General features: G+C 36.6%; 3 protein-coding genes across 9 annotated transcripts; 2 read left to right on the top strand and 1 right to left on the bottom strand.

Moving 5' to 3' along the window:
* Positions 1–17,303: 17,303 nt before the first annotated feature.
* Positions 17,304–28,170, bottom strand: LOC18440854 (uncharacterized). 6 transcript variants are annotated; one of them, XM_020671438.2, is made up of 3 exons: positions 22,394–22,476; positions 21,966–22,023; positions 20,844–21,196 (listed from the first exon to the last, which is right to left on the bottom strand). In XM_020671438.2, exon 3 carries the CDS (start codon positions 21,179–21,181, stop codon positions 21,008–21,010), a length of 174 nt encoding a protein of 57 aa, XP_020527097.1. In that variant the 5' UTR covers positions 21,182–21,196; positions 21,966–22,023; positions 22,394–22,476; the 3' UTR covers positions 20,844–21,007. The 6 variants fall into 6 exon arrangements, with proteins under 6 accessions (XP_088701979.1, XP_088701991.1, XP_020527097.1 ...); XM_088845853.1 differs by lacking the exons at positions 21,966–22,023; positions 22,394–22,476 and adding an exon at positions 28,010–28,170 and having other exon boundaries at positions 17,304–21,196; XM_088845865.1 differs by lacking the exon at positions 22,394–22,476 and having other exon boundaries at positions 17,304–21,196.
* A 4,760-nt stretch (positions 28,171–32,930) lies between these two features.
* On the top strand, positions 32,931–45,508 carry LOC18440855 (uncharacterized). Its single transcript, XM_006850992.4, has 6 exons — positions 32,931–33,430; positions 39,655–39,789; positions 39,971–40,055; positions 42,485–42,579; positions 42,868–43,035; positions 45,061–45,508. Exons 1-6 carry the CDS (start codon positions 33,082–33,084, stop codon positions 45,222–45,224), a joined length of 996 nt encoding a protein of 331 aa, XP_006851055.2. The 5' UTR covers positions 32,931–33,081; the 3' UTR covers positions 45,225–45,508.
* Positions 45,509–53,577: 8,069 nt separating this feature from the next.
* LOC18440856 (gamma-glutamyl peptidase 3) lies at positions 53,578–62,892 on the top strand. Of its 2 annotated transcripts, XM_006850993.4 has the most exons (4): positions 53,578–53,945; positions 59,543–59,698; positions 61,305–61,472; positions 62,593–62,892. In XM_006850993.4, exons 1-4 carry the CDS (start codon positions 53,628–53,630, stop codon positions 62,692–62,694), a joined length of 744 nt encoding a protein of 247 aa, XP_006851056.2. In that variant the 5' UTR covers positions 53,578–53,627; the 3' UTR covers positions 62,695–62,892. The 2 variants fall into 2 exon arrangements, with proteins under 2 accessions (XP_006851056.2, XP_088701965.1); XM_088845839.1 differs by lacking the exon at positions 61,305–61,472.
* The last annotated feature ends 371 nt before the right edge of the window (positions 62,893–63,263 follow it).

The raw sequence follows: 63,263 nt of genomic DNA, 5'->3' as shown, positions 1-63,263 counted from the left end.
ATGTTTTTGTTCTACTTTTCCAGCAATTAGGTCTTGCTTGTATGATAAGTTGGGCACTGTTATCACTCTTGTGGATCTTGAAATTATGTAGATGATGCTTGTATGAGTCTAGTTTAAGATAGAAAAATTTTCATGTTTTTATCTTGTATGGATTTGAAGTTATGGAGTGGTATTTGGAATGTACCATGATTGTACTGTGATTTTCCAAGGAATTTGCATGCTTTTGTAATGAGACTTTGACTGAGCAAATGATATCCAATTGGCTTCTATGAGTCTACTTTGAGTTTGGTGTTTATAACTAGCTGAGATTCTTGATGGTTTGGAAGATATGCTTCATTTTGCTCATATATATCACTGATAGCAGATTTCACTATATTTCACACCTGTCATCTATTGTCACAAATTTTGACTAATCAAACAGAGTCCGAATGCTCCCAAATCATTGCCATTATAAAGATTTGTATGTGTGCTTTAAGTTGCATGTTGGAATCATCTTGATATTCCCTCTAGATTGAGAGTTATGCTTTTGTTAAGAGGGCTATGTCACTCTTAGTAAAATGCAGAAAAAGCCCTGAACTGATGTTTATGTTGTACCCAAGTGTGGACTGATCAAACAGCTCTCAATTTACTCCATATCACTTTTGGATGAGAGATAGTTGTGTTTGCTTCAATTGTCATGTTTTGACCAAGTTGTGATTCCTTATAAATCAGGTGCTATGACCATTTTCTGTGAACCTGCCACACTTGGAATACGAGATATCATGAAACTGTGAATACTCTAAATTAGTGAATATCATGACCATGTGAATGCTCTGAATCAAAGAATGCTTATGAGATGAGACATGCCACGATGTGATATGAAACACTACACAATGGGTCATCCATTGGTAGTGTGACGATATGATATGATTATGATAAGTGACTTATTGGCATGTTTTGAGGGTCTTGCATGGTTGGGAGTTAACATGGTGATATCTCTGGTGATCTGAGATTTCTCGACATACTTTGGGCATATTGCATTAACTGGAATATTTGACTTCTGAGTGTGCAAGAGATGATCTATAACCGTTGGCATACTGTGAATGTGTGAGCAGATGTGATTTGACCACTACGAAATGGGTCACCAATTGGTAGTTGGATACTGTGATACTGTGACTATTATGTGATTTCTTGGCATGCCTTGAGCGTATCACATGACCATGACTGATACCAGTGACGTGGGCAGTGATATGTGCTTCCCGATAATGCTTTGTGCAAATTTCATCGTCCACGATAGGTAGTCGCCTGAGTTATGTAATTGACCTAAGATATACGATTACCTGAGTTATATGATCGATTTGCAAGATATGGGATTGGTCTGATAGATACGGCTAGAGAGTGAGTTAGTGTCTGTTGATTTTTATTATGCTCTCTTGTTTGTGTTGATTTGTTGAAATCTGATAGATTGCTAGTGTATATGATATCTGATATCTTATATTGTGCCTGCTCTACTATGAAAAGCATCATTCTATAATTGTGACATAATTGTGATGCATGATTCATGTTTTATGAGCATGGCGTAGAATATTGATCTATGTTGTGATATCCATAGGAAGGGAAGCATGATGTTGTGATCTACTTACTACGCTTTTTAGCTCATTCTTTTGCATCCATTTTTGTAGATTGACTACTGCAGGTTGAGGATGGCGGGAGCTGATCGCATTTGCTGGACTGAAAGCCCGTGCTCGACGAGTGGATCTTTGTTCTAGTGTGGGTGTTTGTTAGTCTTCAGCTATGCAGTTGTTGTTTTATGAAGTTATGTATTTTGTGGTCAGGCCTGTAGTGCCTTAGATGATCTGTAATATTCTAGATATTGTTTATGACCTTGGAGGCTGTATATGGATATGAATGGTTTTAATTTATCTAGCTTTTGTTATGTTTCTAGTGAGTGTTTTGCTTTATTTCTCATGGTTTGCTTTGATTCCGCATTTATAACACTTGTTGGTGCCACTCTCACCTGAGTGACATACGCGACCTCCGGTCACGATCCTGCACTCTGTCGCCCTCCGGTTTGGGACAGCAGGGGCCAGGGTCAAGGTCATATGACATTATGGTATCGAAGTAGCCAGGATAAGATTCTTGGCCTAGGGAGTCTTAGAGGTGTCCTTAGAGTGGTTCTTGGATAGGTTAGTGACTAGGTGCTCATAAAATTTGATTCTCTTTGATGCTTAGGATATTGGACGCCTTTCTAAGCGTGGGTTATTTATGTATTCATGCCTCAGTAGATCGTTTGGAGATGAATGTCATTGTTAAACCCCATTTATGTGATGATCAAGTATAAGATTTTGAGGACAATATGCCTTTTTAGGGGGGGATGATGTAACGACCCAAAAATTTTGTGAGTCAGAGAAAGAAAAAGACTTACATGGCTGTGAAGAGAGAGGGGCAGCGCCGGCTGTGAAGAGAGAGGCAACGCTGACTGTGAAGAGAGAGAGGCAAAGCTGGCTATGAAGAGAGAGAGACATCACCAGTTGTGAAGAGAGAGGGGCAGCACCGATTGTGAAGAGAGAGGGGCAGTGCCGACTGTGAAGAGAGATGGGCATCGCTGTTTGTGTAGAGAGAGAGAGTTATCATCATGCGTGTAATGGGTAACGTCGTGCATGAATGCTAGGGAGGAAACATTTTTATGTTGTGCCTACATGACCATGAGCAGCACATGACACTTGCATGAGCATGAGCACCACATGGCACTTGCATGCCATTTAGCCCTTGCATGAATGACACTTGTCACTTGCATGTTACCTCCCCTTTGTGCTTATAGGTACCCCCACCCCATCCCTCTCAAGAGTTTTGTACCTTCTCTCTCTCCCCCATAGTTTTTCCCCTTTAAACCCTTAGAAATTCCAACCCGTTGTGCCCACTCTTGAGAGGCTTGAAGAGTGAGCTGCGTGAAGGATTTGGGATCACGATTGGAGCACAAGGTAAGTAGATTATGCTATTATGTATCCATAGTATGAAGCATAATTCCTAAGCATGAAAGTATGAAATTTAAGTATGAATTTCCATGAATTAGGCATGAATGAAGCATGGATTAGGGCTTGAAGTTAAGCATGTATGTTTGTGTTCTGCTTTTCCAGCAATTAGGTCTTGTTTATATGATAAGTTGAGCATTGTTATCACTCTTGTGGATCTTGAAATTCTGTGGATGATGCTTGTGTGAGTCTAGTTTAAGATAGAAAATGTTTCATGAGGTTATCTTGTATGGATTTGAAGTTATGGAGTGGTCTTTGGAATGTGTCATGATTGTACTGTGATTTTCCAAGGAATTTACATGCTTTTGTGATGAGACTTTGAGTAAGCAAATAGCATCCAATTGGCTTCAAATGACTACCATGTGAAATGTCTATGAATCTACTTTGAGTTTGGTGTTTATGACTAGATGAGATTCTTGATGGTTTGGAAGATATGCTTCGTTTTGTGCAAATATGTCACTGTTAATAGATTTCACTGGATTTCACAATTATTACCTCTGTTGCCACAAGTTTTTACTAACTAAACGGAGTCCGAATGCTCTCAAGCCACTGCCATTAAAAATATCAATATGTGTGCTTTAAGTTGCATGTTGGAATCATCTTGATATTCCCTCTAGAATGACAGTTATGCTTTTTTTAGAAGGGACATGTCATTGTTAGTAAAATGCAGAAAAACCCCTGAACTGATGTTTATGTTTTACCCAAGTGTGGACTGATCAAATGGCTCTCAATTGACTCCATACTACTTTTGCATGAGATATAATTGTGTTTACTTCAATTATCATGTAGTGACCAAGTTGTGATTCCTTATAAGCCAGGTGCTATGCCCATTTTTTGTGAACTTGCCACACTTGGAATAGGGAATATCATGAAACTATGAATACTCAAAATTCGTGAATATCATGACACTGTGAATGCTCCGAATCAGTGAATACTTATGAGATGAGACATGCCACGATGTGATATGAAGTACTATGCAATGAGTCATCCATTGATAGTGTGACGATGATATGATATGATTGTGATAAGTGATTTATTGGTGTGTTTTGACTGTATTGCACAACAGGCTGTTAACTTGATGATATCTCTGGTGATCTGGGATTTCTCGGCATGCTTTGAGCATATTGCATTGACTATAATATGTGACTTCTAAGTGCTCATGAGGTGATATGCAACCGTTGGCATCTTGTGAATGTGTGAGCAAATGTGATTTGACCACTACTCAATGGGTCACCCATTGGTATTTAGATACTGTGACTGTTATGTGATTTCTTGGCATGCTTTGAGCGTATCGCATGGTCATAACTGACACCAATAAGTTACGCACGAGGTAATCTGTAACTTCCCGACAATGCTTTGTGCAAATTGCATCGCCCAAGATAAGTCGTAGCCTGAGTTATGTAATTGACTTGAGATATATGATTACCTGAGTTGTATGATCGATTTGCGAGATATGGGATTGGTTTGATAGAGACAGCTAGAGAGTGAGTTAGTGTCTGTTGATTTTTGTTATGCTCTCTTGTTTGTGTTGATCTGTTGAAATATGATAGATTGCTAGTGTATATGATATCTGATATCTTATATTGTGCATGCTCTACTATGAAAAGCATCATCCTATAATTGTGATGCAGGACCCCTGTTTTATGAGCTTGGCTTAGAATCTTGATCTGTATTATGAGATAGTATCCATAGGAAGGGAAGCATGATGTTGTGATATACTTACTGGGCTTTTTAGCTTATTTATTTGCTTCTATTCTTGTAGATTGACTACTGCAGATCGAGGACGGCGGGAGGTGATCGTGTTTAGTGGACTGAAAGCCCGCGCTCGACGAGTGGATCTTTGGTCTTGTGTGGGTGTTTGTTAGTTGTCGGTCATGCAATTATTGTTTAATGAAGTTATGTATTTTGTGGTCAGGCCTGTAGTGCCTTGGATGAATTGTAATATTATGTAAATGGTTTATGACCTTGGAGACTGTATATGGTTATGAATAGTTTTAATTTATCCAATTTTTGTTATGGTTTTTGTGGGTGTTTTGCTTTATTTCTCGTGGTTTACTTTGATTCCACATTTATAACACGTGTTATTGCCACTCCCATTTGAGTGACGAATGCAACCTCCGGTCGCGATCCCACACTCTGTCGCCCTCTGATTTAGGGTGGTAGGGGCCAGGGGGCGGGCTCATATGACAGTTATGGTATCAGAGCAGCCATGATAGAATTCTTGGCCTAGGGAGTATTAGATGTGTCATTAGAGTGGTTCATGGATAGGTTAGTGACTAGGTGCACATAGAATTTGATTATCTTGGATGCTTAGGATTTTAGACGCCTTTCTAGGAGTGAGTTGGTTGTGTATTCATGGCTCAGTAGATTGTTTGGAGAGGAATGTATTTGTTAAACCCTCATTTATGAGATGATCAAGTGTAAGATTTTGAGGACAATCTCTTTTCAGGGGGGGATGATGGAAAGACTCAAAATTTTTCTGAGTCAGAGAAAGGAAAAGGCTTACATGGCTGCGAAGAGAGAGTCACATCGCCATTTGTGAAGAGAGAGGGACAGCACCGGCTGTGAAGAGAGAGACAATGCCGACTGTAAAGAAAGAGAGGCAACGCTAGCTGTGAAGAGAGAGAGGCAGCGCCAACTATGAAGAGAGAGAGGCAGTGCCCGCTGTGAAGAGAGAAAGAGAGAGAGAGATAGTACCGCTGTGAAGAGAGGGGCAAGGCCGGCTATGAAGAGAGAGGGGCAACACCGTCTGTGTAGAGAGAGTTATCGTTATGCATGTAATGGGTAATGTCGTGCATGAATGCCAAGGGAAAACCTTTTTATGTTGTGCCTGCCTGGCTATGAGCACCACATGACACTTGCATGAGCATGAGCACCACATGACAATTGCGTGCCATTTAGCCCTTGCATAAATGACACTTGTCACTTGCATATTACCTCCCCTTTGTGCTTATAGGTACCCCCACCCCATCCCTTTCAAGAGTTTTGCACCTTCTCTCTCTCTCTCTTATGTTTTTCCCCCTTTAAATCCTTAGAAATTCCAACCCTTTGTACCCACTGTTGATAGGCTTGAAGAGTGAGTTGTGTGAAGGATTTGTGATCACCATTGGAGCATAAGGTAAATAGATTATGCTATTATGTGTCCATGGTATGAAGCATGATTCTTAAGCATGAAAGGATGATATTTAAGTATGAATTTTTATGAATTAGGCATGAATGAAGCATGGATTAGGGCTTGAAGTTAAGTATGTATATTTGTGTTCTGCTTTTCCAACAATTAGGTCTTGTTTATATGAAAAGTTGGGCATAGATATCACTCTTGTGGATCCTGAAATTCTGTGGATGATGCTTGTGTGAGTCTAGTTTAAGATAGAAAAGGTTTCATATTGTTATCTTGTATTGATTTGAAGTTATCGAGTAGTATTTGGAATGTGTCATGATTGTACTGTGATTTTCCAGAGAATTTACATGCTTTTTAAATGAAACTTTGACTAAGAAAATGATATCTAATTGGCTTCAAATCATCACCATGTGAAAAGTCTATGAGTCTATTTTAAGTTTGGTGTTTATGACTTGCTGAGATTCTTGATGGTTTGGAAGATATGTTTCGTTCTGTGCATAAATGTCACTATTAGCAGATTTCACTAGATTACACAACTGTTACCTTTGTTGTCACAAGTTTTGACTAACTAAATGGAGTCCAAATATTCCCAAGCCACTGCCATTAGAAAGATCTGTATGTGTGCTTTAAGTTGCATGTTGGAATCATCTTGATATTCCCTCTAGATTGAGAGTTATGCTTTTGTTAAGCGGGACATGTCACTATTAGTAAAATGCAGAAAAACCTCTTAAACTGAGGTTTATGTTGTACCCAAGTGTGGACTGATCAAACGGCTCTCAATTGACTTCATACTACTTTTGGATGAGAGATAGTTGTGTTTACTTCAACTATCATGCTGTGATAGTTGTGTTTACTTCAATTATCATGCTGTGACAAAGTTGTGATTCCTTATAAACCTGGTGCTATGCTCATTTTCTGTTAACCTACCACACTTGGAATAGGGAATATCTTGAAATTGTGAATACTCTAAATTAGTGAATATCATGAGACTGTGAATACTCTTAATCAGAGAATGTTTATGAGATGAGACATACCACGATGTGATATTAAGTACTACGCAATGGGTCATTCATTGGTTGTGTGACGATGTGATATGATATGATTGTGATAAGTGATTTATTGGCGTGTTTTTAATGTATTGCATGACTGCTTGTTAACATAGTGATATCTCTGGTGATCTGGGATTTCGCGGGATGCTTTAGGCATATTGCATTGACTGGAATATGTGAGTTTTGAGTGCGCATGAAGTGATATGTAACCTTCGGCATATTGTAAATGTGTGAGCAGATGTAATTTGACCACTAAGCAATGGGTCACCCATTGGTAGTTAGATACTGTGACTGTTATGTGATTTCTTGGCATGCTTTGAGCGTATTGCATGGCCATGACAGACACTAGTGAGGTGCGTATGAGGTGATATGTGATTTCCCGACAATCCTTGGTGCAAATTGCATCTCTCGAGATAAGTAGTCGCCTGAGTTATGTAATTGACCTGAGATATATGATTACCTGAGTTATATGATCAATTTGCAAGATATGGGATTGGTCTGATAGATAGGGCTAGAGAGTGAGTTAGTGTCTGTTGATTTTTGTTATGCTCTCTTGTTTGTGTTGATCTGTTGAAATCTGATAGATTGCTAGTGTATATGATATCTGATATCTTATATTGTGTCTGCTCTACTATGAAAAGCATCATCCTATAATTGTGATATAATTGTGATGCATGACTCCTATTTTATGAGCTTGGCTTAGAATCTTGATCTGTGTTGTGAGATAGTATTCCATTCTTGTAGATTGACTACTGCAGGTCGAGGACGGCAGGGGGTAATCGTGTTTTGTTGACTGAATGGCCGCGCTCAACGAGTGGATCTCTGTTCTTGTGTGGGTGTTTGTTAGTTGTCGGCTATGCAGTAGTTGTTTTATGAAGTTATATATTTTGTGGTCAGGCCTGCAGTTCCTTAGTTGAATTGTAATATTTTAGATATTGTGTATGACCTTGGAGACTGTATATGGATACAAATGGTTTTAATTTATCTAGGCTTTTTTATGTTTCTGGTGGGTGTTTTGCTTTATTTCTCGTAGTTTGCTTTGATTCCACATTTATAACATGTGTTAATGCCACTCCCGCCTGAGTGACGTACGTGACCTATGGTCGCGATCCCGTAGTTTGTCGCCCTCCGTTTTAGAACGACAGGGGTCAGGGGATGGGGTCATGACAGTTATAGTATTAGAGCTACCAAGATAGGATTCTTGGTCAAGGGAGTTTTAGAGGTGTTTTTAAAGTAGTTCTTGGATAGGTTGGTGACTTGGTGCACATAGAATTTGATTATCTTGAATGCTTAGAATTTTTTACGCCTTTCTAGGCGTGGGTTGGTTGTGTATTCATACCCCAATAGATTGTTTGAAGAGGAATGCCATTGTTAAACCCCCATTTATGCAATGATCAAGTGTACGATTTTGATGAAAAAATCCATTTTTAGGGGCGGGTGATGTAACGACCAAAATGTTTCTCAGTCAAAGAAAGGAAAAAACTTACATGATTGTGAACAGAGAGAGAGAGACAGCGCCAGTTGTGAAGAGAGAGGGGCAGAACCGGCTGTGAAGAGAGAGCGGCAGCACCGGCTGTGAAGAGAGAGACAGCGTCGGTTGTGAAGAGAGAGATAGCGTCGACTGTGAAGAGAGAGGGGCAGCGCCGGCTGTAAAGAAAGAGGGGCAGCGCCGGCTGTAAAGAGAGAAGGGCAGCGCCATCTATGTAGATAGAGAGCTATCGACGTGCGTGTATTAGGTAATGTCATGCGTGAATGCGAGAGGGAAACTTTTTTATGTTGTGCTTGCACGAGCATGAGCACCACATGACATTTGCATGAGCATGAGCACCACATGGCACTTGCATACCAATTAGCCCTTGCATGAATGACACTTGTCACTTACATGTTACCTCCCTTTTATGCTTATAAGTACCCTCACCCCATCCCTGTCAAGAGCTTTGCACCTTCTCTCTCTCTCCCCCATGTTTTTCTGCCTTTAAACCCTAGGAAATTCTTACCCTTTGTGCCCACTATTGAGAGGCTTGAAGAGTGAGCTGTGTGAAGGATTTGGGATCACCATTGAAGCACAAGATAAGTAGGTTATGTTATTATGTGTCCATAGTATGAAGCATGATTCATAAGCATGAAAGTATGAGATTTAAGTATGAATTTTCATGAATTAGGCATAAATGAAGCATGGATTAGGCATGAGGTTAAGCATGTATGTTTGTGTTTTGCTTTTTCAACAATTAAGTCTTGTTTATATGATAAGTTGGGCACTGTTATCACTCTTGTGGAACCTGAAATTATGTGGATGATGCTTTTGTGAGTCTAGTTTAATATAGAAAATATTTCATGTTGTTATCTTGTATGGATTTGAAGTTATGGAGTGGTCTTTGGAATGTGTCATGATTGTATAGTGCTTGTCCAAGGAATTTACATGTTTTTGTAATGAGACTTTGACTAAGCAAATGATATCCAATTGGTTTCAAACCACCACCATGTGAAAGGTCTATGAGTCTACTTTGAGTTTGGTGTTAATGACTAGCTGAGATTCTTGATGGTTTGGAAGATATGCTTTGTTTTGTGCATATATGTCACTGTTAGCAGATTTCACTGGATTTCACAACTGTTACCTCTATTGTCACAAGTTTTGACTAATCAAACGAAGTCCAAATGCTCCCAAGACACTGCCATTAGAAAGATCTATATGTATGCTTTAAGTTGCATGTTGGAATCATCTTGATATTCCCTCTAGATTAAGAGTTATGCTTTTATTAAGAGGGACATGTCACTATTTGTAAAATGCAGAAAAACCCCTAAACTGTTGTTTACGTTATACCCAAGTATGGACTGATCAAACGGCTCTCAATTGACTCCATACTACTTTTGGAGGACAGAAGTTGTGTTTACTTCAATTATCATACTGTGACAAAGTTGTGATTCCTTATAAACCAGGTGCTATTCCCATTTTTTGTGAACCTGCCACACTTGGATTAGGGAATATCATGAAACTGTGAATACTCTAAATTAGTGAATATCATGAGACTGTGAATACTCTGAATCAGAGAATGTTTATGAGATGAGACATGCCACGATGTTATATGAAGTACTACGCAATGGGTCATTCATTGGTTGTGTGACGATGGGATATGGTATGATTATGATAAGTGATTTATTGGCGTGTTTTTAGTGTATTGCACGACTGCTTGTTAACATAGTGATATCTCTAGTGATTTGGGATTTCTCGGCATGCTTTGGGCATATTGCATTGACAAGAATATGTGAGTTTTGAGTGCGCATGAGGTGATATGTAACTCTCGGCATATTGTGAATGTGTGAGCAGATGTAATTTGACCACTAAGCAATGGGTCACCCATTGGTAGTTAGATACTGTGACTGTTATGTGATTTCTTGGCATGCTTTGAGCGTATTGCATGGCCATGACAGACACTAATGAGGTGCGTACGAGGTGATATGTGATTTCCCGACAATCCTTGGTGCAAATTGCATCGCCCGAGATAGGTAGTCGCTTGAGTTATGTAATTGACCTGAGATATATGATTACCTGAGTTATATGATCAATTTGCAAGATATGGGATTGGTCTGATAGATAGGGCTAGTGAGTGAGTTAGTGTCTGTTGATTTTTTTTATGCTCTTTTGTTTGTGTTGATTTGTTGAAATCTGATAGATTGCTAGTGTATATGATATCTGATATCTTATATTGTGCCTGCGCTACTATGAAAAGCATCATCCCATAAGTATGACATAATTGTGATGCATGACTCTTATTTCATGTGCATGGCTTAGAATCTTGATCTGTGTTGTGAGATAGTATCCATATGAAGAGAAGCATGATGCTGCAATCTACTTGCTGGGCTTTTTAGCTCATTCCTTTACTTCCATTCTTGTAGATTGACTGTTGCAGGTCGAGGACGGCAGGAGGTGATCGTGTTTGATGGACTAAAAGCCTGCGCTCGATGATTGGATCTCTGGTCTTGTGTGGGTGTTTGTTAGTCGTCGGCCATGCAATTGTTGTTTTATGAAGTTATGTATTTTGTGGTCAGGCCTGTAGTGCCTTGGTTGAATTGTAATATTCTGGATATTGTTTATGACCTTGGAAACTGTATATGGATATGAATGGTTGTAATTTATCCAGCTTTTATTATGTTTCTAGTGGCTGTTTTGCTTTATTTCTCGTGATTTGCTTTGATTCCGCATTATAACACGTGTTGATGTCACTCCCACCTGAGTGACATACGCGACCTCCGATCGTGATCCCGAACTCTGTCGCCCTCCGATTTGGGACAGTAGGGGCTAAGGGGCGGGGTCATGACAGTTATGGTATCAGAGTAGCCATATGATTCTTGGCTTAAGGAGTCTTAGATGTGTCTTTAGAGTGGTTCTTGGATAGGGTAGTAACTTGGTGCTCATAGAATTTGACTATCTTGGATGCTTAGGATTTTGGACACCTTTCTAGGCATGGGTTGGTTGTGTATTCATTTCTCAGTAGATTGTTTGGAGAGGAATGGCATTGTTAAACCCCCATTTATGCAATGATCAAGTGTACGATTTTAAGGATAAAATCCCTTTTTAGGGGGGGATGATGTAACGACCCAAAATTTTTTGGAGTCAAACAAAGGAAAAGACTTACATGCCTGTGAAGAGAGAGAGACAGTGCCGACTGTGAAGACAGAGGAGCAGCGTCGGCTGTGAAGAGAGAGAGGCAACACCGGCTGTGAAGAGAGAGAGGCAACACCAGCTGTGAAGAGGAGAAACATCACCGGTTGTGAAGAGAGAAAGACAGCGTTGACTGTGAAGAGAGAGGGGCATCGCCATCTGTGTAGAGAGAGAACTATCGCCGTGCGTATAATGGGTAACGCTGTGAATGAATGTCAGAGGAAAAACCTTTTTCTGCTGTGCCTGCATGAGCATGAGCACCACATGACACTTACATGAGTATGAGCACCACATGGCACTTGCATGCCGTTTAGCCCTTTCATAAATGACACTTGTCACTTGCATGTTACTTCCCCTTTATGCTTATAAGTACCCCCACCCCATCCCTCTCTAGAGTTTTACACTTTCTCTCTCTCTCCCCCACGTTTTTCCCCCTTTAAACCCTTAGAAATTCTAGCCCTTTGTGCCCACTGTTGAGAGGCTTGAAGAGTGAGCTGTATGAAAGATTTAGGATCACCATCGGAGCATAAAGTAAGTAGATTATGCTATTATGTCTCCATAGTATGAAGCATGATTCTTAAGCATGAAAGTATGAGATTTAAGCATGAATTTTCATAAATTAGATATGAATGAAGTATGGATTAGGGCTTGAAGTTAGGTTGTGTTCTGCTTTTCCAGTAATTAGGTCTTGTTTGTATGATAAGTTGGGCACTATTATCACTCTTGTGGATTTTGAAATTCTGTGAATGATGTTTGTGTGAGTCTAGTTTAAGATATAAAAGGTTTCATGTTGTTATCTTGTATGGATTTGAAGTTATGGAGTAGTCTTTGGAATGTGTCATGATTGTACTGTGATTTTCCAAGGAATTTACATACTTTTGTAATGAGACTTTGACTAAGCAAATGATATCCAATTGGCTTCAAATCAACCATGTGAACGGTCTATGAGTCTACTTTGAGTTTGATGTTTATGACTAGCTGAGATTCTTGATGGTTTGGAAGATATGATTCGTTTTGTGCATATATGTCGCTGTTAGCAAATTTTACTGGATTTCACAGCTGTTACCCCTGTTGTCACAAGTTTTGACTAACTAAAAGAAGTCCGGATGCTCCCAAACCATGGCCATTAGAAAGATCTGTATGTATGCTTTAAGTTGCATGTTGGAATTATCTTGATATTCCCTCTAGATTGAGAGTTATGCTTTTGTTAAGAGGGACATGTCACTATTAGTAAAATACAGAAAAACCCCTGAACTGATGTGTATGATGTACCCAAATGTGGACTAATCAAACGGCTCTCAATTGACTCCATACCACTTTTGGATGAGAGATAGTTGTGTTTACTTCAATTGTCATGTTGTGACCAAGTTGTGATTCCTTATAAACCAGGTGCTATGCCTATTTTTTGTGAACCTGTCACACCTAGAATAGGGAATATCATGAAACTGTGAATACTCTAAATTAGTTAATATCATGACACTATGAATGCTCAAAGAATGCTTGTGAGATGAGATATGCCACGATGTGATATGAAGCACTAAGCAATGGATCACTATTGGTTGTGTGACGATGTGATATGATATGTTTGTGATAAGTGATTTATTGGCATATTTTGAGTGTATTGCACGACTGACTGTTAACATGACGATATCTCTGGTGATCTGGGGTTTCTCGGCATGCTTTGGACATATTGCATTGACTGGAATATGTGACTTCTGAGTGCGAAAATGCCCAAGGGAAAAAAGTAATTTTTTAAGATAGAAATGCCCTTCCCGTACACAAAAAATCATTTTAGCCAGATTTAACATTGACTTTTGGACTTCAGTAGCACATTGCCGGAGCATACCATCACATTGCTAGAGCACACAAGTGTTGGACCACGCTAAGACAACTACCGAATTGAAATTGAGTACTGTCGGGCCACTGTTTATATAATGCCGAAGCCCTAGAATCTAGTAACATCTACTATCGAATCTCCCTTTGTAACTGCCAAACCGCACTTTACACACTGCCGGATCGCACTTTACATAGTGCCGGAGCGCTATTGTAGGACCGCACTTTGCACACTATCGGATCACACTTTACACAGTGCTGGAGCCCTATTATCAAAGCGCACTTTATACAATGTTGAAGCCCTACTACCAGACCACACTTACATAGTGCTGGAGAGCCCCTATTTTTGTGAGATAGAGGAGAGAGAGGCGTGGGTAAGGTAAAAGTAAGGGAGGGTAGTTTAGGCATTTTGTATTTTTATTTTTGGTTGCGGGGTATTTGGAAAAAAAATTGAGAAAAAAAGTTAGGGTAGGGGTAAGTCGCATAGATAGTGTAGTTTTGGGGTTTTTTTGCAATTTTCCTATAAAAATATAGGAAAAGTCTCCGGCCTAAGTGAAAGGGCCTTTGAACGACTCAAATTAAACATAGCCATATCTAACGGCCACAAAAGAATTTTGTATTTTTTATTATTTATTCAAAAATAATATTTATATGAATTTGGGTTATAGATGCATTTTCATATGGAAACCAAATAAAAGTAATAAAGAATATTTTGAATAAAAAATTAATCAAAATATCTATTAAATTTTTCAAGAGTATTTTAATCAATTTTTATGTACCATTTAGTAATACCTCTATACTCTGTTTTTTAAAAATATTATTTTAAATAAAATAAAAATGAAATACGAAACTCTCTTTTGACAGTTGGGTTTGAACCATTGATGGGTGGACAGCGTCCACATCATGTGGAAGCTATACCATCCCTAAAAATATGCATCAAAATTTTACAACAAATAGAAAGTATACATCATAACCAACTTAGGTGTGGCTTTTGCATGAGTAGTAAGACAAGGATAAAATTCAGAATGAATACATATGAGAGAACTTAAATATGACTTCAATATAAAATAAGATGAGAGAAAGTAGACTTAGGTGGGCATGTGCAATTTAGATCTAATACAGCACTGATTAGGAGGTGAGATTCTAAAAAGCCAAAAAGAAAGCCCAAAAGGATATAGATAAACATAATGAGATAAGATATGGTGAATTTTTAGTCTTATTAAAGGGTATGGTCTTTGATAGAGAAAAATGGAGGAACAAATATTCATGTAGTCAACCCCAAATAATTAGGATAAAGTTTGGATGATGATGACGATACATCAAAACCAATTTCAATCTTAATTTAAATAAATATAAAAAAATTATATTTCAAAAATTTGAAACAAAAATGGAAAAAAACGAAAGAAAGAAGAAAACAAAAAAAAAGGTTACACGGATAAGGACTTCAATGTACTCTACAACATTGGAACGGAGTACTTTGTACTACATGTGTCGTTAAAGAATGATCTTAAATTGTCATTTTAATAAACATTTTGGTAATGTGTTTATATGAAAACATAAAATAAAAAGAAGAACATAAATAAAGTAAATTAAAAGTCTCATGCTCTGTACAAAATATACTAGGTAGAAATCTACATAAGTCTTGTTATTTCCAGCATATAAGAAATTAGTTTTTTTTTTGGGATTCTATATAATGAAACCATTTACTTTGATATAAAGAGGTTACAATTACTACAACCATCTGAAGTGAAATCTGATAACTTGATTGTGTCACAAAGTTTGAGAAATTTGTATTTGAAGTTTGATCTTGGTCAATAGAATAAGTGTAGCCATCTAATTTCACATCTAATGGTCAAGATTAATTGCGACCACCTTATACCAAAGATAAATAATCTCATTTTATATTTTTCCTTTTTTAAAGCCTATGTTGCCCCCAATAAAAATTTACGATAAAAGAAGAGTTCACAATAAAAATCAATGGAAATTTTTAAAGAATTGAAAAGCACAGATCTTTGCAAATTTTAGTTTTAATTGCAACAAAATAGTGGATAAAAAATCATAATTTATCAAGCACACGATTATCCACCATAAATTACAAAAGTAACTTTACAAATGTAATGTTAGAAAAATAAAAATATTAGATATAATTCCCAATAAAAATATATGAAATTTTTTTCGCTAAAACAACATAGCGTGCATGCCTATTAACCCACTTCAATTAACATTTAAAAAAAAAGAACAATAACATGCATATTTTCATTGAATAACTATCATAATTATCCATAAAAAATAAAAAACTTAATCAAGGGAATAGTAAAGAATTTGAAAGTAGAGATAACATACCTCTTTCCCCACACCAATCTACATTGCAACCAAGAAGTCAAAAAGCTGCATATTTCATAGAACACCTATCATAATTATACATAAAAAAAATAGGAAAAATTTATATAAGGTTGCAACTTTATAGTATTCAAGTGTACCTCAAAACTCCAATAGAAAAGAGTATTCCAAAACTAGAAAACCTTCCAATACATCATCTCGACTTCGAGATTTATAGATATAAAGACAAAAAAGAATTTCAACTCCAAAAAAGTTATTTGGACCATCTATTTTCAAGATTTTCAAGTGCTTTATATATATGCTTGATCTGCACCATTTGTGAAATTTTAAATTTCATAATTAGGGTTGCATAAGGGTTTTCAAACGATTGTACGATTTCTATCACCAGAACTACTGGTGAAATTTAGAGGTACAGCCTTATTAGTATAGTACATGATTGAGCCTTTGGAGTTATTTCTTTGGGATATTAGGACTAATTACAGCTATTCCTCAAAGTGTCTTGGGCATAATTTCACAGCTGATCCTTTTGGGAGTACCAAAATGGGGAGCATGGATCTGGCAAATAGTGAAAAGAGCTGTATACTAGGAGATTTGGGAAGAACGGAATAGACGTGGTTTTGAGAGAATTGGTCTATCCTATGATAGCGTGCTGCAACGTATTTTACATACAAGTTGGTGCTGGTTGTCAGTCACATAGGAAGGGAGAGGCATTAGTGAGTTTGATGTGCGAATTAACTTAGCCTATTTGACGTCTTTTAAGAGGCTAAAGGCTAGACCAGGTGGTCGTAGGTTACCTCCGCAACAAGGGTGGCTAAAGTTAAATTTTGATGGTAACTCTATTGGTAACCCAAGGGGTGCAGGGATAGGAGGGGTGGTACGTGACTGGACTGATTCTATTGTTTGTGCCTATGCCGGACCTATCGGTATTGCCACAGTCAACCTTGCTGAGTTTAGTGCCTTACTCAAAGGATTACTTCTTATAAAAAGCTTGAACTTGGGTATGCCCATTGTTATCGAGGGTGACTCCCAAAATGTGATTAGCTTGTGCAATAGGTCCAACGTGTTTTTTGGCTGTTGCATTCGATTTGGATCCAAGTGGTGAAACTGGAAGAGGAGGTATCTTTATCATTCCATTATGTTTACAGAGAATTAAATAGTCTTGCGGATGGTTTGGCGAAGAGAGGAGTGATTTTGGAGTCCTTTACTATTCTGAATGATGTTATGAGTGAGTGATGTAATTTCTTTATAGGCGTTAATAATATGTGATAACATTTGCCCAAAAAAAAAGATTGACCCTTTATACAAACTTCACCCAAAAAAATTAATGTCATAGTTAAAATAGTGAAAATAGTAAAAGTGGAAAATAAAATCAAAGAATTTCACCACATACAACAAGAGATCCCCCTGCTAACAATTCCAACAATTAGTTTTGAGGACAAATTCCAACACAAAGCAGAATGCGTCACCAAATCTCCAAATACTAGAATAATGCATAAATAGATATCCTCGAGGAAAAGAGACCTAAACTCATCCATCTCACAAGAGGCAAGGGACAGAGACACTTGAATTCCACTTTCTTCATCTCTTGCTTCTGCAAGACCAATCCCTCCATCGTTATCAATGGAGACCACCTCCACTCTCATCGGCCGTCCCCATCCAAAATCCCTCTCATATAACCCGAACCTTGGTGAGCCTGCCATCGACATGAATCCTGATGCCACCTCGAATCACCCATGTATCAGCACCTTTCAATGGATCCCATGTATCAGCACCTTTCAATGGATCCTCTCTCGCTTCGTGAATAGCGCTTTGTAAAGCCTCTAATCCCCATACCAACCCCTCCTCCCCTTTCAAATCTTTCCATTTACCGAATAAAAAACAGGGTCTAACACAATTTCCTCTGGCATCTTCGGCCTTACATGTGAACGACAATCGACAGGAAAAGTGAATCCCATTTCAGATTCATCTCTCAGTTGCTTGGCTTTTGCTGTGCACACCCAAATATGAGCACACCCCACCACGAATGTTCGACCTTCAGCCTCATTACGCATCGCACGTTTCTTCAACCGTACAATGCTTTCTTTATCTATGATGAATGTTGTGGTTACTAGATCACTTGGTTTCAAAAACTTCGGAGCTGGAAATCCTTCCTTTGAGATCGAAAAGTTATTCATGTAGAGCGTGCCGATGCCTCCGGGATCACAGAGCACAGAGCGGTCATGGCAAGGTTGGCAAGATCGGTCACCTGACTTATGGATCTCAGCCCATGCCTTGACAAAATTAATAAAGCTTTTGCCATCAGCCACTCCATGATGGAAAGATATTCCTATGCATAAGCCACCATTAGGAAATCTTGTGGCTTGCACCGACAATAGAGGTGCTGGGAAGTTATGGACCAACAAAGGTGGGACTAGCGACAGAAAGATGTTTGTGTTGTGCACACTGCTTCTTGTTAGAGCTTCGTAATCAGCTTCAGCTTCAGCTTCAGCTTCAGCTACATGGAATGCCACCCCATCTATGTGATCATACTGTATTTCCAACAGGCCGGAAGTCTCTGACAACACAAGTTTCCCAGTGAGAGGGTAAAAGTATCGGAGGGTCAAGGATAGGGATTCCTTCAGCTTCACTATCACGTCTGAGAAGTCGGTTTTTTGATCGAGTGGATCATCGGTTTTTTGTTCGAGTGGATCATAGAAGAAGATCCTCTGAACTGGGGAAAAGACCAACCAGAGGATGTCCAAGAATGTGAGAACTTCTGGTGAATTGGGCAAAGAATTTGGAGGGAGTAATACATGAAAAATGTTGAAAATTTTTACAAGTGTTGACATGGTTGAGGGTGTAAACTAGGCTAATTATTGGTGGCACCAAGTTTTCAAGCAAATGCTATGGATTTCATAGAAGAGAAATGCATGGCAACCACAAATTATTTTGAAAGATAAGAGACTGACGAGAACAAACCACACCATGAATGGATAGTAGACCATGGTAGAAAATTAATGGATAGAATAAAGAAAAAAATATGAAAATTAATGGATAGAAAGAAAAAAAGTCTAGTAGTAAAGGTAAATTTCAACGGGCTATTATAAGAAGAGCAGGTATAGCATACTCCTGCACGAACACACGAGCTCTTCTTCCTTCAAAACAAGAGCTACTTAAGAGAAGTTTCATTCGACCTAAAATTTGGATCCACTTTAGACCACTGGATGAGTATTGAATTCCTAAATTGATTGGACTGTTGGAAATCTATTTAATTTCTGGTTGTAGTTTTTTTTGGCATGTATAGGGTGCCTATGAAAATTTTCGCCTTTTTTTATGGGTTTCTTGGTTGAGATAACATCCCAAAGTTTGGAGTTCTCAAAAAAGTATCCCAAGATATGGTGTTAATCGAGTGAAAGGGCAACGCATATAATTCTTGTGGTATGGATTCCTAACCACAATCCTCATACAAACAAGGACTTACAGCCATGTGGGTCATCACCGTCTAATTAGATGGTTTGGAAACTACATACAGCCATATGGGTCATCACCGTCCAATTAGATGGTTTGGAAACTGAGAGGCAACTCAACAGAACATGAGATTATTTTCCCCTTCTCCCAATGAAATAGATTCTATGTACCGCCTACCCAGATATAAAATATACATATGAGTTGTGTTCTTAGTAGAGTATAAATAGGTGGGTGTGACAGCTTCAATAAATGGTTTTTTTTTTCATATTTTTCTACATATCATCTCTGCACAAAATTCGAGGTATTGCAAGGACACACAAGCAAAATAAATAAATAAACAACATTGAAAAAATGATCAAAATATCCCCACATTATACAACGGTATTTTTATAACTTGTATTATAAAAAATGTTTTCTTATTTTTATTAGAAGCACCCCAAATCGAGGGGGCGTGCCCCAAATTTCATCTCAAAGTGAGTTGTTAAAAATAAAAATAGAAATCAAATACTTTTCCTCATCAAATCAAGATCAAACAACTAGATGAGTCGTTAAAAATAAAAATAAAAATCAAATACCATCAATCATCCAATCAAGATCAAACAACTAGAAGCTCATAAAAACATCATCCAAAGCTATCACAATGGCTGATCTGATCCGGCAGCTTATAACTACAAGCATGAATATTTTACTTCGGGGGGAGGGGGGGGGGGTGGTGGAGAAGAAATGTTCAAATATTTGAATAAAGCATTCTTCCCCCCCTCAGCTTTGGCTGAGTTAAAAAGGCGATTTTCTCTATCTAGCACCTGCTTGGTTTTTTGTACGGTCAAGGTTTTCTGTGTAAGAAAGTGAGCTTTCAGCAAAAGGACACGGTGGTTTCTATGAGTCCCTGTAGAAATGAGTAGACTCTTGAAAATCTATTTTTGTGATGGATTTCCAGACCGAATTTTTAAAGCCATGTTAGATATTACATGGAGATCATGAATATAAATAAATTTTCAAAAATAAAAATAATGATTTTATGAAAAAAAGACTTAGACCATTGGTTTCAATTATTTTTAGATGGACCACCTATTTGTATCCATTTTTAAGATAGATACTTTATACTATGGGACAAATGCAATCCAGCCCGCATGAAATAATTTTCCTTAAGCAAAAGATGTGTCAGTGATTTATTATGTTGGATACAATACTTGGGAAATTATCTGGTCAGCCTAGGAATTAACCTTTCTTAACCATCCATCTGATACTGATTGGATGGATCAGACCATCTGATACTCATTGGATGGATCGGACGACACGAGATAGAGTGCATCTCCCTCTCTCTAGATATCCTGAAGCTATCATTCAGGTTTCGGCATTGGTGTATTCATCCAAATCTGACATTTTTAACTTAGATACTAGCTTTTTCACCTATTACCATCAATCTGGTTCGAGAACTTAAGAAGTTTTGTATACCTCAAAAAAACTAAAGAAGTTTTGTAATCACAGTATCCAAAAAAGATTTAAAGATCCAGAAAACTCATTGTCCCATTGCAAAGGGAAGCCCTCACTTCATCTTTTGCTCAGTGAACAGGACATGACGGTTAACACGGGGATCATACTTGCGAAACTCGAGCTTCTCTGTGAGTTTGCGGGGGTTCTTGCGCTTCACATAAAAGAACCCAGTACCAGCAGCTGAAACCAACCTGATGAAAATGGAACCACCTTTCGCCTTACCCATGCTTTATTAACAGTCCTGCAGTAAATCATATATCGTATCAAGGCAATGGTGAAGAAGGATGAAAGTACGGAAGATAGAAACACTCCAAAATCACATTTTCAAATTAGAATTTCTTTTTCATGGTTAACACTAAAAATGAAATTCAATGCAACAAAAAATCCACCAAAGGAATTGTCAACAGCAAAATCTGGATAATGCTATTGCCGAAGCTTTAGACTAGTTATTAGGTTCGGATGTTAATAGTAGACATCAGAAGCCAAACTCAGATCGTACTCTTCTCAGATGCTACCAGTTAAACCCACAACTGATGAGGTTTATATTAGGTTCATATACATTTTCCAACTATCTTAGACATAATATTGAAACTGACAAACATCAATGCACAAAAAACTAATGCTCGCCATGTCTTTCTGTTTACTGAGTAAACTCAAGGTCACAGTCATCCTCCCATCCTCCATGCAATCCTATGGCTGTTAATATGATGTCCTCTCAAATGATTTCACGAGCAACTAAGGCAAACCACGTGATCTACTTTGGAAATTCATCCTCTTAATGGAACTTATTCCTATGATCAAGCTAAATGGAAGAAATCCCTTTTAGAACAGAGAATCGCTTCTATGCATTAATTGTTGTGTTCCAGTTAATACCTATCATATAAAATGCCCACATTTACCTACTTTGCAAGCTACAAATATCCTTTTGGTATATTCCAAACTATCAACTTAACTTTTATCCCAATTCTCGAGTAGAAACTGAATGATAATAGACATGATAAATTGCATACATGTCTCCCCAACATTGTTTCTAGTTCTTGTCCATCTCCCAAATAATGCCTCCATCCTCTGTCATGCAAGGAAAGATGATTTAGATGGCAAAAATTCTTGACCCAAATCTGAGAAGCGCCCCAAAAGTTTAAATTGCAATTCATCTAACTCTCAACACAAGGGAAAGTGTAACATACACATAATTTATATGTTTTATGAAACACAAGCAAGGCATCCACTACCCATCCTAAAGATGAATGGTGTATTTGAATCACACATTAGAAATGATAAACATTCAGGCAGAAGTGTGCTTCATCTCCACCATCCCTCTTGGGAATGGAGGGTGGATAACTCCCCTGCACATCTTATAGCGTAGACATCATGTGTACGCTATTCTCAACCCAAAAATAATACCACATGAATAGGGATTGAGCAATATATAAAGCACCTTGCACTTTCTTGTTGATCCATAATTCAACCAACATCCCGGCGCCAATTCCTGCTGCCCCAATTGCCCCATAAAGGGCAATAGTTGTGGGGATGGATCTACGTGGGAGAAAGTAGTAATCGGGAGCCTGCCTAACCTTTCTAGGAAGACGTTTTTTTATAGGTTGCCCATCTGAGACATTCCCCAAAGCTTTCCAATCCAAGGTCTTCAATAAATCTCTGTTTTCTTCCATTGAAAATTTGCTTATGACTCTATAAAATATGAGTTTGCGATCACAAGTCAACCACAATGAATGTGAAAAAGTTGCAAAAGGTGCAAATTTTATAATTATATCAGAAATATTGATATACATAATGTAAGCAATCCAGATAAGGACCAAGGCCAGATTATAAATGCAATTGCCTCAATTATAAAAACAACCTAGTTACTTCACAACATCATGAAACACCACTCAGCCCCTCACCATTGAGTCCACCGATTAGCTACACTAGGTTACATATCTAAGATAATGGGTACAAAGCAGGTGTCATTTAATGCATATTGATCTCAAATCCTACAGACAAAACTTTTAAGGAGAAAGCAATAAGGTTCTTTGCTATATAAGGAGTTTGTTTTGGATCATGCATTCCTTTTGTTTTGTTATCAAGAAATAGACTGATTCTTAAGGTAATAAAAAGAATTGGAATATAGTAGTGAAAAATTAAGAACTTATAATGTGGAATGGGAGGTGAAGTAGACAGCAAAACAGATTACTAAACCCAAATAAAACCCTAAATAAAGCTATTGTGAAAGTGTAAGAGAACTGTTGAATGCAAACACCATCAATTACATTTCTTATGTAAAATGCACAGAGAAATTCTGACCAACATTTCCCCAGTAATGTAACATGGAATAACATCATCATCTTCATTATAGAAAACAAGATTATTGAATAACCAGCAACATGTTACTAAAAGCATCTCCACAAAGTTACAAGAAGTTACAGCTTCTCAATCACAACAATTAAAAAATGAAGATCAGTTAACTTGATATACAAGTCATGTGTAAATCAATTTCTCATGTTTTGTTGGCGAAATATATCTTGATCTTATTAAAGGCCACTCTTATTCTTCAGTGACTAATTAAAAGGCCAGGCAATATTTTACAAGGAAAAAAAAATGGAAAATTAGAAGGCATGAGTAGCCCACAAATGTAAGAATCCTGGGCATTTTCTCAGAACTTAAGCAGCCATTTCCAATGTTATCTTCACTATACCAATGGGGTATCAAAGCAAAGGCTCATAGAAGTAGGCGTCTTCCATGGAATGATGGGTATTTAATAGTCTGCCTTACACATATTGCAGAAGAAAAATATTAAAATGGCCTGAAATGGTTTAAGTTAAAATAGGAAGACTATTTGAGAAGCGTAGCCCTAACAAATGAATATCTCATTTGAAAAGCATCAAACAACAAATGGGCTGGCTGACTACTAAAAATCTGATAAATAAAACAAAGATATCCTCATAGAAATCAAGATTGAAACCAAGTGTTGCAAGAGGTGAATGTCAAACTTGTTAAAAACATGTACAGTCCAATACATCTTATTTTTATGCACCAAAAAGGCTTCATCACTACTTCTGATTGATGGAATTGGAAGAAACCGAACAAACTATCAGGTTGCGAAACTATCAAAATCACAAGCTTAAAAAGCGTAACTCTATGAATTCATCAAATATCCATTCTAAGTTTCAAAAAAAAAAAAAAAAAATACATTCTAAAACCTTAAGTGACATTACAATTTCAATTTGAAAACAAATAGAGAAGCAAGCATAGGAAAAAAAAAGCATAATCATTTCATTGGAACCACAGTTAGCAAATCACCTTTTAATCGCCGATTTTTTCAAAAAATTGGTATTTTTATGGAAACAGTTTTAATCGACAACTTTTTGAAAAGGTCGACAAAAAATGGCGTAGTTTTCATAAAAACGTTTAAAACGCATTTTTTTCATAATATGGTTTAAATCAGGCCAAAAAATCGTATAATTTTTTTTTTAAAGATATTTTTTTTTTCCCTGTTTTGTGTATTGCAGCCTTTGCTACTTTCATGCTTTTGAAAAAAAAATATTATTTCAAAAAAAAAACCTAAAATAGAAATTTTTATCCCCACTGTGTTCTTCAAAGCCACAGTTGCAGATTGAATTTTTTTTCCCTCTTCTTAAAAAAAAACTTAAGCAAATAGATGCAGATTTCAGTTGTTATTATGGAAAATCATTGTGTAAATGAAATGCTGTTTATAGCAAATCATTTTGTAAAGTAAATCATTGTGTAAAGAAAATTATATACATGCAGATTTCTGTGATTATTTGCGATAATTGTTTTTATGAAAACACTGTTTATGGCACAAATTAGAGTTCAAATGAGAAGCAGAGAGTGTGATACAAGACCAAGTAATCAATATTTTGTTTTTGATTGTGTGATAACAAAGATAAACATTATAGTGTAAACTGTAAACTTATAGGAGCAAGCAAAGATTAGTTCCCCAAACCTAATCCTTCAGCTCTGCTTGAAGTTTCCCCAAGAAAATGAAAAACCCACTTCCTTTTCTCTCTCTAAAAATCAGTTAGGGCCTCCTCACAAATCAGTATAGTTAGGGCTTAGAAAAACCCTCTTCAAACTATCCCAAATCAGCATCCCATCTTCCTTTTCTCTCTCTAAAAATCAGTTAGCGCCTATTCGATTATGGTTTGTGAAGCCGATGATCTCTTCCTTCTTCCTTCTTCTCTCTATAAGCCCTAAACCCTTCCTTCTTCTCTCTATAAGCCCTAAACCCTTCCTTCTTCCTTCTTCTCTCTATAAACCCTAAACCCTAATGGCTATGAGCCCAGCCCTTTTTTCTTCTCTTCCTTCTTCCTTCTTTTCTCTCTAAACCGTAAAAACTGAGATGTGCAACCCAAATTTCTACGAGCCTCTTTTCAGTTAAAGAAATTTATAAAACTTGAACCCTATTATGGAGTGACCATGGTCACTATACCATAGTTAAATCAATGTAATGAGAAAACAAAAGAGAAAATATCCTATTATCCCATATTTTTAAGATCTATATCTCATCAGACCTAATAATTAAAAATATTACTTTTCTATATCTCATCAGACCCAAGAATTGAAAATATTACTTGTAAGCAAAAGGACTCCATTTTTTCTATCTTTCAACCCTTTTTTGACCATGTATTATTGACCTCAACAACTTATGAAATGACTCTATCTCTCTCTCTAAAACTCCATCTCTCTCTCACATCATCCACTCTCAAAACTCCATCTCTCTCTAAACCCCAAACTCCATCTCACTCTCTCACATTATCGTCTCTTTCTCTCAAAACTCTTTCTCTCTCCCTAAAACTCAAACTCCATCTCTCTCTCTCTAAAACTCCATCTCACTCTAAAACCGAAACTCCATCTCTATCTCTCTAAAACTCCATCTCTCTCTCACACATAAGGTGTCCTCGTGTTCGAGCTCAAGCTTAACCCCTTGGCTGGTAAACTCATCGAGAAGAGAAGAGAGAGAGATGGAGTTTTAGAGAGAGAGAGAGATGGAGTTTGAATAGGGTATCATTTTAATGTTTGTTTGGGTCAAAAATTTATGATCAAAATGGTCCAGAGGGTTGTCAGATAGAAAAGATGGAGACTTTTTGCTTACAAGTAATATTTTCAATTCTTGAGTCTCATGAGATATGGAAATTAAAAATAAGGGATAAGGAGATATTTTCCCAAAACAAAAATCGTGCATGATTTTGGTACTGCTAAGTAGGTGTGATGTTTAAGTATTTAATGAATAAATTTATATAGTATATTTGTTACTATGCCATAGTTAAAGTATTTACTGAATAAATTTATATAGTATATTTGTTTTTGGTATGTAATGAGTAGGTGTGATGTTTCTTAAAGTATTTAATGGATAGATTATATGATACATTTTTTTTGATATATACTAGTTAACTATGTATTTAATATTGGATGATTGGATGAGATTCACAAGGCATCTAAATTAATTGACTTAATTATGTTGGTCTAGAAAAGTTTTCATGGATGAATTAGTTATTGATGGCTTTGACATAATTTTTATTTTTTAGAATTTCAAAATTTCTAATATTATAAATCTATCCGATTTTTTTACTCCGATTTTTTTAGCCTAATCCGATATATTAGCGATATTTTTATATGAAGTATTTTTTGCCGATCTATATTTTTTACCTGATTTTTCATCCGACTTTTTAAAATAAAAACGATTTGTTTCCGATTTTATGGTGAGCTGATTTATTGATAGTCCCCAACTTGCTAACTATGATTGCAATAAGGGCTTAGAAACATAAACTATTGATGTTACACAAAAAACCCAGTTCTAAATACTCTATACTCCATCTATTATAAAGCCCAAACAATCCAAGGAATGTATTCTTTGCGAAATACCAACCTGAAACCATAGAAAAATCACTATACCAATTCTCCCAAGCAGAGGAACCTCAAAACACTGATGATCTTCAAGAAGTTACACATGCTGGCAGGGTTTTTGATACTTTATGGTGGAACTTATTCAATTTACACAGTGCTTCTATAAAAAACGCGTTAAATGAAATGTTTTCATCCATAGACAACTGACAACCACAAAACTACATAAATGAAGTTGAAACTTGAAACTGGGGGTTTTGGATCTTCTTGTAATGACAAATCCAAGATTTCCATTCATACCTTTTTCAAACTATACGTCTCAAAAATTTTATGCACATTGGACAAAGTGAAAATCAACATTGGTGATTTAGAAACTGGAATTTCCACAAGACTATATGCTGATCCCCTTAAAAAAGAATTGCATTTGCAGTCGAAATGAATAGAGCTTTTGCTCTAAATGATCTATAAAATAAAAAATCACATAAAGAAAGTGAAGAAAAACATGCCTAGTTTTTACATGAATATTATAAGAAATCAGCAATCACAGCAAATGAGAAGCTTCTCATTATCCTCAGATTCAACACAACCACAGCTAAGTTCAATACAAAATCTCCTGCAACATCTAAAATGATCAAAAACTAGGGTTTCTTCACACCATGAGTCATATTCAGTAGATTCGTACAGTTCTCCACAAGAAATCCATAAAAAAAATGCCATTTTAACAGTCAAAATAAAGGATTTCTCCAGTAAAATTCAAAATGAATGGGATTTGCAGACCGAGTACCTATAAAGGAAGAAGAATTCGAGGAATTTTGTTGGTTGAAATTTTATAATTACAGAAAACGACCTTGTAAAATGAGCTCGGAATAATCAATCGAAACTATTTCTTACAAGTTGCACTATAATCAGAGGATTCAAACACTGAAGAAAAAAAGGACCCCCAAATATCCTGATTCTAATCCTCTTATTCGACAATCCTGTCCTGCTTCAAGCACAATGTAGAAAAAAATCCAGAACCCTCACTTTTATGAAACTCCCATCAAATCAAAACAGAGATCCCACAAAAAGCCAAATGCTTTGTCATGGCGAATCTGCCAATAGCCACCATTAAACCACGAAATCAACATAAAAAAGAAAGAAGATAACAAGCAGTTTATGAGAACTGATGAGAAAAAAAAGGATGAGAACAACGCACCTAAGACCTGATATTCAATCTCTGCTAGTGATCTCACCGATGCAGTCGATGCTCTAACTTTGAAGACAACGAATAAAATGGAGGAAAGAATCTTCCTTAATCAACGTGGATTTCAATGTGAATAGACGTCTCAACATCTGTAACGCTGCTAAACGTGCTGCTAGCCACTCATTCATATGGACACGGTTTCTATGCGGCCAGCCCGCATATTCAAGAAATACGGCCTTGGCAATAAATACTATTTTAAAATTCAATTTGATCCTAATTTTTAAACAATATATAATCTTTAACATGAAAAATCATGAATATGAAAATAAAATAAAATTGAAAAATATAAATATTAATTATATTAAAAAAACATTTGGACCGTCAGTTACACTTGGTTTTAAAAAGACCACCTAATTACCTCCATATTTAAGATGGATGCTTTATACCTCTGGACCTCATATTGTAGAAATGCGATCCAACCCGAAACAATTTTCCAATACATATATGCATGTTAAAAACAAGGGAAATTGTTTCATGCGGGCTAGACCGCATGACTACATATGCGGTCCAATAAAGTTTAAAACATCTATTTTAAAGATGGTTGCAAGTAGGTGTTCCATCTAAAAACAATAGAAACTAACAGTCCAAATGTTTTCTTACTATAATTATTATTTATATTTTTAAAATTGACTTATGTTTTATATTCATGATCTCTATATTAGAGATTATATGTCCTTAAAAACTAAGTAAAAAAATCCATCTCAAAAATAGATTTATCAATAGACTCACATTTCTATGTGGGCTTGACCGCATAGAAACCGGGTCTTCAAAAGAAAAGTTGACAACCGGAGATTGTATATAATAATCGACCCGGAATAATTTTATCCCACTAACAATGAATCTAGACCATCTATTTAGTGAATTTCAAGATCTAGACCTGTACAAATTCAAGATTGACTTCTTATTTTTTTAATATTGTTAATCTAATTGCGTTAAAGCTATTTAAAATTTTTTAAAATGAAAAAAAAATCTTCCAAAGCATAGATCTAAACATCTCACTAAAATGAATGGACTATATTAATTGCGCTAAAAAAATTTCTAGGGGTGTTTCTAAATTTTGCCTTTTTGTGATAGTTCATTACAATAAAAAATATATATATTTAAAATTTAAGAGCAAACAAATGCCTCTAATATGATTTTTTAATATTATTTCATTATATTGCCCTAGAATCGTTACATGAAAGCACTTCCCTAATTTAAATTTTACTTTTTTCCTTATTTCAATTAAGCTCAAATTTGAGCCAAGTGTACTTCTTACCATCATACATTTATCAAATAATATAAAATAATAGTTTAATAATAAAAATATCCAAAATACTCAGACATAATGCTAGGCTACTTCTGTATCTTTATTTTTTAAAACTATTTGCTTAAATTATTTTGTATCTATTTTGTATTTTTTGGATCTTTTATTTGTGTAAACGAGAGGAATGGTGCATCCCAAAGTTGAAATTAGTTCAATGTATAGAAAAAAAAATTTAAATGGACTTGCACAAAATGAGACTTGAGCATAAAACATAAAATCTATAGGATAATTTAAAAATTAAATAGAATTTTCTATAAATTGCCATTTTATATTGTAACTTTTTTTATAAATCTGCCCAAATTTTAGAACCAAATTAAGGTTCATAAGCTAGCCCTTAGATCAACTCAAATTCAAATTAGAGCATTGCGTTTATACTATTCCATCAACATCTAAGCTAACACAACATTTATTTTTAGAATAATATATCCATGTCTGCCAAAATAAAATGTCAAAATGAGTCGTGAAAGAGTTTTTGACTCTTTAAACAGTTCCAAACCAATTTGCATCTTAGAGTGATAAGTGAGGAAAAAAATATAATAAATCATTTATTTACAGTATCACGAGGTCACAACTCTAGATGATTGTGACTCTTTGTACCAAAAGTAAATGATGGTAGAGTTGGTCTGCTATGCTCCTTTGGGGGCATACTATACATTACTCCTTTGGGCAAAACACTCTGGATTTTTTTTTTTTATGAAAAAAGTTTATACAAGGTTGACGCCTTAAAATATAAAATTAAGTTACACCTCAAAAATCCCTGATGTTGAAAAACATCCTACTGATCATCTCGACATCGAGATGTATGGATAATGAAAAAAGGAAGATATCAAGTTTCAAAATAGTACATCTTTCGATACATTATCTGGATCGTCCATTTTCAAGATTTCCCTGTATTATTAGATCTGCTTGATTTGAATTATTTTTTGAGTTTAAAATTTTATAATTAGATATGAAAATAGATTCTCGTGCTATCCTAAGAATTTTTTACACCAAAATTGCATCTTATGATAGAATATGAAGGTACACCATACTTTGATTGTTTAATGTTAGTTTAAGGTATTGTATACTATGCGGCCATTTATCTTTGTTACAATGAGGTCATAATTACTCTTAGCTTTCAAATATCAATTTGGGTGACTTGCGGTGTGTCACTAAAGTTGAGAAATTTTTTTGAACTTTGAGTCCAATCAATGACACTTTTATAACATCTGGATTTGAAACCTGACGGACAAGAATGATTGTGATCTTTTGTCAAGATGAATATTGTATGCATTTTTTTTACTATCGCAATTAATTATGGGTGGTCTTTACATAAGATGGATGTTAAAAAATGCCTTCTTACATGGTGACCTTGAAGAAGAAGTCTATATGAATATTCCTCCAAGTCATTATAAAGAAAAAGATAAATGTTATGTACATAAATTAAAGAAGACATTGTATGGACTTAAACAATCACCACACACATAGTATGTTAAACTCAGCTCAGCTTTGATGAGTGTTGAGTTTCTTATAAGTTCTGTTGATTATTCGATGTTCATAAAAACTGAAATTTCAAGTACAAGAGTTGTACTCATTTATGTTGAAGATAATATCATTACAGGTAATGATAAATAAAGAATCATGAAGCTTAAAATTATATTAACAATAAATTTGACATTAAGGACCTTAATTAACTAAATATTTTATCGGCATTAAAGTAGCACATTAAAAAAAGGACTATTCAGTTTTCAAAAGAAATATGTCTTAGACCAGTTGAAATAAACTTGGAAACTGGGAGTCAAACCCGTTGACACCCATGTTGATATCAATTGCAAAATTATTTTAACAAAGGGAAAACCTCTTGAAGATGTGGGTTGCTTTCAAAGACTTGTGGGCAAATTAATTTATTTGACTGCGACACGACGAAATATAATGTATACGGTTAGCCTTATGAGCCAATTTATGTACGCTCCTAGAATATGTCATATCGAGGTCATCAATAAGATTATCAGATATCTTAAGTCGTCACCCGCATTTGGATTAAACATAATGGCTACACTAATATTATTGGTTATTCTAATGTTGATTGAGCAGGTAGTCAAATTGATAAGATCCACTACTGGCCATTGTACATTGGTTAGAGGAAACTCGATCACTTGGAAAAGTAAAAAACAAAATGTACTTGCTCAATCCAATGCAAAGGCTGAATATCGAGCTATGGCTTTAACTACAAGTGAATTGATATGGCTAAAATCACTACTTCGATATATGGGGTTCTGAATGGTCAATCCAATCGAGATGTTATGTGAAAATAAAACAATTATGTATATAGCCTCCAAGCTAGTTTTTCATGAAATAACTAAGCATATAGAAGTTGATTTGACACTTTGTGAGAAAAAAATAATTAGTTAAAATTTATTAATACTCTTTATGTTTAAAGTGAAGACCAACTTGTAGACATGTTTACCAAAGTTATTGCAAAAACAAAGTTCTATCAGAAACTATCAAGTTGGGCTTTGTGGATATCTTCACACTAACTTGAGGGGGAGTATGGACGATTATAGCAACAAGATACTAAGTTTCCTATCTTGTGAATTACAATATATTGAGTTTCCTATTTTGTGGGATTACAGTTGTTATGATATCTATTTTGTAAAAGACAAGATTCGTAATTCTATAAATACCTGGTAAACCAGAGTAATCCTATATAAATTGAGTGTACAATATTCTTAAGATGGCTTGAGAATATATTTTCATTTCTAATTAAAAAATCTTAACTTCAAAGTGGTTCAAATCAAATAGATCCATAAAGGAAAAAATTTATATAAGTGCGAGGCTTAAACAATCAAATTGGAGTGCACCTAAAAAATTTCACTAGAAGAGGTTGTTTTGATGCCCAAATATCCTCAAATTGATTATCTAGACCTTAAGATGCTGGACGTGACAAATAAATAGATTTCAACTTTTGGAAATAGTGCATCTTGTAATGCATTTTTGGACTATCAATTATCATGACTTTCAAGTTTTCATATATCTGCTAGATCTACATTATTTTTGAAGCTTTAAATTTTGTAATCAGAGATAAAAATATATTTTGAGGCGATTACAAAGATTTTCAGTATTGAAACCATATTTCTCGATACTATTTAAATATGCGCTTTACTTTGATTGTTTAAAGCCTCAGCTTTATACAAACCGCACCCATCTATAAAAGCTTGGAAATGTTGAAAATGGGCGGTCCAAAGAATGTGTTGTAAGATACACTAATTTTAGGACTCGAAATTTATAGTTTCATATTCATACATCTTGATATCAACATAATCAATTAGAAGGTTTTCCAACATCAAAACAATAGATTTTGAGGCACATTTTAATTCTACATTTTAAGGTTGCAACCCTACTTAAACCTTTTTCAATTTCAATTACCTTTTAGAAATCCTTAAAAAAAAAAAAGGCCGAATAGTTTCGGCGGGAACTCAACCACGTTCACAAACCAAATGCCACTCAAACTCAAAACCATTGGTTTACATTTTACGACGCGTTAATTAGGTTTGGTTACTTAAGCCGCCACCGCACATGCATGAAGATGCTCGAAAGTGTAGAGAGAGAGAGAGAGTCGAAAGTGTAGAGAGAGAGTCGAAAGTGTAGAGCGAGAGAGAGAGGGTTGTCGAGGAGAGAACAATTCGAACGAGAGAGTTATCTGAGAGAGCAATCGTTAGAGAGAGAGCGAAAGGCTAGAATGCGGAGAGTTGTTAATGGCAGTCTTCTCTCTCAAGCCCTAAAAAGTTGCAGGCGTGCTGTCTTACAAGGGCCAGAACCTTTTCAGGCACATAGATCCATCCATGGCCGAGGCCTGGAGCCCAGTTTGGCCTTGGCCAGGGTCCATGATCTGAGCCTCAGTAATGGCGGACGATCTAGGGGAACGCTGCCTGTTATTGCAGCGGGGGCTCTCTCATTCTCTCTCTCTTTTGCAGCGTCTTCTCTCTCTACCGTGGCTGCTAGAGAGTTGCCACCTTATTCAGAGAATTTCCCTAAGGAGCTTGTCCTTTACCAGTATGCTGCTTGTCCCTTTTGTAACAAGGTCAAAGGTTAGTGGTATGATCAATCTTTAATTTCTCGGTGTGGTCTTTATCTTTTTACATGGATTGAAAAGGTGGTTTTTTTTTTCTCTTTGTCCAATTTTTCTTTGATTTTTTTTGGATTGCCTTACCCTCTCTCTCTCTCTCTATTTATCTATCTATCTATTTATCTACACCTTATCCAAGCAAATAATCTGTCGTCTCTTTATATTCTTGTTTCGAATGTTTGAATTGTGCTTTTTTGTTCTTGTTGTGAAGTTTTAAGACCAGGTACGAATCATACATTATTCAATTCAGATGATTAGAGTGTCTATTTTGAAATTCTGATGAATCGGATTACCTGCTCTAGAGCTTGCGGCTGCTCCCCTCCCGTTGCATATATCATTAACAATTGAGTTCATGTTGGAGCTTACTGTTTGGAAAAATGCTTATTGCCTGAAAAATGATTGTGAAAATATTTGATTAGTGTATAAAGGCGATTTATAAAGTTATTGGAGAATTATGCATAAATATACTTGCTGATATTTGTCCAGATAAATCTAATTGTGATTTGGAAAAATACAAGTAACTGATCAGGGTTAAGGTTCTGCTGGATTCTAGTAGTACTAGAGAGTTCAGTTGAACTCTATGGAGATTGAGCATTACAGTAGCATCTTTTCTTTTTCCTTTCTGTTTGAAACTTTTTTAGGGGGGCGGGGGGAAGGGGAGAAGGGGGGATGATTCCTTTTCCTTTTATAGGTAATAATTCTTATGCAATGAAACAAGAAAAAGTAGAAGCAGACTGCATGTTTCTCTTTTGAGTTTTCTTGGATTTAAATAGACAAGTTCTATTCTTTTAGTGTTTGATTTAGAGAACTCAACATATTCTCATAAATATGCTTTTGGGCTTTTGTGTATCATATCAATTTGATAGCATCAGATCGTTTGAGATAACATTAATATTTTTGCGATGACCCATAATCTTCATCACTAAAAATGCATACCAAGCAATCATTTGTCTATATTGATGTTAATTGCTAGGGATGTTGAACCGATGAAGAGGTACTCCTTCAAATGTCTTCGAAATGAACAAGATATAATCTTTCAAAAGGGCTAGAAATATCAGTTGATATCTTGATGATATAAGAATATTGAATATTAGGTAGTGTCAGGAATGGCCATTAGGCCTAGATGGTATGATTGGTAGGGTGCCACAACATGGTGTCTTGAATTCCAGGCCTACCAAGATCACCTGTTACCAACGGTTTTGTTGACTTGAAATAGTCAATAATAGAAAAATTCAAGCATATAGTGTAGACTGCTGCAAACTTACAACAACTTAAGAACTTTTCTGGAGAGCTATCCTTTCTTATGTCTCACCGCTTTTTGGGGTGATCAACCGATGATATCAAGTCACAAGTTCAGGTTGTTAATATTTCATCCTTAAATATCGGTTGTTGATATAGCTAATAATTCTTATGCAATGAAACAAGAAAAAAGTAGAAGCAGACTGCATGTTTCTCTTTTGCGTTTTCAAGGATTTAAATAGACCAGTTCTATTCTTTTAGTGTTTGATTAAGAGAACTCAACATATTCTCATAAATATGCTTTTGGGCTTTTGTGTCTCATATCAATTTGATAACATCAGATCGATTGAGATAACATTAATGTTTTTGCAATGGCCCATAATCTTCATCACTAAAAATGCATACCATGCAATCATTTGTCTATATTGATGTTAATTGCTAGGGATGTTCAACCAATAAAGAGCTAATCCTTCAAATGTCTTCGAAATGAACAAGATACAATGTTTCAAAAAGGCTAGAAATATTAGTTGATGTCTTGATAACATAAGACAATCGAATATTAGGTAGTGTCAAGAATGGCCTTTAGATGGTATGATTGGTAGGGTGTCACAACATGGCGTCTTGAATTCCATGCCTAACAAGATCACTTATTACCAACGGTTTTGTTAACTTGAAATAATCAATAATAGAAAAATTCAAGCATATAGTTTAGAATGCTGCAAACTTACAACAACTTAAGAGTTTTTCTGGAGAGTTATCCTTTCTTATGTCTCACCACTTTTTGGGGTGAACAACCAATGATATCAAGTCACAAGTTCAGGTTGTTAATATTTCATCCTTAAATATTGGTTGTTGATATTTCGTCCTTAAACTAATAATCAATATCTGTTTTAAATTAGCCCCATCAAGTGTGCCAAGTTTGGCCCGTAAACTGGTGACTCGGGCTCCTACTTGCCTGAGTCACTTGGACCTAGTAGGGTGTTAGATCGAGATAACCAACCCTAAAAATCTGGGCGAGTATGACCTCGGATCCCTGGAATTTATGTATTTTAAAATAGTGACTTGCTTGAGTCAGGTGGTTCAACTTGACCGAGTCAGCCTCTGATTCATGCTTGGAACCCTGGTGAGTTTGAATGTGAGTTTAGGCTTATGATTGAAAAGTCCTCACGCCAACTTAGAATCACCCAAGTTGACTTGGGATCGAGGTCCATGTGTTTTAGGAGGAAAAAACCCATAATCGCCTGACAGTCTCAATTTGTTCATAATCTTTCAGTTTTTATTTTTTAAAATGGCTTGGTTTGATTGGAACTTGCTCAAGTCAAATTGGGGGAACTTGGGCTCGGACCCCTGACTTGTTGGAGCTCGAGTCGGACTTTACACTACTCTAGATAATAGAATTATTCTGTGTTCATGGTGTGTGTTTGCTGAAAGATGTAGACATCTACTCTAAGAGGAGGCAAACACATTTGAATAACACTAAGGCTCATCCTGTCAATGGGGATCTTTATTTAGATTTTGGGGTTTACAATCCTACACCTTGCTTTTTTTCCCTCCGCATTAATGATGGAACACCTATGTTTAATTGATTACATTGTCGGAGAAAGGGGAGAGAAGATGCAATTTACATGAAAGAAAATATGAAGGAGATAGTACATTCCTATATGCTTCCTAAGTCTTTATGTGCCTCTCTTGCCTTTGAGGAGCTGGTTATATATGCTCCTTTAGGTGTATTTCCTGAAGGGAAAAGTTATCTATTGCCGAAAACATTATTAATGAAGTGGGAAAGTGGAGACTTTGAAAGTCGTCGATTAGATGTTGCACTGGGTAGTTTAGCAAGCTATACAAAGCACACACTGTATGTGGCATAAGCGTCACGTGGCAAAAGCTATACAATTGGACGTTATGGGACCAAAAATCATCACTGGTGGACTTTGTAAAGCATGTCGATGGATGCGAGATGCCTCAACTGCTAAAGCCCCTACTAGAGCTGCTTAAGCAAATGATGACAATCTCTTTCTATTTTATTTCGCTATTCATCATGACTAGATGACTTCTTTCGCTTGAAAGAAAGAAGACATAGGCAGCAGTAGCAGTAGTAGTCGGAGGAGCCTTCCCTCCTCACTTACTAAATATAAGAAGTATTATTCATACATGGTGATGGCCACATGAGGCATGAGCTGAGGCGTAACGCCGAAAGTTTGTCTTTATTCAAACTTACCCCTTAATCTTGAGTGTTGCGAATTATTTCACCTGCCACAAAATGCAATAATAATGCCTTGATGAACTATTGTTGACAAAGACATCTTAGATAGTTTTATATGCATGAGCGGTATATTAGTATACTCGTATTCCACATGTATTTGTTTGGGTGTTGAGGAGTCCTTTGTTCGTTTTGCGAGTTAGCATGGCGATCAGTTAAGTTTTTTCATAGAAATAAATCGTCAAATAGTTCAACAGGGACGTCTGTTGTGTCGCATGCCGCACCAATCTGGATCAATTATTGCCCTAGTCATATTTGGCTAATCCAAGCAATGATGCCGTGTTATTATCACTAAAGGATCTGAGGGAGTTACAATTATGAAGCATGTGATTTTGCATTATATTGTACACAATTGACGTATTTTAGTTGTCATGTCCAATGTCAAACATTTGATGCCTATCACGCTATGGGACAAGGTCTCCACTAAGTGACTTGTCGCACGTGACATTTTCAAGACATGAACTAGAGATATATTTATTAATATTGAAAGTGATACAAAAACCACCCAAATAATGTGTAGTCTACAATCACATATTACAAGGCAATACAAATCAAATATAACATGATACATGAATCATAGTACATTAAGAAATAAAAGTTTTAGTGAGGGCAAAGTAAACAGCGGGGTTGCTAATTTGGTTGGGTCAAGCCAACGACCTATTTGTCAAGCCTACTCGTATTCAAGAGGGTAGGGAGGCAGTCATCGGTGGAAGAGAGAACCCCAATAGTACAAAACAAAGAGGGAAGAGAGTTGTAGTTTTCCAGTGGTAGCCAGATCTGGCAGCTTGTAGGGATTCCAACTAATGGATCCGAACCTGACCCGAATAGATCTGGACCTAACCCACTGGATCCATTCTTAGGATCACAATCTAGATCTGTGTTGGGTACCCGATTAGCAGGCCTTCATCAAAGCTTCAATTTTAATGTGTTACTGAACATGTGTGTATCATGTTATATTCGATTTGTGTTGTCCTATAATATGTGGTCATTATGTAGTGCGTAGGTTGCACACTCTGCATGTATAAAGCATTTAGTGTTTGAAAAGCCTTAGATTTAGGCTCAGACCCGCCAATGTTCTGAGAGTTGGAGACTACCTTGGTCAAGTGGGACTACCCAACTCAGCTGAGTCTCTATTGTAAATGCATTAAGTTTCAGGGACTTGAGGTCCAACTCGCCCAAATTTTTAGGGTTAGTCATCCAGACCTGACATCCTGCCAGTTCCTAGTGAGTGGGCAACTTTGAGCCCTAGTCATTGGATTTTAGGCTAGTTTACAGTCCAGCCTGGGTGATTGATGAGCCTAGACTAAAGCAAAAGTTGATTCTTATTTCTAGGGTGAAATCTCATTAACCAGAATTTGCTTCAATTTGATATCATTGTCATTCATCATAAGAAAAGGTAGCTCCTTATCCAGAAAACCTCAAAATCTATACTAGGTATGCGGCAAATCGTACTGTATATTTGAATTTTCTGTTATTGTATATTTGAAGTAAATGAACTGTTTGCGGCACTGCTTAATATTGGAATTTTATACGTCTTGAACTAATATTTATAGCCTTATTTGAAATATTACATCTTGTTTATTTGAACTCATTTGGAAGTTTACATCTTGATCAATTAAATATTCCTAAGAATCAAAAAACAAAATATAAATGCCTATGTTTAAATTCAAATGCATCCTTGCTGACAAGTTATACCATATATAAATCTTTACAATATTTGTATTGAGGTAGAACTATTTCCATGATTGAGTTTAGTCCGTGTAGAGTGTAGACACACACACACACACACACACAGTCTTTGGTGGTTACATAGATCCATATAATTTATTTATGGAAATATTTAAAGACAAGAATTTTTAACCAGTGGTTAGAGTTGAGAGTGCTCTAAGTTTAGATTGCGGAGTGCATAGTCTAGAATGTGAAGGTTCTTCCATGGATGATGAGCTATGTGGACGAAATACCACCGACCCTCCGACAAGGTAGTCCATAGACCATCGTCCCAAGGGAATGTCCTAAGTGCACCCTTCTTTTTTCTTAAAAGAAATATCTCTTAAAAGAAAAAAGGCATCTCCAAAGGAAATATCTCTTTTTTTGATATCTTACCTGCAATAGCCTACTTCCAAGGGAATGTCCCAAATATCACAAGGTGCCCAATTTTCCTAGGAAACTCTCACATGGGAGTGCTCCGTAAAATTGCTCCCCATGCATATTGTATAAGCACTCCCCACAAGTGCTCCCAATGTACATGCTATAAGTTGTACATGTATAACCTATACTCCAATGCTGCTCCCTGATAACTGTTTCCAGGTCCACCCAAGGTTTGGGAGCTTCAGCCATGTGTTGATTTTGGCCTCCTGCTCTCGAGAACTATGCATTTGTCATTTTTATGCAATTGGAACGTGTTTGAAACATCTTAATTTCTTCTTGATGATGTACTTATATAACAGTCTTGAAGGGCGTTCAACGGTTTGCTCCTGTGTGAACCTCGCAAGCATTCTGTTATTATTGTATGTGTCTGAGAGCAAACAATAATCTGTGTTCTCCTGCCATAGAAATCATTATTTCGACTAATTCATGCATTTACCGCATTGTCTTTCAGAATAGAATTTCCAATTTCTTAATGCTCATTCATTTCTTTCTAAATTGTTATCCTGATATACCCTTTTGTGCTACATTCTGTGCTACAGCCTTTTTGGATTACTATGATATGCCATATAAGGTGGTGGAGGTAAACCCAATAAGTAAGAAGGAAATCAAATGGTCTGAATACAAGAAGGTTCCAATTCTAGTGGTTGATGGGGAGAAACTTGGCGATTCTTCTGGTTTGTACTAACCATATTGACTACTGTGTGAGGTTTAGTCAAGTTTGTCCACCATATTTTGATGGTGGAGACTCCCTAGTAGTTATCATATAATATGGAGCTGGGCAATTAGGATATTTCATGTATAAATTATTGTTCATCTCTTGCATAATGTCAAGCCTCTATTGCTGAATTCTTGCAGAGATAATTTCTAAACTTTACCAGAGAATCAATCCCAAGGAAGATTCAACTGGCATCGAGAGGACAGAAGAAGATCAATGGTGCAGGTAACTTGTCCCATAAATGTACTCATCCTGTCACATAAAGATAGAGAATGATTTTGTTAGAGAATGATTTTGTAATGATAGAAGAAATAATTTTGATTGATTGAACTAGCTCTTGTATGATTTAATGTTATAGTACTTGTAATTAAATGAATTCCACTGGAACTACCATATACTGCATGTTAGGACTAACTTAATGTATATTGAGATTGGATCTGCTGGAATTTGAAAGTACTACGAATTTAATGTGGGCTTTTGGTATCGTGCCAAACATTTGGGTTAGATTGAAAGCTTGAAATCATAACTTACAGTTAGAAAGAATTCATTTCTTTTCACCTCGAATACTTCCAGAATATGTTTATTTTGATTTTATATTTATAAGGTTTAGCAGTAAGTCCACTATGGCTGGTCCCAAGCCAGTCATGCTGGTCCAAAGCCTCTGGTCCAAAGCCTGGATAACGGAGGAGGATTGTGTTAGGTTGGCAGCCAGCATAAAACATTCGCACATCCTTTCATCCATCCTGAAAGCAGAAAAGCGTTCGTGTAGCCAACCCCAAATAGTAGGGATAAGGCTCAGATTAGTGTATCAAAAAGCGCTAGGTGGGTCCTAGGCGCTCTGGGGGGTCCAGGTCGCCCAGCGCCTAGGCGGGTGCTTAGTTGAAAAAAATATACCATTATACCAAATTGCCAATATACAATATTTCAAATCCAAGTTGAAAAAAAAAAAAGAAGATAGACTTCGAGAAGAGAATTTTGATAATCCATATTGTTAAAACAGTAAAATGTAAAACCATACAAGTGTGTATGATATAAAAGTCATCACTTAACACAACAGAAATATACAGAAATTTAGAAAATATACAGTGTAACAAAAGTTAACACTCATGACTCAACACAACAGTCAAAACTCAACACTCAGCACCAAGAGGTAAGAGTTACGACAAGCCTCATCATATGCATCAGAGTTGAGGCCATCATCATCAGAGTCATCTCCCTCTTCAATATAACGCTCGTCCTCTTTTGTTTTTTCTGAATCTGCCTCTTCCTCCTCCTCTTCTTCTACATTCTTCTTACTAGTATATGCAGTCTGTGCAAATGAGGCCCTAGGAGTTTTGGCTGCTCTACCCTTTTTTTTTTCCTTCTCTGAACTTAAATATTGTATAATTTTCTCCCTGGTAGCCTCAATAACATTTTTACACGGGGCAACATCCCCCTTAATACCGGCAATGTGTTTTTTAAACCGGTAAATGCCCCCATTAGTATCATTTCTACAATAATTACATTTAATACGATTTTTATCATTTGGATTCGGGTTGTAACCATACTTCCAACTCGGATCACCACTCTGACTAGAACCTGGAGAAGATACTTCAATAGAACAAGGCTTATTTTCATCATTTTTTGGTTCTTCTAAATTCAGAAGATGTCTAATCTCATCCCGAACTGCGTCAGGAACCTTTGTACAAGAAGCAACATTACCTCTAACACCAGCAAGGTGTTTTTTGAATCGGCTAATACCCCCATTGGTATTTTTTTCACAAAAATTACACCTTATACAATTTTTATCATTTGGTTTTGGGTTGTACCCATACACTCAATCCGGATCACTTCTTCTAGAAGTAGCAAAAATAAATCTATGACAAGGATTTTGTTTTTGTTTTTGTTTTACAGAACTTATATTTTGCTTAATCTTCTCTCTGATAGCTTCAGGAACATTTGTACAAGGGGCAATATCCCCCTTAATACCGGCAAGATGTTACTTAAACCGGTTTATGCCTCCTTTTGTATGTTTTTCACAAAAATTGTATCTAACGCAATTTTTGTCATTTGTATTGGGGTTGTATCCTATTTCCAACCTGGATCTCCACTCCGACTAACTCCTGAAGAAGACATCTCAAAATAAAACAAGTAATCTAAAAAATAAAGCTTTGCACTTACTTTGGTTGCTCGAACTCCAAATTTTGATAAACAATTTAATCCTATGAAATATAGTTTTTTAGAGGTTTCTTTCTCTCTAAAAGGGGTTCTTGTGAGTTTAGGTTTCAAATGAACCTAAAACCCATCGTTCTAAGCTTATATCTTAACAAAATAAACAACAAAAGAAAAATATTTATTTTTCTGCCTCTGGGCAGGGTGCAAGCCCTGGGCGGCTGCCTAGGCGGGTTCCGTACCAGGGACCACCGTCCAGTTTGGCTGCCTAGGCACTGGGTGGTCCGTTTTTTGAACAATGGCTCGGATGATGATGATGTTTATAAGGTCTAGTAGTGTGGAAACAGTGGCATGTGTGCTTCTTACTACTGATGCTAATGCATAATTGATATATACTACACTTTATGCGCTCTTGAGCATCTTAAATACTCGGACTGCTTTTTCTTATATTGAATCCTTTGTAGTAGCTTTAAAATTACTGATGTGGCTTTTGTTGACCTCAGGTGGGTTGATCACCATTTGGTACATATGCTAGCCCCAAACATTTACCGGAGCCCTTCAGAATCACTTGAGTCATTTGATTACATAACTACTACTGGTGAGCAAATTATCTCTCTTTGGAATAGCTCCAACTATCTTTCTTCTCAAACAATTGCCCTTTGTTTCTTAATCTTTTTTTTTCTATTTGGTGTTGTGCATGCCCCGCCAGGGGTGTTGGGTGGGGTGGGGTGGGGGTTTGGGGGTTGGGATGTGTAAACAGGGTAACTATTCCTCTTGTTGCTATTGGTGTCAAACCATAAAATTTGGTTTTAGAATTTGTTGGGATGAAATGGGTCATCTTCTTCTCTTCCTTTTTGAGAAGTGACGCATTTGCTGTTTCCTGCAGGTAACTTTACCACATTCGAGAGGTGGACTGCGAAATATGCAGGAGCGGCTGCCATGTATTTCATCTCAAAGAAACTTAAGAAGAGGCATAATATAACCGATGAGCGTGCTGCTCTTTATGATGCTGTGGAGACTTGGGTTAAAGGGCTGAACAATAGATCCTTTATGGGTGAGTTATTTATTTCCATATAAGAGGGGTTTGCAACCTATTGGAGTGTGACCATACATAGTAATGTTCGCTTTTAATGGTTGTCAAAGAGGTTAAATTGTGTTTGGTTTGATCCCTATAAATTGTAGCTACTTATCATAAAAATAAAAAACACTTGCAAAGTAACTTTCAGTTTTTTCTGACAGGTACATTCTCAAAATTATTATTATTATTATTATTATTATTATTATTATTATTTTCTTCTGACAGGTAACAAAATTTCATTAATAAAAAATGATGTACAAGATCCTCTCCCTGAATACTCTTCGACTCCTTTACAGAATTGAGTCTACGTTAGCAGACTCTACCAATAGATTGCAAAACAGCCACTATGAAATGAGGTTTAGACACTCTCATCTCATGGTAAGATCTTGGCTTTCCATTTTGACTCTCTCCACGCATAGCTTTGTGAAATGGTCCTGTTTTTCATCAAACAATGGCCCTTCTCCTTGCTGCTGGAGTAATCAATATCATTGCTAGAATTCTGTCAATAATCATCTCATCTTACCTTGTGTCCATACATTTTGAACCATTGCGCAAGAACCTAGCTTCTGCCTATTTTAAGCCACGTAAAGGGTAAGGCCCTAAATAAGACGTCTGGATCTTCACCTGGTGGTTTCTCACCAGTCCTTCCATTCTAGCAGTGCCTGGATTCCCCAAGGAACTGCCGTCAAAATTTAACTTCCCCACTTTCCAGAAAGATTCGACTCACTGGACTTCCTTTCTTTCACTTTGGTAGAGTATGTTATTGTATACCGCTGTTCTAAAGTCTACAACACTACACCCTCAAAAAACTCCTCCAACCTAGCCCATGAGACCACTGCCTTGCAGACGTTGGATATGTTCCTTCATACGATGCACCCCTCTTTTTGTCATTGATGTTTCTATCATTCCTCTCCAACAAAGTCAGCCATATGACAGTCTGTAGAGTGAACATCTACAGTATCCGACCCTTCGGTAATGGAGTAGAGGCTGGTACACTCAAGATATACCAAAGAGATCTGGGATAAAAGCCCATTGAGTGTTACAAAAGGACCATGCGGAAAAACATGTGACTGCATCCTACTAATACAAGTGGCAAATTTTGGTGATTACAAACTGCTAATTACAGTCTGCTGATTTGCTCATTTTAAGTATTTCAAAATTTAATAGAAGTCCAAAAAAGTAGGACATCTAAGGGGTGTATTAGTTGTGTTGTTCAAAGGTAATAATAATGAGTATAACCCATACAAGATAAGAATAAAAGAAATTTAGAAAACAGAAATCCAATCAAAGTTCCTACTGCCTTTATATTGTTCCGATTCTTGAGAATGTATTTTTAGTTTATTATTATTATTGTAGTTTGTGCATCAACTTGCAAGCCACGAAGGGCATAATTGGGTGATCTGAACTTCATTGAATATAGATGGAAGTATAAAGCATTCATAAAAATAATAAGAATCCAAAGAGTAAATCAGTAGAAATTCAAGGAACCCAGATTGAGGGAGGTATGCATTTAAGATTTTCAAGAGACTAGCCCCACATTGGTGCTGGTAGGAAGCACAATAGAGAGAGGCTAAATAAAGTGACGATCACTTCTGGAAATAGCTTCCCATTGAGAGGAATGCGACAAAGGAAGGCTATAAATGTGCACACAAGGGGCTTGAGACAGCTGATAAGTCTTAAAGACCAAAAAAGTTTTCTAATTTATTTATTTTTCTCTTTCAAATAATTGTAACATATTGAAAGAAAATTTGAAGACTGATGCAGAAGCCAAACGGCAGATTGCATTACTTGGTTTTATCATTGAGTTCTGTCTATCCTTTTATCAATTCTGTACATTATTATCTTGATTAATATATTAATAAATTTTTTTGTTGTTTACTAGTATTATTCTTCTTATTATTTTAGTTATCATATTATTATTATCATCAATTTAATTTTGTTATTGACTTCTTCTTCTTCTTGTTACTTTTTGAGTGCTGACTATTATGTGTGATTTTTCAGGTGGAGACCGACCAAATTTGGCGGACTTGGCAGTTTTTGGAGTGTTGAGACCCATACGACATTTACAGTCGGGACATGATATGTTGGCTAATACCAGCATCGGCCCTTGGTATGATCGCATGGAGACGGCTGTGGGCAAAAGCTCTGAAATTAGAGATTCTTGACAATGTTCTCATCATATCACAAATTTTTGACCTCGAGTTTTACAAATATGATTACTGCCCTAAACAGAGAGCTGCAGTTTGATGCTTTCTAGCCCTTGGCATGCAGTGTTTGTCTGTTCCTTCGTTCCTTGTTCAGAGTCCTAGTGGGTGAATAAAGTTCTTCTAACGAAGAAAAAAGAAATAGTAGATGTGTCATTTATATTATTGGAAATCTATACATATATTAGAACTGTTTATATTTGGCACAAGGAAGTTATAATGATTCATGTGAACTTGGGTGGTAAGAGGTGTGCAATTGATTATGCTTAAAGTCTCAAAGAGAATATTTTAAAATTTGCGACATCCCAAGCCACAAGTTTCACAATTGATGGCTACTTTTACCATAGGTAAATAGTCCTTCGTAATATACAAGTTCATGTTTTTTGTGTGCGAATAATTTTTATTTGGACTTTGTTTTGTTGGAACTGTCTCAGCGTGAAGGAGGGAATTTGGTTAAGGAATTGTTATGGTGATCTAAAAAAAAATTAGTTTAACATAATATTAAAAAACACATTTAAATGAGGTTAAAAAATAGAAAAAAATGACTCAAGAAAAAGAGTTTGTAATTGGGGGTATTTTCAAAATAAAAATTTGTTTCATGCGGGCTGGACTGTATTTTTAGAAAGTGTAAAGCATGAAAAAACATGGAAACTAGCAGTCAAAATGTTATTTTTTTCGAATTATTATTTCTAATTTTTAAAATTTATTTATTTTTTCATATTCATGATCTCCATGTCCTTAAAAATTAAGTCTTAAATCCATCTTAAAAATATATTTATTTAGAGACCTCCATTTCTACATATGCAGGCTTGGTTGCATAGAAATCGGGTTCTTTCAAAATAATCTAAAATAGATAGGACAATGTAAAAATAAGTAGTGATGGCCAAAATACCAGAACACATAAGTAAACATGGTACAAATAGATTTTTTATTTTATATATATATATATATATATATATATATATATATATATATATATATATATATATATATATATATATATATAGGATGATGCCACTGTTATCCCAAAGGCTAACATGAAGATATGAGCCCAACGGCTTAGATTGAATTTGGGTGGATCTGATGATCACGGATGTTTGATAGTGTTTGCATTTTAATTTTTTTTCTACAAATCCAAATCCTTTGAAATTTTAGGTATGTGTTCATTAAAAATAGGTGAATCTTCGAAAAATATCAAAAAAATATTTACATGAAAAATTGATCAAAATACTCTCATAAAGTTTTGAGGGTATTTTGATCAATTTATTTTCTGTGGATTATTATTTTTATATATTTTTATTAGGTGCTGTTTGATGAGAAAAACACACGCCTAAAATTTCAAGTGATTTGGATTTATAGAAAAAAAAAAATTAAAATTCAAACATGAAATGAAGTCATGGCTGTCATATTGGCCTAGATTCAATCTGAGTCGTTGGACCTATATTTTGGGCTAACAAGAAGATTTTCCCCATATATATATATATTTAAAATTTTTAAATACTGCACTCGAAACAACTCGGGCTCAACTCAACCAAGTCTGAGCTGACTAGGCCGATTTTTCATATATTTGTATAACGTCAGAACCAATGATTTAAAAAACGGATCGGTGACCCGGATCGGGCACCTCAAAAACCAATTCGGATCAGCGAATCGGCTGGATTAAAGCTTCAAAAAAATCAGAAAAAATTATTAAAATTCATTATAAATGTTGTTTTTTAGGAATCCAATAAAAAATGAGGGTACTACATTATTAACTTTCATTTTTTTTATCAATTTTTGAATATTGAGATGTTTTTGCCCTGTATAAATTTATTTTAACTATTAAATTTGCATCATATAAAAAAAAATCATAGAATTATCATGGATAAAATATATAATTATATATGGACTATTATAAAGAGTAGACTAATCAATGAAAGAATGGCCATTAAAATCTCTTTTTGGCGAAAAACCCTAATCCGCTAAAAAAATCCAAACTATTACAGCCTAACTAACTATAATCCAAAATTATTACAACCTCACTAATTATAATATTATATACTGAAATTATAATTATTAGTTTACATTTTATAATTATTTTATTAGACAAATAATAACAAATTAAAAATATTTTATAATATTATCTAATTTAAAATGTATTATTGACAATTGTAAGAAAAATAGTACATTACATGATTTATAATGTAAAAATTCATAAATAAAATAAAAGATTTGGTTATCAATGTAAAACTTAATAAAATGCATACAAATATTGGAAATAACACTTCAATTTTTCAAAAATTTATTTTTTTAGGTTTCTATAATAAATTCAGTAAAAGAGATTGTTAGTAGAAAGATGGAGATTTCAAATAGAATAACCTTTTTATTTTTATTTTTTTTATACCTTTCATATTATTTACAAAAATAATTATACCACTATATACAACAAAAATTAACGGTTATATAAAAAATTAATTTTTTTATGTCTTTTGTATTATTTACAAAAATATTTATATTTATACCAACCACTATATACACAACAAAAATATTTATATTTATACCAACCACTATATATACAACAAAAATGCAACACATGCCCAAGGGATTCGAAAACAACAAAAATATTTATACCAACCACTATATACACAACAAAAATGCAACACATGCCCAAGGGGATTCGACCTTGGGACCTCAAGTAAAAAATTCAAAATAATAACCATCAAGTCATCTAACTACATGTGATTATAATTTGTTGATTAATAGACTATATTTACATTTCGTTTTCATTTAATGATGTTTGAGAATTATCCCACATTGAAAGATGGGTATTCAAATTTGGTATATAAATACCTATGCAATATAAATTATAAAATGTGAATAAAAATATTAAAGCAACCTCGCATGTGCGTGTGGACACACGTGCGCGCGTGTGAGTGTGCGTGGGGCACGCTCGCACGTGCGCTTGGATACATGTGTGTGCGTGGGGCACGCTCGCACGTGCGCTTGGATACATGTGTGTGCGTGGGGCACGCTCGCACGTGTGCTTGGATACATGTGTGTGCGTGGGGCACGCTCGCACGTGTGCTTGGACACACGTGTGTGCGTGGGGCACGCTCGCAAGCACGCTTGAACACCAGTGTGCACGTGTGGGTGTGGGTGTGGGTGTGGGTGTGGGTGTGGGTGTGGGTGTGGGTGTGGGTGTGTGTGCGTGGGGCATGCTCGCACGTGTGCTTGGACACACGTGTGTGCATGGGGCACGCTCGCAAGCACGCTCGAACACCAGTGTGCACGTGTGAGTGTGGGTGTGGGTGTGGCATGGTCGCACGTGTGCTCGGACACTCGTGTGGGCGTGGGGGTGAGTGTGAGTGTGAGTGTGGCATGGTCGCACGTGTGCTCGGACACTCGTGTGGGCGTGGGGCGTGGGGGCATGCTTGCACGTGTTCTCGGACAGCGAGTGCGAGTGCGAGTTGTGTGTGGGGCATGCTCGCACGTGCGCTCAGACAACCGTGTGCACATGTGAGTGTGCGTGGGGCACGCTCGCTCGTGCGTGTCATGTGTGAACCGGGCTGAATCGGATGGAAATCAGCGGTTCCACTCTAGAACCGGAGTGAACCAGATGGGAACCGGCAGTTCCACTCTAGAACCGGGCGGTTCCCGGTTTTCGGTTGGAACCGGCACAGGCACTCGGACACGTGCGCACGTACGCTCGGACACTCGTGTGGGCGTGGGGCACGCTCGCACGTGAGCTTGAACACATGTGTGTGCGTGTGAGTGTGCGTGGGGCACGCTCACACGTTCGCTCGGATACCCGTATGCGCGTGTGAGTGTGCATGGGGCAAGCTCGCACGTGCGCTCGGACACCCGTGTGCGAGTGTGAGTGTGCGTGGGGCATGCTTGCACGTGCTCTCGGACAACCGTGTGCACGTGTGAGTGTGACATTCATTCATTTCTTTCTTCCTAACAAGCGGAAACGACGCTACAAATCAAGACCCGGAAAGGAGAAGGGCCGGTGGTGGGCATTTGGGAAAGTTGGGCCTATCGGGTGTCTTCATTCAAGCGACGGTACAGAGGAAGAACGAAACGAAGTGAGAGGCCGGGGCGCAGGGAAAACTGTGAAAACTGTCGAGTCGATCACGTGTGAGTGTGCGTGGGGCACGCTCGCAAGTGCGCTCGGACATCGTGTGCGCGTGTGAGTGTGTGTGGGGCATGCTCGCACGTGTGCTCGGACACCCGTGCGCACGTGTGAGTGTGTATGGGGCACGCTCGCACGTGCGCTCGAACATCCGTACGCACGTGTGAGTGTGTATGGGGCACGCTCGCACGTGCGCTCGGACATCCGTGTGCGTGGGACACGCTCGCACGTGCGCTCAGACACCCGTGTGCGCGTGTGAGTGTGCGTGGGGCACGCTCACTCGTGCGTGTCATGTGTGAACCGGGCTGAATCGGATGGAAATCGGCGGTTCCACTCTAGAACCGGACTGAACTGGATGGGAACTGGCGGTTCCACTCTAGAACCGGGCGGTTCCCGGTTTTTGGTTGGAACCGGCACAGGCACGCTTTTTTCCGAGTCTCGCCATTTTTTAAAACACTGGTTACAACTCTTGGCAAGGGTGGGAATGTAGTGTGGGGCATGCTCGCACGTGTGCTCGGACACCCGTGCTCTCGGACAGCGAGTGCGAGTGCGAGTGCGAGTTGTGTGTGGGGCATGCTCGCACGTGCGCTCAGACAACCGTGTGCACGTGTGAGTGTGCGTGGGGCACGCTCGCTCGTGCGTGTCATGTGTGAACCGGGCTGAATCGGATGGAAATCAGCGGTTCCACTCTAGAACCGGAGTGAACCAGATGGGAATCGGCAGTTCCACTCTAGAACCGGGCGGTTCCCGGTTTTCGGTTGGAACCGGCACAGGCACTCGGACACGTGCGCACGTACGCTCGGACACTCGTGTGGGCGTGGGGCACGCTTGCACGTGTTCTCGGACACCCGTGTGTGCGTGGGGCACGCTCGCACGTGAGCTCGAACACATGTGTGCGCGTGTGAGTGTGCGTGGGGCACGCTCACACGTTCGCTCGGATACCCGTATGCGCGTGTGAGTGTGCATGGGGCAAGCTCGCACGTGCGCTCGGACACCCATGTGCGAGTGTGAGTGTACGTGGGGCATGCTTGCACGTGCTCTCGGACAACCGTGTGCACGTGTGAGTGTGCGTGGGGCACGCTCGCAAGTGCGCTCGGACATCTTGTGCACGTGTGAGTGTGTGTGGGGCATGCTCGCACGTGTGCTCGGACACCCGTGCGCACGTGTGAGTGTGTATGGGGCACGCTCGCACGTGCGCTCGAACATCCGTGCGCACGTGTGAGTGTGTATGGGGCACGCTCGCACGTGCGCTCGGACATCCGTGTGCGTGGGACACGCTCGCACGTGCGCTCAGACACCCGTGTGCGCGTGTGAGTGTGCGTGGGGCACGCTCACTCGTGCGTGTCATGTGTGAACCGGGCTGAATCGGATGGAAATCGGCGGTTCCACTCTAGAACCGGACTGAACTGGATGGGAACTGGCGGTTCCACTCTAGAACCGGACTGAACTGGATGGGAACTGGCGGTTCCACTCTAGAACCAGGCGGTTCCCGGTTTTTGGTTGGAACCGGCACAGGCACGCTTTTTTCCGAGTCTCGCCATTTTTTAAAACACTGGTTACAACTCTTGGCAAGGGTGGGAATGTAGTGTGGGGCATGCTCGCACGTGTGCTCAGACACCCGTGCTCTCGGACAGCGAGTGCGAGTGCGAGTGCGAGTTGTGTGTGGGGCATGCTCGCACGTGCGCTCAGACAACCGTGTGCACGTGTGAGTGTGCGTGGGGCACGCTCGCTCGTGCGTGTCATGTGTGAACCGGGCTGAATCGGATGGAAATCAGCGGTTCCACTCTAGAATCGGAGTGAACCAGATGGGAACCGGCAGTTCCACTCTAGAACCGGGCGGTTCCCGGTTTTCGGTTGGAACCGGCACAGGCACTCGGACACGTGCGCACGTACGCTCGGACACTCGTGTGGGCGTGGGGCACGCTTGCACGTGTTCTCGGACACCCGTGTGTGCGTGGGGCACGCTCGCACGTGAGCTCGAACACATGTGTGCGCGTGTGAGTGTGCGTGGGGCACGCTCACACGTTCGCTCGGATACCCGTATGCGCGTGTGAGTGTGCATGGGGCAAGCTCGCACGTGCGCTCGGACACCCATGTGCAAGTGTGAGTGTGCGTGGGGCATGCTTGCACGTGCTCTCGGACAACCGTGTGCACGTGTGAGTGTGCGTGGGGCACGCTCGCAAGTGCGCTCGGACATCTTGTGCACGTGTGAGTGTGTGTGGGGCATGCTCGCACGTGTGCTCGGACACCCGTGCGCACATGTGAGTGTGTATGGGGCACGCTCGCACGTGCGCTCGAACATCCGTGCGCACGTGTGAGTGTGTATGGGGCACGCTCGCACGTGCGCTCGGACATCCGTGTGCATGGGACACGCTCGCACGTGCGCTCAGACACCCGTGTGCGCGTGTGAGTGTGCGTGGGGCACGCTCACTCGTGCGTGTCATGTGTGAACCGGGCTGAATCGGATGGAAATCGGCGGTTCCACTCTAGAACCGGACTGAACTGGATGGGAACCGGCGGTTCCACTCTAGAACCGGGCGGTTCCCGGTTTTCGGTTGGAACCGGCACAGGCACGCTTTTTTCCGAGTCTCGCCATTTTTTAAAACACTGGTTACAACTCTTGGCAAGGGTGGGAATGTACATTGAACTTAAAATTTAAGAAGTTGGATTCTTATTTCCTTGTAAAGTTTTTGGCACCAGAAGTATATTTTTCTACAAAATTTAGAGGCGTTCCGTGCTTCGATTGTTTAAGGTGAACGCCTCGTGCAAACCCCAACCAACCATTCTTTGTATCCAGGTGTCCAAGTGTGTTGTTGTTCATTGCACCTTTCTAAAGTCAACGGCATCAAAAATCTAGTTTGCTTTCACAAAGATTAGAGGAGTTACGTTCGGTGACAGTTAAAATCTTTGGGTTGATGGTGTTGCTCGGTTAGAAGAACGAGTTTAGAAGAGGAGATCGATGATGGTCTTTTATTAATGTTTAGAGATAGATATATTTTTGATAACCTAAAACTGTAATATTTGTGATAGTGGATATTTAATTGCGGCTGTGGATATAGCTCTAGGGGACGAACCACATCATAAATCGTGGTTTTTTATGTTTGTTTTATTTCTCGCACTCACTTTATATTTGCATTCATCTACTTTATATTTAACCAATCATGTACACAATCTTAGGTGGGATCCGAATACCTGGTATTCCGATAACTCGGAGTGGGGTGCAATAAGCATGGTTGAGGTAATCTCCAACATCTTCTTTTATTTCATGCAAATTTATTTTTATTCTCAAGCATAGTAGTTAGTTGTATAAATGGCATCAAGTGGTTGAGTTTTATTTTATTGTTAAGTTGTTTTTATTTTGAAATATTTATTGATTGTAATAAGACCACAGGTAAGTGATCTTTTTGTCAAAGCAAAAGTGGTGATTAAAAAAAATAAAAAAATTATATTTACCGGCAAAAGGTCACATAGTTTTTACTTTCATAATCCAGTGTTGGTCCTGCCTACGGAGGGTCCCAGGATGGGTGAGATGGAAATGATCATAACCTTTGGCTGTCCTGTTTGACTGTCCTGTTCCGGGACCAGCTAAGTTTGCAAACACTGCTTTATTGTATAGAATTTTATTATCCAGAATTATCATGAGAAAGTTATTTTCCAATGACTTGTGCATGTACGAGTTCGTGATGAGATATGGTGATGCAAACCAGTTGTCCTAAAGGCCCAACGTGATGCATGTGACTTACGCACACGTGGTGGGGTAAGGCTGTTATTTGCTAGGATTTAAAGAAACTGTGACACAACGAAAACCAAACAATTAGGCCCAAACCTTTAGGCGGTCCATCAACCTTGTCCTAATATGACCCAAACTTATCAAGATACACCTAGCTAATCCCATCACTAACACGAATTACCAACTTAACCTAAATCTCATCGCCCTATAATTAAATGTCGCATGAGACCTATGCTTCATAATGAACTCCTTAAACATGGGAGTGATAGCGATGTTCTTCAGGACCAGCTGGTGGACCCAATGTTTCCTAGATTCATAGATTTGAACCCATTTTTCTTCTTCCTAAAATTTGGCACGCATTGGAGTCGTGCCGCATAAGAACTCGATACTCATTCTCTCCCTCCCTTCTCCCTCTCTCTCTCTCTCGGGTTAGGAACCCTTTTAAATGCTTACCCAGAGAGAGTCATTTCTCTATTCCTACAACATCAATAAGGAGTTTAGGTTTGCAATAGTTGGGGGAAGTATGTGTGATCCAAGCCCTAGGAAATTTGCTTTGCTAGTGACTGGGGTTCTAAACCCACAATTTACCAGCCGTTATGGAACCGTTACACAAATATTTGAAAGGTTTCTAAAGGAGGCGGGTGAAGTATGGGATACCTTTCTGGTGGCTAATGGAGATTTCTCCTTCATGGATGGCATTGATGACTACTCAGGCTTTGTGGTCACAGGAAGTCAATTTGATGCTCATGCCAACGATCCATGGATCCTTCAACTTTGCCAAACCCTCAAATGTTTGCACCATATGAAGAAGAAGATTCTTGGCATATGTTTTGGCCACCAGGTTAATCTCGCTATTAGCATCTCTCTTTTTCTTTTCTTTTTTGGCATGTTAAAGCACGCTTTGTATTAGTCAATGTAGAAATGAGTTACTTACCCAATTTTTTTTTTACTTACCCAAAAAAAATATACGTAGAAATGAGTCATTTTATTAGAAGATTGATCCCTATCTAAACACACGGTTTGACTTCACCGTGTATTGTAGTTGATTGACCCATATCTAAACACAGTTTCACTTCACCTTGTATTTTACTTTTAATATCTATCTTCTTATATCCACAAATCCCACAAATATTGGGATTGGGATATTGCTTTTGTAACTTATATAAACACGTAATAGAAACAACACAACTTCTTCTCTCTCTAATTTCTTTTAATCACACCTCTTAAAAATCTATTTTTGAGAAGGATTTTTGGACTTAATTTTGAAGGACATGTAATCTCCAACATGAAGATCATGAATATGAAAAAATACATAAATTTTAAAAATAAAAAATAATAATTTTATTTAAAAAATATTTGAACGGTTATTTTTAATTGTTTTTAGATGAACCACCTATTTTGCTTTATATCTTGTGACCGCATATGGTAGAAATACGATCCAACCTACATGAAACCATTTTCGTTACAAAATTGTATGAACCCAGCAAAAGGGTGATTACAAAGGAAGATCGAAACAAAAAGCTCACAGAAAGACAAGCTGCCAACGCCTAGCTCCTGTCACACTAACTATTGCCGCTCGAAGTTAGCAAGCCTGTCGACCTCATTGGCTTTCGTAAAAGTATGTCTTAATTCAACATCAATTAGTGTAGAAAGGTGCCACAAAAAAGGACGTACTTTTCAAAAGGGATTGAAACACCATCTTATTTTGTTTAGAGAATCTCTTTCTATTACTCTATAACCCCACTTTTTCCCCTTTTTCAAAAAATAAAAATAAAAATAAATTTAATATTTACGCAGTTATAATGAATAGAAATATAGATGAAATCCCAATCATCAAATCTTTATCAGGCGGTTCAAAATTCATATCATTATTTGAAATTTAATCCTTTTTTTTCTTTCTAAAAATCAGATCGTAACAAAATTTTAGATGTGTTTACTAAAAAATAGGATACACAATAAAAATAAATATAAAAAATATTTCTTAAAATAAAAAAAGATCGAAATACCTCTGAAAAATTATAGGGGTAATTTTGGTCATTTTAAATTATTGAAAGTAATTGTTTTACATTTTTATAAGGTGCACAATAGAATTAAGGTATGTACAACCAACATTTCATCTTAATCTAATTTATATAATATATATATATATATATATATATATATATATATATATATATATATATATATATATATATAAGAAAATGCTGAGATTATTTCACTAGCTCATATGAGCCCAATGGAGATTGAATCTGGGCCAATCTGATGGTCACGACCTCATTTTGTATTTGAATTTTACTTTTTTCTAAAAAAATCTAAATAACTTGAAATTTTAGGAGTCCATTATTCTCATCAAGGCACACCTAATAAAAATTTTAAAAAATAATTGGAAAAACATAAATTACAAAAATACCACTGAAAAGTTCCAAGGGTATTTTGATCAATTTATTTCTTGTAAATTATTTTTTTATATTTTTATTAGATTATCCTATTTTTTAAGAATATACGTCTAAATTTCAAGTTATTTGGATTTATAAAAAAATAATTAAAACTTAAACACAAAATGAGGTCGTGACCGTTAGATCGGTCCATATTCAATCTGGGCCGTTGGGCTTATATGTCCATATGAGCTAGTGAGCTAGTCTCAATATTATATATATATATATATATATATATATATATATATATATATATATGAAAAAAATTGAGATTATCCCACTAGCTCATATGAACATACAACTCCAACGGCCCATATTGAATTTGGGCCGATCTGACGATCACAAATGTCCGGTAGTATTTGAATTTTATTATTATTTTTTTACAAATCCAAATAACGTAAAATTTTAGGCACGTGTTTATAAATAGATGAATTTTCGAAAACTATTAAAAAAATATTTTACATGAAATAAATTGACCAAAATACCCCCCAAAACTTATACCTCCTGAAAAGTTTTGGGGGTATTTTGGTCTTTTTTATTTTGTGAATAATATTTTTATATTTTTATTGGGTGTGCCTTGATGAGAAGAGCACACACCTAAAATTTTAAATAATTTATATTTGTAAATAAATAAATAAAATTCAAGCACTACCGGACATCCGTGATCATCAGATTGGCCCAGATTCAATCTGGGCCATTAGGCTCATATGTTCATAAGAGCTAGTAGGCGAACTGTGATTTCACCTACCCTCATCACCGTCCGAAGTTCATCGTACGGTCACGATTCTCCGATAGTGTTTCATTTTTTATGTTTTTCTACAAATAAAAATAATCTGAAATTTGGAGTGTGTATTTATAAAAAAATAGACGAATCTATGAAAAATATAAAATAAATATTTTACATGAAATAAATTGACCAACATGCCCCCAAAATGTTTCAGGGGTATTTTGGTTCATTTGTATTTAGTAAATTACTGTTTTTTATATTTTTATTAAGTGCGCCTCACTAAGATTTACATACGTTCCAAATTCTAGATCTTTCTGATTTGTAAAAAAGTAATGAAAATCGAAATACTTCCAGATAATCGTGACCATACGATGAACTTTGGACGGTGATGAGGATATGCAAAATCACTGTTCATTGTTCATTTTCGCCTATAGGCGTTGGGAAGACTTATATATATATATATATATATATATATATATATATATATATATATATATATATATATATATATATATATATATATATATATATATATATATATATATATATATATAGGAAAATACTACGAAACACTTATAGTTGAAGTTTTATAGTACTTCACCTACAGCTTTATCACCGTTCAAAGTTTATCATATGGTCACAAATGTCTAATAATTTGAATTTTAATATATTTTTTACAAATCATAATAAAATGGAATTTTGTAGGTATATGGGCCTTAGTGAGATGCACATGAATAAAATATAAAACAAATAATTTGAATGATACAAATTACATAAAATACCCGATAACCTTTTAGGGGTAATTTCATCATTTTATTTTATGACTATTATTTTTTTAATATTTTATTTTTGTGAGACTTGGTCATATGTACACACGCTCCAAATTTGAGATAAATATGATTATTACAAAAATCATAAAAATTTAAATACTATTAAAAACTGTGACCATGTGATGAACTTTGGACGGTGATGAGATGTAGGTGAAGTACTGTAGAACTTCACCTATAGGCATTTTGTAGATGCTTATATATATATATATATATATATATATATATATATATATATATATATATAAAAGCTTCCCAATGCCTATAGGTGAAAATAAATAGTGATTTTGTCTACCCGCATCACCGTCTAAAGTTCATCACATTGCCACGATTGTCAGGTAGTATTTTATTTTTCATTTTTTTTCTATAAATTGGAATGATCTGAAATTTGGAGAGTATGTACATTTTAGTGAGGCGCACTTAATAAAAATATAAAAATATAAAAAAATAATTCGTGAAACATTTGATCGAAATACCCCTGAAACTTTTTGGGGGTATTTTGGTCAATATTTTTCAAGTAAAATTTTTTTCTTTGATATTTTTTGTAGATTTGCCTATTTTTTATGTACACATACTCCAAAGTTCAGATCATTCCAATTTATAAAAAAAATGAAACACTACTGGACCATCGTGACCGTGCAATGAACTTTGGACGGTGATGGGAGTAGGCGAATCACTGTTGATTTTCGCCTATAGAAGTTTTGTAGTATCTTCCATATATATATATGGGTGTGGTTTCTATAAGGTTGCAACCTTAAACAATACAATTAAGGTGCACCTCTAAATTTTATTATACCATGTAATTTTGATGTAAAATATTTTTAGGATTATTTCAAACTCTATTTTCATAACTAATTGTAAAATTTTAAACCCAAAAAATGGTTAAAATCAATTAGATGTATAAACATATGGAAATCTTGAAAATAGACGGTCTAAATAAAGTGCTGTAAGATGCACTATTTTTACGATTCAAAATTCTTTTTATTTTTTATAGTTATATATCTTCGTGTCGAGATGATCAATTAGAGTGTTTTTCAACATTAAAACAACATTTTCCGATAGATTTTTGAGGTGCATCCGTAGTTCTACATTTTAAGGTTGCAACCTTATATAAACTTTTTCTATATATATATATATATATATATATATATATATATAGGGTGCAGTTTGTATAGAGCCTAGGCTCTAAACAATCAAATTAGAGACTACCTTCAAATACTACTGAAAAATGTGGTTTTAATATTGGAAATCTTTGTGGTAGCATTAAAACATATTTTTATATTTATTTATAAAGTTTAAAGCTTAAAAAATAGTTTAGATTGACATATTTATGAAATTTGAAAAATCCTGATAATTGACGGTAAAAAAATGTGTTACAAAATACACTATTTTCAAAACTTGAAATCCATTTTTTTTTTCATATCCACGCATCTTGATGTCGAGATGATCGATTTGAAGATATTTGGCATCAAAACAACCTCTTCTAGCAAAATTTTTGATGTAGGCTCAAATTTGATTGTTTAGAGCCTCGGCTCCATATAAAATTTTCCCATATATATAAGGACAAGGCTTCTATGTGTTCTAGGGCTCATCTGTGGATATGTGGCCCCTCTTTTTTATTTTTTTTGTAAATGGAATTTGAACCAAATTGTTTAGATATATATAGTATAGAACATGGAGATCATTAATATGTAAAAATGAAAAGAGTTTAAAAGCAAAAAGATAAGTTTTTGAAGAAAAGTTTTAAACTATAAGCTTTTAGGAATCATGCTATTGCTCGCTACCTACCTTATTAGACGTAATGCCTAAAAAGACATGGATAAAAATAGTGAGAAACGATATGATGACTTTTGGTCTTATTAAAGATATGACACTTGGTAGAGAAAAATAGACAAACAAGATTCATGTAGCTGACCCCAAATCATTGGATTAAAATTTGGATGATGATACCGATGATGAAGATTTTATAATTTTAGAAAGGACCACAACTTTATATCCATCTTAGAGATGGATATTTGATACCTCGGGGGACACAAATGTAGAAATGTGTCCCTTGACTCATAGACTGCCTTTCAATAAGGGATTGTCTACAAAGAGATCATTAATCTTTGGTTGTGGTTTTCATTTAGGTGCACCTCCAAATTTTACCATAACATATAATTTTGGTGTAAAAAATACTTAGGATTATCTTAAAATCTATTTTCATCTCTAATTATAAAATTTAAACTCAAAAGGGTTAAAATCAAGAAGATCTATAAACATATGAAAATCTTGAAAATGCACATTACTTCCATGATACAAGATTAACACCTTATATAAGATTTTTCCTTTTTCTTTTATCATGAAAAGAAAAAATCCATATACCATGAACATGCTGGTAAGCATTACTGAACCAAAAGTTATGTCACAACGATTTGTTTAATTTTGTGACATTGTCTCATGAGAACAGGTTTTGGCTCGTGCATTGGGAGGTTCAACAGGAAGAGCTCCAATTGGATGGGATCTTGGGTTATCCACCGTTAATCTCGAAACTATGAGAATCTACGAGCTGTTCGGGTTAGACCTAACTTCACAAGTAAAAGTTATTGAGATCCATCAAGATCAGGTATCGATTTGTCTATGAACATAAGTACATGAAAAATACGTGAAACCCCGCATTTAAACTTTTGGTCCCATATACACCTTTCGGTCAAATAACTCCTTAACCCTTTTTTGGCCTTTTTCTTTCCCCCAAATTGTCATTATCTTTTTGTATATACTATTCATGTAGAGGAGAGAGCGAAAGGGGTAGAGGAAGAGAGAGAAAGCGGTGGGGGGAGAGAAGGGGAAAGGAATTTGGACTATATGAGAATAAGTGGAATAAGTGAAAAATAAAAGAGCAAGGGAAAAAAACAAAAACATGGGTTAGGTTTTTTTCTTTTTTTTGAAGAAGAAGAGCAAGTGAAAAAGGGTTTTTATTTTTATTTTTTATTTTTTTTTTAAGGATGAAGTTTTTATAGGGCCTATAAAAACAAAATAAAGCCTCATCTGAAAAGCACTTAGGCATATAAATCTTTATGATGGTTCTAAAATCAATTTCAACACCAACAATAAAATTTTAAACTAAAAAAATAGTATAGATCTTGCAAATATGCCAACACTTACTTTAGGGTGAAATAGATGGTCTGGATGCTTTGTTGCAATATACACCTTTTTTGTAACTTGAAATTCTAATTTTTTTCACAACCATAATGTTCAACTTGATAAGATCGATTTAAAAGCTTTTCAACACGAATTGCAATTTTTGATGAGTAATAAGGTGAGACTTTACTTATTTTCATAGGGATGCGGCCTAATCAAACTATTTTTCTTTATTAATTTTTCTTTTTAGGGGGTGTTCCATGGACCCGCTGGTATATATGGGCACCACAAGCTTAGATTAGAACAGATATGTGAACACTTGAAAATGGATGATCCCAATAATGTATTATAGGGCCAGAGAATTTTTTTCTCCCCAAAACTATAAATGATGGGGTCGAGATCATCAATGTCAAGGTTTTCCAGGAACAATCTTTTATGGAGAGATCTGAGGCATTCCTTTGAAACGCTGCAGCCCAAAGCCAACCTTTTCCTATTATACATTTAGTCTTTGTGCAATTGTCTACAAAGAGACTATTTATTTTTTGTACATGTAAGTCATAATCAATCATACTCTTAGACGTCAAATTGGATGGAATGGGATGATACATGAAGTCTAAGTTTTTTTAATTTTTTTTGGAACTGTGTCTATTCAGTGACACTCTTACAACAACCCATTTTGAAATTTAAGAGACAAGGTTGCCTGTCTACAAAAGATAAATGGTCTCTTGATAAACATTCTCTTTTGTAACTACATGGTATTTGTATTCACATTTCTTTAATGTATTTTATTATTATTTTTTAACAATAATACCCATGAAAATGAGGAAATAATGCCTCTTGCAAATCACTTTTCTACTCTTAAATTGACAAAATATTTTATTTTCTTTTCCTTTCCTTCTTTTAGTTCCATTTTTTTTTAAAAGTTAGAAGTTCATAAATATTTAAATAAATGCATATTTCCTCATAAACAAATATTGGGTATCTTAATTATGCATTTATCATGTAGTTATAGTGCATAAGGTATTTCTATGTAAATTTTCCGCATTTCGTTGTAGCTTGTGATCCTAAAAGTTTGCAAAGTTGCTTTTCAGGTGAAGCGCCTTCCTCCTGATGCTTTGATTCTTGGATCTTCTCATAAAACAAGGGTAGAGATGTTTTCAATTGGAGACCATGTTCTTGGTATCCAATCCCATCCTGAGCTTACAAAGGCATTTGTAAGAGACAGAACAAGTGATCTCCTTGTACGGAACGAAATTAGTGTATGCCATTCAAATCTCTCTCTCTCCCCTTTCTTTATTGTATGGTTATCCAAAAAAATGTCTGCCTCTTTTCCAATGCTAGGACTTGAACCATCATTAACTCGATTTTTTGGAATTCAAACTAGCAATTATGAGCATAAAATTGTATATCTGATATAATTTTCCCTATTTTATGAAAGGGTTCAGTTTATATAAGACTTCAATCTTAAACAATATGAGTAATGCCCACCACCAAACACTGCAGAAGATGCAATTTTCGTACCAAAAACCCTGATGAGAGCTTGAAAATTTATTTTTACTCTTAATTATAAATTTTAAAACTCTAAAAACAGTGCAGATCAAACAAATAAATAAACACTGGCAAATTTTTAAAATAGACCATCTAGATAATGTGTTACAAAGGCGTACTATTTTTAAGAACTTAAAATCCATTTTCTTCAATTTCATACATCTTGAGTTTGAGATGACCAATTAGATGGTTTTCTATTATGAAAACAACCTTTGTGGGGTTTTTGAGATGTCGCATAAGATTGATGCCTCGTATAATCTTTTTCCATTATGGAATACTTCTGAAACAAAAGGAACTATGGCTTGTGTTGAGCCAGTGACTTCAAAAATGGAGTGGTAAATCTAGGCTGCACCACCCAATTATCTAAGGGAAAGCCTCTGTTCCATTTTCTTTCTCAAGCGTTGCTACTTATTTTGTTGAAGGCATGATACATAGTATTTCTTAAGTTAACTCACCCAATTGAGAGATTTATCAAAAGACATCCTATTTATTAACCATTTAACATTTAACCCTTTTCCAACCATTCCAACTTGCTGATCACGTATTTTTGACAGGCTTTTTGAAATCCAATCAAAACCTATGGTAAAATTTTAAGCGATTCATCTGTTACATACATTTTGATAAATTCCCCTTCATAAATTATCTATCTTTTTTTCTCAATGTACAACCCACAAAAGTTGAAATCAATTCTTTTATATGAGCAATGAGAATTTTTTTCTAAGTGATTTTTTTTCTATGTTAATTCTTAAATTGCTACACTTGATTCTTCCATCTCCTCTCTTGAATGGTGTGGTGGCTCCTTTTGATCACTTGTCTACAAAACCTGTGCAGGCTGAATTTGCAAAGGAAACTATCCAAAGTATTGAACAAGGGGAATTGGACCAAGTTGTGATGAAAAAGTTGTGCAAGACCTTCTTGAAAGGGCATTCATAAGATGGTCACTCAGTGGTATCTTTTTTAGGTAGTTTAGTGGTAGGAATTGAACTTGAGCATCAAGTGTGTAAAATAAAATGCTTGTCATATGCTACTTGTTTTCAAATTTCAAACAATGGGTGCTTATGATCATTTGAGGATGATCATTTCAACTTTGTATGTTTTTCATATTTTTAAAGTACAAGGGAGTTCCTGAAACTGGGGCACAACTTTCGTTCTGTAGAAGTGGTGGTGTTTTGCTGAAATGCCATTATGTAGAGGGTACTTTCCATCATTTATTGTTTTCATGGTTGCGATTTCTATAAGGTGCCAACCTTAAACAATCAAAGTAAGGCGTATCTCTAACTCTTGTTAGATGACGTAGTTTTGATGTCGATAACCGTACATCATCATCATCAGAGTCTTTTCTCAATTATTTGGGGTTGGCTAAATACGTCGCTTATGAGAAGCATCCTAGCATAAGCAGATAACATAGATTCAAGATTCAATAAAATTTTGGGCAAAATTTAGGTTATCTACCCACCTAACAAAACTAACCTCCTTTACCCGGGCTTGAAACAGGTATAGGG

The sequence above is a fragment of the Amborella trichopoda genome, chromosome 1 (assembly GCF_054954075.1).
Source record: "Amborella trichopoda isolate Santa Cruz 75 chromosome 1, AtrichopodaSantaCruz75HAP2 v2.0, whole genome shotgun sequence".
Classification (NCBI taxonomy): domain Eukaryota; kingdom Viridiplantae; phylum Streptophyta; class Magnoliopsida; order Amborellales; family Amborellaceae; genus Amborella; species Amborella trichopoda.
The sequence above is the reverse complement of the archived record's forward strand: the minus strand, read 5'-3'. Positions and strand labels throughout refer to the sequence as shown.

Excerpts from the sequence above, each read along its gene's own strand:
- LOC18440856 (XM_006850993.4), top strand. The coding sequence starts at position 53,628 with ATGTGTGATCCAAGCCCTAGGAAATTTGCTTTGCTAGTGACTGGGGTT. Across the intron at positions 59,699-61,304 it reads TTGAGATCCATCAAGATCAG|GTGAAGCGCCTTCCTCCTGA; the intron begins GTATCGATTTGT and ends GTTGCTTTTCAG. Across the intron at positions 61,473-62,592 it reads TTGTACGGAACGAAATTAGT|GCTGAATTTGCAAAGGAAAC; the intron begins GTATGCCATTCA and ends AAACCTGTGCAG.
- LOC18440854 (XM_088845853.1), bottom strand. The coding sequence starts at position 18,842 with ATGTCAACACTTGTAAAAATTTTCAACATTTTTCATGTATTACTCCCT.
- LOC18440855 (XM_006850992.4), top strand. The coding sequence starts at position 33,082 with ATGCGGAGAGTTGTTAATGGCAGTCTTCTCTCTCAAGCCCTAAAAAGT. Across the intron at positions 33,431-39,654 it reads CTTTTGTAACAAGGTCAAAG|CCTTTTTGGATTACTATGAT; the intron begins GTTAGTGGTATG and ends TCTGTGCTACAG. Across the intron at positions 40,056-42,484 it reads GAAGAAGATCAATGGTGCAG|GTGGGTTGATCACCATTTGG; the intron begins GTAACTTGTCCC and ends TGTTGACCTCAG.